We start from the raw sequence: 65,721 nt of genomic DNA, 5'->3' as shown, positions 1-65,721 counted from the left end.
AAAGCTCTATTCTCTTATAAGTCATTAATTCTCCTACTAAATATGAAAGACCAACTGGGAGCAAGACCTTGGGCAAAGCTCTATGAGACAGTGATCCCCTAACATCAGAAGAGTCTCCTAAAATTCCACGAGAAGCTAAAAACACAGCTACCCAGGTCCTGTTCCCAGGGGTTTTTTTGTTTGTTTGTTTTTGAGGATACTTTCCACATTTTATTTTAAGACTAACTTTAATTTCAAAATCACATATTCATACACCTATTTCTTTTCAGTTGTTTCACTTAAACGTAAATGCGTGGTTTGTTAAACAAAGACTATAAGCACATATTTACCATGTCTGTTTCAATTAACACACAGGGAATGGCTTTTAACAGAAATTCAGTGACATCCCCCGTTCCAGTTTGCTGGCTGCCAGAATGCAATATACCAGAAACGGAATGGCTTTTCAAAAGGGGGAATTTATTAAGTTGCTAGTTTACACTTCTAAGTTAAAACAAGGCTATAGAAATGTCCAAACTAAGGCACCAACAAAAGGTTATCTTCACTCAAGAAAGGCTGATGAAGTTCAGGGTTTCTCTCTCAACTGGAAAGGCACATGGCAAATGTGGTAACATCTGCTAGCTTTCTCCCCAGGTTCTTGTTTTTTTTTTTCAGATTTGTAAAAGCTCTGGGCCCTGAAGGAAAGGAGGGGGCACATAGGACCTGGAGATACACAGAGCAACATACCAACTTAAGCTCTTGATTGGCAAACCCGAGGAATGGGGGTCTTGCTCTGAAAAGGATTTTTCTCTTTTGTTTCCGTGGCTCTGTTTCTATGGCTTGACTGCTCTTTGGATACAGTTGCAAGGCTTCTTGGGCTCCACTGCCCCAGGCACAGGCAGAATTAAGCTTGTGTGAGTGTTTGTCTGGAGCCTGTGCCTTCCCCATGAGAGGGGTGGGGCCCAGCTCAGGTGGAATCCCTCCCTCAAGGACTTCACACCCTAGGGTTTGGAAAAGTGAAGCAATTAAAATCAGGCTACAACCTCTCCTCTGTCTTCACCACAGCCCCAGCAGGGAGAGTCTGCTGAAGTTAAAGGTACCGCATCACCTTATGCTGGTGGGACCTGCAGGCAGACAAGCAACACATACTGGGCATGATAGGAAAAACGGTCCAGAGACTTCATAGGAAAGCCTTTCAACCTGCTGGGTCTCAACCTCAGGGAAAACTGATGCAGGTGACTCTTTCCTCCTGACAGGAGGCCAGTTTGGTCTGAGAAAATCTGGCTGGGGTCTGTAATACCTAAGTTGACCCTCCTAAGGAGGGGGGAAAAAGGAACCATACAGGCAGGGCAAGAAACAAGAGAAAATAAGAACTGAAAAATTCTGATCTGTTAAACAAAACCTAAGCTAGAGGTCCAGAATGAGCTGAACTAAATGTTAAAGAATAGGTAGACAACAAAGTCATCCAGCAAGAAAATCCTGGTAAAAAAGTGAAAACAATCTCCAGAATGAACCAATTAAGGTAATTAAATGCCTAGATGCCAGCAAAAAATAATGAATCATACTAGGAAAATTTAAGATATGGCCCAGTCAAAGGAACAAACCAACAATTCAAATGAGATACAGAAATTGAAACAATTAATTCAGAATGTTCAAACAGACATGGAAAACCTCATCAAAAATCAAATCAGTGAATTGAGGGAGGATATAAAGAAGGCAAGGAATGAACAAAAAGAAGAAATTGAAAGTCTGGAAAAACAAATCACAGAATTTATGGGAATGAAAGGCACAGCAGAAGAGATGAAAAAAACAATGGAAACCTACAATGTCAGGATTTTGAGAGGCAGAAGACAAGACGGAACATCTGAAATCTGACAAGCAAAGAAAATATAGGGGAAAGAATGGAAAAATATGAGCAGAGACTCAGGGAATTGAATGACAACATGAAGAGCACAAATATACATGTTGTGGGTGTCCCAGAAGGAAAAGAGAAGGGAAAAGGAGGAGAAAAATTAATGGAGGAAATTATCACTGAAAATTTCCCAACTCTTATGGAAGAATTAAAATTGCAGATCTAAGAAGTGCAGCATACCCCAAACAGAATAGATCCAAATAGATGTACCCCAAGACACTTACTAGTCAGAATGTCAGAGGTCAAAGAGAAAGAGAGAATCTTGAAAGCAGCAAAAGAAAAGCAATCTATCACCTACAAGGGAAGCCCAATAAGACTAGGCATAGATTTCTCAGCAGAAACCATGGAGGCAAGAAGACAGTCGGATGATATATTTAAGATACTAAAAGAGAAAATCTGCCAACCAAGAATTCTATATCCAGCAAAATTGTCCTGCAAAAATGAGGGAGAAATTAAAACATTTTCAGACAAAAAAATCACTGACAGAATTTGTGACCAAGAGGCCAGCTCTGCAAGAAATACTAAAGAGAGCACTAGAGACAGATAGGAAAAGACAGGAGAGAGAGTTGTGGAGAAGAGTGTAGAAATGAAGACTATGAGTAAAGGTAAAAAGAAGGAAAATTAGATATGACATATAAAATCCAAAAGGCAAAATGGTAGAAGAAAGTTGTGCCCGTACAGTAATAACCTTAAATGTTCATGGGTTAAACTCCTCAATCAAAAGACATAGACTGTCAGAATGGATTAAAAAACAGGATCCATCTATATGCTGTCTACAGGAAATGCATCTTAGATCTAAGGATAAACATAGGTTGAAAGTGAAAGGTTGGGAAAAGATATTCCATGCAAATAACAATCAGAAAAGAGCAGGAGTAGCTAAACTAATATCCAACAAATTAGACTTCATATGTAAAACAGTTGAAAGAGACAAAGAAGGACACAATGTATTAATAAAAGGAACAATTCAACAAGAGGACTTAACAATCATAAATATTTATGCACTGAGCCAGAATGCTCCAAAATACGGAGGCAAACACTGAAAAAAGAAATAGATATATTTACCATAATAGTCAGAGACTTCAATTCCCCACTCACATCAATGGACAGAACATCTAGACAGAGAATCAATGAAGAAACAGAGAATTTGAATAATACAATAAATGAGCTAGACCTAGCAGATATTTATAGAACATTACACCCCACAACAGCAGGATATACCTTTTTTGCAAGTTCTCAAGGATTATTCTCAAAGATAGACATATGCTGGATCACAAAGCAAGTCTCAATAAATTTTAAAAGACTGAAATCATACAAAACACTTTCTCAGATCATAAAAGAATGAAGTTGGAAATCAATAATATGCAGAGTGCCAGAAAATTCACAAATATATGGAGGCTCAACAACATACTCTTAAACAACCAGTGGGTCAAGGAAGAAATTACAAGAGAAATCAGTAAATATCTCGAGGCAAATGAAAATGAAAACACACATATCAAAATTTATGGGTGCAGCAAAGGCAGTGCTAAGATGGAAATTTATTGCCCTAAATGCCTATATCAAAGAAGAAAGAGCAAAATTTGAGGAATTAACTGTCCACTTGGAAGAACTAGAGGAAGAACAACAAACTAACCCCAAAGCAAGCAAAAGGAAATAAATAATGAAAATTAAAGCAGAAATAAATGAAATTGAGAACATGAAAACAATCGAGAGAGTCAACCAAACCAGAAAATTAGTTCTATGAGAAAATCAATAAGATTGATGGGCCCTTAGCAAGGTTGATAAAAAGAAGAGAAAAGATGTAAATAAATAAAATCAGAAACGGAAGAGGAAACATAACCACTGACCCCACAGAAATAAAGGAAGTAGTGAAAGGATGCTATGAACAACTTTATGCTAATAAACTTGACAATGTAGATGAAATGGACAACTTCCTAGAAAGGTATGAACAACCAACATTGACTGGAGAAGAAACAGATGACCTCAACAAACCAATCACAAGTAAAGAAATTGAATCAGTCATTAAGAAGCTCCCCCAAAAGAAAAGTCCAGGACCAGATGACTTCACATGTGAATTCTACCAAACATTCAAGAAAAAATTAGTACCAATCTTGCTCAAACACTTCAAAAAAATTGAAGAGGAGGGAAAGCTACCTAACTTATTCTACAAAGCCAACATCACCCTCATACCAAAGCCACACAAAGATATTACAAAAAAAGAAAACTACAGACCAATCTCTCTAATGAATATAAATGCAAAAAATCCTCAACAAAATTCTTGCAAATAGAATCCAGTAGCACATTAAAAGAATTATACACCATGACCAAGTAGGATTCATCCCAAGTATGCAAGGATGGTTCAACATAAGAAAATCAATTAATGTAATATGCCATATCAACAAATCAAAGCAGAAAAACCACATGATCATCTCGATTGATGCAGAAAAGGCATCTGATGAAACTGAACATCCTTTCCTTTTGAAAACACTTCAAAGGCTATGAATAGAAGGAAACTTCCTCAATACGATAAAGGGAATATATGAAAAACCCACAGCTAACATCATCCTCAATAGGGAGAAACTGAAAACTTTCCCCTCTGAGATCAAGAATAAGACAAGGATGTCCACTATCACCATTGTTATTCGACATTGTGTTGGAAGGTCTAGCCAGAGCAATTAGACAAGAAAAAAAATACAGGGCATCAAAATTGGAAAGAAAGAAGCAAAACTCTCATTGTTTGCAGATGATATGATACTATATGTCAAAAACTCCGAAATATCCACAGCAAAACTACTAGAGCTAATAAATGAGTACAGCACAGTGGCATATTACAAGATCAAAACTCAAAAATCTGTCATGTTTCTATACAATAGTAATGAACAATCTGAGGAGGAAATCAAGAAAAAAATTCCATTTACAATTGCAACCAAAAGAATAAAATATTTAGGAATAAATTTAACTAAAGAGACAAAAGACCTATACAGAGAAAACTATAAGAAATTGTTAAAAGAAATCACATAAGACCTAAATAAATGGAAAAGCATATCGTGTTCATGGATTGGAAGACTAAATATAGTTAAGATGTCAATTGTACCTAAATTGATTTACAGATTCAATGCAATTATCAATTAAAATCCCCAAAACTTACTTTTCAGAAATAGAAAAAAAAATAACCAAATTTATCCGGAAAAGCAGGGTGCCCTGAATATCTAAAAGTATCCTGAGAAAGAAAAATGAAGTCAGAAGTCTCACACTATCTAACTTTAAGGCATATTACAAAGCTACAGTGGTCAAAACAGCATGGTACTGGCATAAAGAGAGATATAATGACCAATGGAATTAAATAGAGTGTTCAGATGTTCAGAGATGACCCTCTCATCTATGGATAATTGATCTTTGACAAGGCAATCAAGCCAACTCACCTGGGACAGAACAGTCTCTTCAAAAATGGTGCCTAGAGAACTGGATATCCACATGCAAAAGAATGAAAGAGGATACATATCTCACACCCTATACAAAAATTAACTCAAAGACTTAAACATTAGATCTAAGACCATAAAAGTGTTAGAAGAAAATGTAGGGAAAGATCTTATAAATCTTACAATTGGAGGCGGTTTCATAGACCTTACACCCAAAGCATGAACATTGAAGAAAAAAATAAATAAATGGGAACTTCTCAAAATTAAATTTTGTGCATCACAGAACTTCATCAAGAAAGTAAAAAGACAACCTATACATCAAGAAAGTAAAAAGACAGCCTATACAATGTGAGTCAATATTTGGAAATGATATATCAGATAAAGGTCTAGTATTTAGAATATATAAAGAGATTGTTCAACTCAGCAAGAAAAAGGCAGATAACCTAATTACAAAATGGGCCAAAGACTTGAACAGACACTCCTCAGAAGAGGAAATACAAATGGCCAAAAGACACATGAAAAGATGCTCAACTTCCCTGGCTTAGGGAAATACAAGTCAAAACCACAATGAGATATCATCTCACACTCACCAGAATGGCCATTATCAATAAAACAGAAAATGACAAATGCTGGAGAGGATGTGGAGAAAGAGGCACACTTATCCATTGTTGGTGGGAATGTAAAATGGTACAACCACTGTAGAAGGCAATTTGGCTGTTCCTCAGGAAGCTAAGTATAGAATTGCCATATGATTCGGCAATACCATTGCTAGGTTTTTACTCAGAGGACATGAGGGCAAGGCCACAAATGGACATTTGCACCCCAACATTTATAGCAGCATTATTTACAATTGCCAAGAGATGTAAATAGCCCAAATGTCCATTAACAGACGAGTGTCTAAACAAGCTGTGGTATAGACATATGATGGAATATTATGCAGCTGTAAGAAAGAATAAAGTTATGAAGTATGTAACAACATGGATGGACCTTAAGGACATTATGCTGAGTGAGATTAGCCAGAAACAAAAGGACAAATACTGTATGGTCTCACTGATATGAACTTGGATAATTTAGGTTAAGAACAGGGTCATCAGAAGATAGAAATAGGGTAGATATTGGGTAATTGGAACTGAAGGGATACAGATTGTGCAAGAGGACTGATTGTAAAAATTCAGAAATGGATAGCACAATACTACCTAACTGTAATACAATTATATTAGAACACTGAATGAAGCTGAATATGAGAATGATAGAGGGAGGAGGGCAGAAATAAAATCAGAAGGAAAGATTTATGACAAAGAGTGAGATGGTAAAATCTAGGAATGCCTAGAGTGTATAATGATAGTGACTAAATGCACAAATTTTAAGATGTTCTGCATGAGGAAGAACAAAGGAATGTCAATAATGCAGGGTGTTGAAAATAGATGGCAATTAATATTTTAAAACTTTAACTTATATATGAGGCAAAAGCAAAAAAATATTTATTTGGTACAAAATTTATATTTTGACTAGTGCATTTCCTAATATAACTTATGTGGACGGTTTAATTGAACACCATAAGTACATGGAACTTTGAGTAGGGCATGAGATTCTGTAGGTTTGTCCAGAGTGATGCCTCAATAAATCCCAGAAGGATTTGAACAGTGAATAAAAAGGTATTCGCAAAGTCCCCTTGGGGGGAAATTCAACTTCCCCAAGTAGAGAATTCTTGATATTCTCGCAAACAGTGGGGACAACCAAAGCAATAGGCTAAGACCCCAATCTTGGGGTTTGTTCATATGAAACTTAACCCCACAAAGGATAGGCTAAGCTTACTCAAAATTAGGCCTATGTCATGGTTAGGGACACGTGTCAACTTGGCCAAGTTGTGATACCTGTTTATCTGATTGGGCAAGCGCTGGCCTGTCTGTTGCAATGAGGACATTTCATAGGATTAGGTCATGATCACGTCTGCTGCATCCACAGCTGATTACATTTGTAATCAGCCAAAGGGGAGTGTCTTCTGCAATTAGTGATGCTAAATCTAATCATGGGAAGCCTTTTAAGGAGGACTCAGAGGAGACAGGTTCCATTACTGCTTTGGCTGGTGAGCCTCTCCTGTGGAGTTCATCCAGGCCATCCATCAGAGTCGTCAGCTTCGCAGCCTGCCCTGTGGATTTTGGACTCTGCGTTCCTGTGGTCACGTGAGACACTTTTATAAATTTTATATTTGCAAGTGTTCCCTGTTGATTCTGTTTCTCTAGAGAACCCTAACTCATACAGCCTAAGAGTCACCCCCAAGAGAACCTCTTTTGTTGTTCACATGTGGCCTCTCTCTCTCAGCCAACACAGCAAGCAAACTCACTGCCCTCTCCCTCTCTATGTGGGACATGACTCCCAGGGGTGTGTGGACCTTTCTGGTCACGTGGGACAGAAATCCTAGAGTGAGCTGGGATTCAGCACCAAGGGATTGAGAAAACCTTCTCAACCGAAAGGGGGAAGAGAGAAATGAGACAAAATAAAGTGTCAGTGGCTGAGAGATTCCAAAGAGAGTCAAGAGGTTATCCTGGAGGTTATTCTTACGCATTAAATAGATATCACCTTTTTAGTTATGGTGTAACATAAAGCCTGGAGGGAACTGCCTGAAAATGTAGAGCTGTGTTCCAGTAGCCATGTTTCTTGAAGATGATTATATTATAATGTAGCTTTTACAATGTGACTATGTGATTGTGAAACCTTGTGTCTGATGCTTCTTTTATCTACCTTATGGACAGATGAGTAAAATATATGGATTGAAAATAAATAAATAATGGGGGAACAAATGTTAAAATAAATTTAGTAGATTGAAATACTAGTGATCACAAAGGGGAGGGGTGAGTGGTACGGTATATATTAATTTTTTTCTTTTTTCTTTGTATTTCTTTTTCTGAATTGATACAAATGTTCTGAGAAATGATCATAATGATGAATATACAGCTATGTGATGAAAAAAGAATGTTCCTATTGTATGTTGATTGGTTTTATTAATAAAAATTTAAAAACCTCACAGCTTATAAATGTTGGAACTGGAAAAAATGTACTTGGAAATTTATTGCTTTTCCGTATATATATTATATTTCACAATTTTAAAAATGCTAAAAAATAAATAAATACAGGTATCAAAACAATCCCGAATATATTTTTGATACTACTAGTAGTCACCCACAGTGCTTCAAAAATCAACACAATTTGCAACAATATTCATTGTACTGCTACTCTAAACAATTTCAACTGCAGCTCTTTCACTAAGCAAGTAGATAAAGCATGCCATTTATGTTTTTCCTTCTTGAAATTAGTTTTCAGACATACATACCCTTCCACAGCAGTCTGACATTCCTTGCCCTGCTTTCATCTTGCAAACCTGAATTCTTCTGTGAGTACTCCAGGTTTATGCTTAAATAACAGTGCTTTGAGAAGAGAGAAAAAAAAAAGAATTGTGCTGCATTGTTCCTCCTGTTAGTTAAAAACATAATGGGTGTACACATATTAAATATATTTTTACAAATATCCAGGTGATGTTTACCAGCTGGAATTCTTTTACTTAATATATGGGTTTTCTGCATTGTGATACTTAATCAAGACATTAACATGAGCAGAAGGTTGTTGATTTAAGACAGGTTTGAGATTCACTAAAATTAACTATTGCATGTTTGTCCTTCTGGTGGCTGGGAGCTTCATGTTTTATTTTCTTTGGACATCATTAGACATCTTAGCTCTGGAAGTACAACTTTAATGCTATACGAACTTTGCCATTTTGCTAATACTGGTATGCCCCGTGCATCCACCATTCCACTGGAATTATTTATTCCATTCATATTAATTTTTGTTACAAATCTAACTGATGGAGAAACTTCTGGGTATTCAGATCCACTTTCTGCTTTCAGGCTATATAATCTGTTTTCATAATTTGTCCTTGGTGGCCCCATGGTCATCCTGTCCATGTAAGTGTCGTATCTTCATCATCCCCCAGGCCCCAGCTCACAGAACCAGCACCCGCTCCTCTTTGTCCTTCTTCAAGTTCTCCCAACAAATGAAAATTATGAGCAACTTTATCTCCTTTGGAAACCACCATCTTCCGCAGCCCCTCCCAGGGTTTTACAAGGGAGGCTGTGTTTAATAAATCCTCAGGTGACTCCCAGGCCTGCGCAGGTTTAGAAAACACTGGAGGGGCAGGCACGGACACCCAGGAGAATGTATGCAAAGTCTTCTCTCGGGAGGCATTTGGCTTAGAGGGAAGGATGAGGCAGTTTGACTAATTACCCCACGCAGCAGCCATCAGGAAAGGGTACAAAGAGAACTACAGAGATTCAGCTGAGGAATCTGAAGCTCCCAGGTCCTTATCTGATGCATTTTTTTATAAACGACCTTTTGATCAAATCAAAATAGGGCATTTATGGCAACTTTGTGGATTAAAAAAAGCATACTGTATTGTAGTCATAATACCTGTAGTTTACTGGCCACCTGTTACATGCCAGGGAACATAAAAGCTGTTTTTATGTGCATTCTTATTTAATCCTCTAACAAGCCCCATGAAATTGGCACCATCATCCTTATTTTACAGATGGGGAAACTGAAACTGAAAGGGGTTAGTACAGCCTTTTGTTTGAACAAGAACAGAGTTTTTGCAAATGATCCTTACAGATTGCAATCTAAGCTACATCAGTTAAGTTGCAAGATTTTCCTCAAATATCACTTAGTTGATAAATGTTTATTGAATATCTATTATGTGTATAGTCCCTATTAGATGTTACAGGAAAGAGGAGGAAATATCACAAATAGTAGTTCTTCTCCCTAAGAAACAGGTATGGAAGTATAATAATAAATGCACATTTGTGTTGGCTTCTGTACAAAATTCTAAAATTGTATTTGAACTTACAGTTAGGCAAGCCAGCCTCCTCCTTACAGTTAGCCCTTTAGGGGTGAGGAAGTCCATTTCACTCGCCTTAGTATTCCCAGGGATTGCTTGGAACATAGAAGGTGCTTAATCATTGTTGGCTTGAATAGATGAATTGGTCCAATCAGTGTTGGTCGGATCAAGCTGGGAATTAGTGGGTATGAATAAACCCTTCTAATGCTTCCCTTACTTGAATTCTTAGGGTTTAGTGTAGCTTGTAATGAATCCAAACCCAAGCTAGAAAATAGCTACTATTCAGCAAAGTTTTCAAAATAGTGAATATGAGCCATAGACAACCATTCTGAGGTATTTCTTAACCAACTTCCCCAAATGTCCCATGAGATGTTAATAAGGATTTCTTGGAAAAAAAGAATTCCACAGTCAAATGCATTTCAGCAATGCTAGGTAAAAGGTGTTTATAGGGCACCTATAATGCTGCGTGACTCTCAGAGCCTTCATAGACAGCCATGCACTCTGCAAAGCAGAGGGTGTAGCTTTATAGTGCATACTGTATATGATAAGAAAACATGGTAAGAAATAGTTTCCGAATTTATTTGACAGTGAACTCTTTGGGGAAGGGATAAAGTAGATAAAAGCAATAATTACAGCGCTGGGAAAGGTTAGGTACCTAGGGCCCATGTGTGAAGAAAGTACCCACTTGCATGAAAGCACCTGCATGGCTCCAAGGCTGAGCACTTCCTTAAATTTTACCCCCTAGGCGCCTTGACCGCCTCACCCTAAGTCCGAGCCCACAGACAGTACCTGATACTAGCCACTGAAACTTATATTCCGTAAACACGGTCTGTGAAATGTTCTAGGGACAATCCTTATCTGCAGGATTTCGCCAGGGGCAATCATTTTGAAGACCACAGCATTTCTGAATCTTCTTCTACCTATTTAGCAGGGATTCTGGATCAACTTTAGAGATGTGGAGTCCTTTCCCAGCTCTGAATCTGCAATTATGAATCAGACAGAGGCCCCTGACCTCTCCTTAGAGTCCCTGCGGAGCCAGATGTCCTGCCTAGCCACTTTCTGTCTTCATGCGTAGGGTCTCTTCACTAATGTCCCTCCCAAAAGAAAGTCCTGTGTGATCGTAGAGCTAATGACCAAAGCTTGGTGGGGCAAAAGGCCTGAGAATACAATTATTCCTTGGAGAGCATGTACACTCTGCAAACTCACTTCCTTTACTTCACTCACCTTTCTTTCAATCCATGAATGCAATCACTTCAAAGGTTATCAAGCAGTATATACTCAGAGGCACCTCATATACTAACGAGTTCAATGTCACTTTAACTCTTAGGTCTTACTTTCTTTTTAAGTGAAAATATTGGAGGGTAAACCCAATGCAAATAAGTGCAGTAAAATATATGACCTTTAAATGCTATATTTTCATGATAAACATACCCCATTGAGATGGCATACTGAAATATTAGATAATAAATGAAGCTCCATTTGTTCGGCTACTAATTGACTAAACTTTATTTTAAGCAACTGAGATTAAAAGAGTTCTACATTATTGTCCAGTCATGAAAGAGTTAAAATGCCAAAAGGGCATATTTCTAGAATTAAAATGGTTACCATATTCATCAAATATCTATATCTTCCCTGGGCAATAGTTTAAGTTTCAAATTCCTGAGACTTGGCATCAGGAATTTCACACTCCTGGTCTAGAAATGGAAGGAATTTTCTGTGTTTCTCCAGTCTATGCCTGCATTTTAATATGAAATTTTCAATTTGTCTAGCCCCTCATAAATTTTCAAATACTTCTTCTCTTTTCAGTGGTGTGCATTTTATAAAATAGATCCTTTAGGTAACAAATATATATACATATTCCTCAATGACTAAATAGTTCAATTAATACTTAAGATATTAGTAATATATTTGGTAAGTTCTGTAATCAAGGGATTGAAGTAAAAAGGACCATGCAATGTATCACACTCTTAACGTCACGAAGCCTTACCCTCCAAACTCAGAGGCAAGAGGCCAAAAGCTATCAATTTTACATGCTGCTCCTAAATTTTATCCTTGCCTATTTTTCATGAACACTTTCATTGCGATACATGGAAGCAGATGAGAGGAATGAGAACATCTTTCAGGATGAATGGAACCTTGAATCCTTCTTCTGAATGCTCAGTGCTGTTGGTGGAAAGTATTGAATCTACCAGAAGCTCCAAGAAGCAAATATTTTCTATCCCTCAAGGGTATTGTTGGCATATCATCAGTGTCGTTTACAAAAGCCTCCTCGTGTTCTTGTGCTTTGACAAAAGATCTTTTGTGATGGATGAAGAGGAGAAAACGTCTGTTGGGTTTGGGTTGGATGGGTTATAGAAAGAGGCAAAGAGCATAGTTTTAACTGCCAAGTGGGCTACTTTGTTGCCTCAGTTCTAGTCACCCAAGGGGGTGACTTTTTAATTGGTCACACCATGGTGTCAAACATTCTAAGAACCCATTATAAATTCAATAATGCAAACCGAGGTTAGATAACTGACTTGGCTTAACCTCTCCCATGCTGGTGACAGTATGTGCCCTTCTCCAGTCTTCTCAAACTACCCTAGGCAGTTAAGTGACTTGGTTTCAAAGGATATCCTTGAGGGAAAGTGAATTTAAGAAGCTGAATTATCAACATTCACTGCATCGAAGGTGATTGAGTTTAACTTACTACAAATGCCAAGGTATCAGAAAACAACCAGGTAACTATTAATAAAACTACAGATAATCTAGTCCTTGGCTACCACTCCACTCTCCTCTTGTGCCACTCACCTCTTAGTCATAACCAAATCACACTGATATTTTATACAGCTGTTCCTAGAACACGCCAAGCCCCTTCCTACTTCAGGGCCTTTGCACTTGCTGCCTCTGCTACTTGGAACGCCCTTCCTGGTTAGTCTTGATGACTGGTCTCAGGGTCTCAGCCCAAATGTCTCATCATCAAATGGGCCTTGCGGCTTCATCCTCTCTCCTCCCATTATTTTCTGTCTCAGCACCTTGCTCATTTCTTTCATGGCAGTCACCATAATCAAGGATTAACTGATTTTATTTATTAATTTTCCCCACTCCAAGAAGACAGGGATCATATTTGCATCCTCAGCACCAAATACAGGAAAGTGCTCAGTAAGTTTCTGTTGAATGAATGATTACACCCTGTATTTAATACACATACATCCTATATGTAATAAAAAATTAACTATATTTCATAAGCTGAACAGTCCTGGATAAGTTTTTAGGGTCAGTTGATCAAGGTTTCATACCTTGCCAGGCCATTGTGATGTGGAATTTTATTAAACACACTCATCAATTTTTCTTTGCAACTCTTATCAGAAATCCCAATTATTGCTAAACTCTATTGAAAGACATATCCAGGCAAAATCCATGTGCACAGCTGGCCGCAAGGTTAGAAATCTTAACTAACAAGGCTTATCTGTCAAACAGCTATTAAAAAAAAAACACTGGCCTATTGTTTGAACTGTTCAGAAGTTTTCGCACCATGTAGTCAAAGCCGTATGGCACCGAACACCTCCAGGGACAGCATAATCCTGTGGGATTAATTTATACAAGTTAGTTCTGAAATTGTTCACAACTTTTCTTAGATTCTAAGAAAAGATACTCTAAAAATGGGTCTACTCATTTTCTTAGACACAATTCTTTTTTTAATTTTTAATTTTTTATTGATATGTATTATATACTCACATACCATGTAATCATCCAGAGTGTCCAATCAATGGCTCACAGTATCTCCATGCAGCTGTGCATTTATCACAATTGACATTTTCCTTCTTCTTTGTGAAACATAACATGTACAAAAAAGCAAAAAGTTTCAAAGCAATTAGTAGTAGAACAGATTTCAGAGTTTGGTATGGGTCACAATTCCAATTTTAGTTTTTTACTTCTAGCAGCTCAAAGATACTGGAGACTAAAAGAAATAATAATATAAGGATTCAGCAACCATACGCATTTGTTAAACCCTACCTTCTCTGTATAACTCAACCATCATTTCTGATCTTTCTCCCACTCTTTAGGGTATTTGGGCTTGCCCAGTCTAGCTTTTTCATTTTGAAGAGGGTTCTCAATAATACGGGATAGGGGGGCGGAACTGGTTGATGTTCTGGAGAGGCTGGCCCCTCTGCATTTCAGGACTTACCTGGTCCAGGGACCCATCTGGAGGTTGTAGATTCCTGGAAAGTTACCCTGGTGCATGGCACCTTTGTAGAATCTTATATATTGCCCTAATTGTTCTTTAGGATTGGCAGGAATGGTTTTGGTTGGGTTTGGCAAGCTATGATAGGTAGTAATGTCTAACTGAGGCTTGCATAAGAGTGACCTCCAGAGTAGTCTCTCAACTCTATCTGAACTCTCTCAGCCACTGTACCTTATTAGTTACACTTTTTTCCCCCCGTTTTGGTCAGGATGGCATTGTTGATCCTCTGGTGCCAGAGCCAGGCTCAACCCAGGCAGTCATCTCCCCTGCCGCCAAGGAGACTTTCACCCTTTGATTAGACACAATTCTTTTTTTTTTGTATGCTATATGGGGGGAAGGGGGTCACATTTCATTATTTTTCCATGTCAGTATCCCATTATTGCAGCTCCATTTGTTGAATTTTTGTTTGTTTCTTTTGCTTTTTTGTTTGTTTGGGAAGTGCATGGACTGGAAATCAAACCCGGGTCTCCCACGTGGCAGGCGAGAATTCTAGCACTGAACTTACCTTTGCATCCCCTAGACACAATTCTTAAAAACACTAATTCATATTCCCCAGAATCACCTATTTATATTTTTATTGAGTTCAAAAATAAAACAAAATTTTCTTCATTTACTTTTTAAAAAGCCTATTAGGTTATTCTGGGCAACTTCACCATGCTGGAGACGGTCAATTAATTGAAGGTCAATTTTACTTTACTCTGGGGGAAAAAAATCAGGACTCCTAAATTGTTTCTTTGCTGCTGGTCCCAAAGAACTATCCACAGTGAGTGTGTAAAACACCTCCAGTCTTAGAACCTGAGTGTACCTTCAGTAAACATTGCAGAGGTAATTCTTATTGTGCTACTAACATACAAATGATATCTATGTGACTATATGCCCACATATGCTAAGCCATTGCTGGCATTCTACTAATAGAAATAATTAGTAGAAACAAAAATTAACTGAATTATTACTATGTGCCAGACAGTATAATAAGTATTTTAAATGTATTATTCAATGTGATCCTTATAATGATCCTATAAGGTAAATACTATTGCTACCCCTATTTTACAGATGAATGAAGTGAGGCTTTTAGTAACTCATCTAGGTCTGTCATTGCCCCAAACCACTGGTTCTAACCTCCAACAATATTACCCAGCTTTTTTGGACCACATAACCTCATTTATCAATCTCCACTTAATAAAGGGCACGCTGTTAGAAAACACGGTGATAATTGGCTAGTGGTTAACCTCAAGTTTATCCTCTCATTGAAAAAAATAAAAAAGGGGTATAGCTTATGAAAACTAATAGTGTTGATAATAAATGGAGAAACTTGGTTTAAGTACTTAAGAGAACAAATTATTTTCTAGTTAAAGTACCCTTGTTTGCATGTAAGGGACATGCTAATTTTAAAACCATTCTTATCTGCTCATTAAAGCAGCTGCCATAAGGGCATGCAAGAATCTATTCACCTAGTTTAAGTTACTTATATCCTTGAAAGTAATAAAATTGCTATCCACTGGATTTATAGACTCCATCAGGGTGCAATCATGTACATTTTGTTCACATAGCATGTGACCAGTACATAGAAAACTTGTAATACAGGTTTTTGATTGAATAAATGAATGAAATCCCTTACATTTTCTTTAATCAGATGCCACCAAAATTTTAGACCACCTCCATCTGCATTTCTTTGAATGGTAAAGTTGTCTTCCGTTGACTCCTACCTACAGCTGATATATCATTATTTTCCAGATTTCTCCACGTATTCTTCCTAAACAGGCGGTCTGGAGCCTAATCACCTTTGTCTGGGATTTCTGTAACATTGCTAAGCATAGAAAATGAAGGAAAATTTATTCTCCCTTCTACTGATGGCTTAATAGGTCATATAAATAATGCTGGACCAATAGTTAAGACCAGAGCTATAAAATCCCAATGCTAGGTGGGGAAAAAAATTCCTGGTTATTGGAAGGAAGAAAAGAATGTGGGATTCAGGTGCTAATTTATAACCACTCAATGAATAGTCTCTGCAATTGTCAGTCCTGCTGTCATTCCACCTAGAGAGCTGCTACCCAACCCCTCTTCCCATATCCTTCCCCCATCCTTCCCTCCCTACAGAGCTGGTCTCGGAGGACCACAGGCAGGCCTGGGAGCAGAGCTCTGACAAGTCTAACAAGGCAATGAACTTCCTTGAACCCTAGTTCCCAGAAGGGCAGGTGCCCACATCAAGAAAAACTTAAACCACTACCAAAGAAGCCAGTGTGATGAACTATAGGCCTCTCTCTCACTAGATTTCCTCAATACCAAAATATACTTTTCCCTGTACCTCATGTAACTGTAAGCCACATTCTAACTACTTCTTGGGTTTGTGGACTTGTGATTTTATTTAGGTAATACAGTCAAAATCTTTCCTCTCTACTGTAAATTCTTCTTAGCACAAATTAAGTTCCATTGTTTTTACCCACTCAAAAATAAAGGTATACAAATTCAAGGACCTTGCTAGTCAAATACCATCATCATTATATAGGAACCTGTTATAAATGCAGAATTTCAAGCCCAATCTCATATCTACTAAAACAGAAACTGAATTTTTACCAGATTCCCAGGTGATTTATATGCAGAGTAAAGTTTGAGAATTACTGCCCTTAAGACAGATCAAGGAGATGGATGAAGTGGGACAATATCCAAAAAAGAAAAGAACACACTTGGGAGCACTATCCATTCCCTGAAAATAATTGCTGCTTTCTGAGTACCCAAAGCATCTCTTCTTTCTCTTCTTTGCTCTAGAGTGTGTGTGTGTGTGTGTGTGCGTGTATGATCAGCCCCTTAGCACCTGTTTGATATACTTACAACACCTTCACCATCCTCTGTTTTTTCAGATCTTTGCACTCACTTCAACTTTTAAATTTTCAATTCCTATCCAATTGGTTTTTCTTCATCTCTAGTAAAAGATGGGGAGATAAGGTTTTGCCTACGACTTCAGATGTATGGGGTAACAAAAGATTGTTGTTCTCACCCAAATAACCAAACAAGCCAAGATAAGCCAAAAAAAAAAAAAGATTTATAAACCTCATTGGAGAACCTAAATGAGCTAAACTCGAGAAAGTGACAAGCTCTACATAGAAAAGAAGAGATCCACGGACTTGACATTTTCACCTCAGATGGAATGGCAGAAAGAATTTCACCTACTCTTTCCCTAGAATCCTTGCAAAGTGCTGGCATTAGTTCATCAAAATTCGGGGCTGGAAGAAGAGATGAGAGAAACTTCTTGAGACATTTTCAGACTTCACAGAGTCTAGGGAGCTGCTAAGGCCCAAAATAGGCAACAGGGTTAAAAGAGATCTCCAGAGATACAGAAACCATGGAGGAAAGAAGGAGGAAACACTCATGCATTTATCAGCTGGCCTGAAAAGCAGAGAGAGATCTCCCATGGTTCTGAAACCTAACAACTCAGTTTTGAAGTATAGGCAGATCTGAACAATCTTACCGGGGCTCAGACCCCAGGTCTCACTGAAGGGAACGTCCTAACCATCCGTGGGATATCATAAATGAGTAGAGAACAGAATCAAGCAAAGCTGCACAAAGCCCAGATCCAAATCAATGACATATCAGTTAGACCCAGCCTCTCACAGAAAAAGAGGCTTGCTGTTTTCTAGGGGTAAATATTTACTTTATATTCTACTGGGTTTTTTTTTCATGAAAAATGTTCAGATTACAATAATAAATTCAAGACAAATGGAAAAAGCAAGAAAATATGACTTGTGGATAAGCTAGAAAAGGATCGGTAGAAGTAGACCCACAGACAGCTTAGATATTGAAATTTATTACACTGGGATATAAAAACACAAAATAAGTATAACAAAAATGTTAAAGATCTCGTGGGAAAAGAGGACAACATGATGAAGAGGTGGGGAATTTCAGCAAAACTGTGGAAAATAGAAGAAAAGAACTCTATGAAAATGCTAGAAATGAAAAATGTGGTACAAAAAAATGAATTCTTTATATGAGCTGAACAACAGACTCAATAGCAAAGGAAACAAAGCATATAGCCGTGTTAATGACTAATTTGAAACAACCCAACATATGTTGTTGAAGTTCCAGAAGTAACAGGAGGCACACAACATGGGAGAAGAGATCATTGATGAAATATTGGCCAAGAATTACCGGAACTGATAAGAGACATCAATTCACAGAACCAAGAAGCTCAGTGAACCTCAAGCCCAATAAATACAGAGAAAATCATGCCTAGACAAATCATAGTCAAACTGCTGAAAAACAATGGTACATAATAGATCTAAAAAGCAACCAGAGAGGAAAAAGACATAAATTCTAGGGAATAGTGATACACAAAACAGATGACTTTTTCACTAGAATCAATGGGATCTAGAAGACAATAGAATATCTTTAGAGAGCTAAAATAAAATCATTATCAAACTAGAATTCTACACCCGGGAAAATATTCTTCCAAAGGGAAGGTGAAAAAAGTCATTTTCAGACACACACAAGTTACAAAAATCATCTTTAGCAGACCCACATTTAAAACAACCTAAAATAAGTTTTTCAGGCTGGACAGAAAGGATACCAAATAAAAACCGCAATCTCCAGGAAGAAGTGAAGAACACAAAGAAAAGTAAATTAATAGATAAATGTAAAAGACCTTTTGCAAAATAATATATCTACATATACATCTATATCTATCTAACCATCTGTGTGTATGTGTATCTGTGTTTATATATATCTCAGAAAAAATATAATATATAGTATATTATAAATATAAAATACATATTTGATAATTTAATTCAATAGTGTTAAATATAAGATATTATAAATATAATAAAGATTATATAATATATCCCATATATATATGAAATATCTTTAAAGACTATTGACTATTTAAATAAAAACAGTACATGGTGACATTTATAGCATATTTAAAGTAAACTATAAGACAAACACAAAGAATGGGAGGAAAAGGAATAAATAGAATTATTCTGTTGTAAGGTTCTTACACTATATGTCAAGTTGAATAGTAATATTTTTAGTATACTATTATATTTGAAGATAAAATGTAATAACGTAAAGAGCATGATTTCTATAACAGTGTTTCTCAACGTATAGTCCCCAGATACGTCACAAGATTTGAACTCCACAACAAACCTACTGAATAAGAAACTCTGGAGTTGTGGCCCAGAAATCCATGTTTTAATAAACCTTTTTTAGGTGTTTCTGATACATGATAAGTTTACGAACCACCGCTCTAAAACACTAAAATATAACACAAAAAAGCTTAGTTAAAAATAGGAGATAAATGGAATGATTAAGAAATGGAACTAACCCGAAAAGTAGGCAAGAAAGTAAGAACAGAAAGAAAAAATATAAGTAGAAAATAAATACCAAGATGGGACATTTCAACTCATGTTAATAATTATATAATATATTAATATATTAAGCACTCTAATTAAAAGCAGGGGTTGTCAAGATCCAACAATATGCTGTTTATAAATATGCCCATATGTGGGTGCATGTAAAAACTGATTAGATGCTAATGATGTCTATGCATTTACATTTTTTTGTTTTGATATGGCCCTGTAATCATGTAAGTTGTTACCATTGTGGGGAAACTAGATGAAGGGTACATGAAACATTATATAATATTTTATGGCTTTCTATAAATCTGCAATTATTTCAAAATAAAAAGTTTAAAAAGGCTACCTGGAAAAAATCACAAATATTTGACAATTTAATAACACTTTTCTAAACAACTCATGGATGAAAGAAAAGTCCGAAAGGATATTAGAATACATTTTGACCTGAATGATAACGAAAACAGAAATACCAACTATAGAGGAAGGCTGCAAAGTGGGCCTTAGGGAACAATTTTCAGCTTTAAATACTTATATTTTAAAAGAAGGAAGATTTAAAATGCATAATATTGATTACCTTGCATCACAAGAATCTAGAAAGAGCAGAGCAAACTAAATCCAAAATAAGTAGAAGAAAGGGAATAAGATCGATAAGAGAGGAAACTTATGAAACAGACAATAAAAAAATGATAATAAAAATCAACATGTTAAAACACTGAATGAAGCTGCATCCGAGCTATAGGTTTTTGTTTTGTTTTGTTTTGTTTTACTATTATTACTTTTATTTTTTTCTCTATATTAACATTCTATATCTTTTTCGGTTGTGTTGCTAGTTCTTCTAAACCGATGCAAATGTACTAAGAAACGATGATCATGCATCTATGTGATGATGTTAAGAATTACTGATTGCATATGTAGAATGGTATGATTTCTAAATGTTGGGTTAATTTCTTTTTTTCCGTTAATTAATAAAAATAAAAATAAAAAAAATAAAAAAATCAATAAAATAGAAAATTAGGATTTTAAAAAAGATTAATAATATTGAAAAGTCCTTTAGCAAGAAGACCAAGAAAAAAGAAAGTAAACACAAATAAAAAAAAACTTTTTAAAGGTATCATAAAGATTCTATAGATGTTAACAAGACAAAACTTTGGGTCAAATATCGATATATTGACAAATTTAAATAAAATAGACAAAGTTTTGAAAAATACAAATTACCAAAACTGGTAGAAGAAGGAATAAAAAATGTAAATAGCCCCAAGTTGATTAAAGAAAATGAATTCATGGTAAAATAAATAAAATAAATAAACATTTCCACCTAAGAAAACTCTAGACCCAGGTGACTCCACCATTTAAGGAAAAAAATAGTTATCAATCCTACAAAAAACCCTTTTAGAAAACACAGAAGAAATTCTTCCCAATTTGTTTTACGACACTAATCCTATCCTGCTACTAAAATCTGGCAAATATTTTACAAAAAAGAAAAATTACAGACCAATATCCTTCATAAACATAGACAAAAAATCCTTGGCAAAAAATATTAGCAAATCAAATAAAGTAACAGAAATAAGGCTAATACATTATGATCAAGCTAGGCTTATCCCAGAAATTCAAGGTTGATTTAACCCTCAAAGAAACTGCAATTCACTCTAAAGAGAATAAAAATCATATCATCATCTTCTTGGATTCAGACAAAGCACTGTACAAATTCAACATAAACTCTCAGCAAACTAGGAAGAGAAGAAAATGTCAACAGATTAAGGACATATATATTACCAACATTTATCACCTAAGTTTTGATGGAACTCTGAATACTCATCCCTGTGATTGAGAATAAGGCAAGGACAGCATTCTTACCATTTCTATTTAACATGTACTCGCTGTCCTCACCAAAAGTAGTAAGACAGAAAAAATAAATAAATGAAAAGCATGAGGATCCTAAAATAAAGCAAAGTTGTGCTTATTTGCAGGCAACAGGTTTGCATATAAAAAGAATCCTAACTAAAATAGTATTAGAAAAGAATTAGTAAGTGAATTTAGGAAGGTTGCAGATACAAGGACAATATCTAAAACTGCACAGCATTTCTATACACATATGTATTCAATAAACAATTAGAAAATTAAAAAAATAAACTACTGTAGCATCAAAAGAAGATCAAATATTACTTTCCAGAAACCTACAACCTCCAGATGATCTCTAGGACAGATAACTCCTGAAACCCAGAGGGGCCAGCCTCTCCAAGAATATCAACTAGCACCATCCCCCTATGCCATTTTGTGGACACCCCTTTCCAACATGAAAAAGTTAGAATGGGCATAGTCCAAATATCCTTAAAGACTAGGAGAAGGATCAAAGGAGAAGGAGGAGTTATAATAGAGACGATAGGATTTAACAAATGAATATGACTGCTGTATCATTGTATTGATATTTTTTCCAGTCTCCAATGTCTTGGAGCAGCTAGAAGGAAAAGCCTAATATTGTTTTAGGTTGTGGAACTGTAACACATATCAAACTCTAAAATCTGCTCTATAGCTACTTGTAGCAATATACTTTGAAATGTATTGTTTTTTGTATATATATTTCACAATAAAAATGTTCAAAAAAAGAACATAAAATAGGAATAAATCTGACAAAAGTTATGGAATTCAACTACACATAAAACTGAAAATATCGTTGAAAGAAATTAAAGAAGACCTAAATAAATGGGAAGCTATATCCATTTCATAGACCAGAAGATTCAATATTGTTTAAGTATCTTTTTTCCCTACACTGATCTATAGATTCAATGCAATTTTTCTTTGAAGAAAGAAACAAGCTGGATCTAAAATTTATAAGGAAATGTAAAGGACCTGTGAAGACAATCTTTAAAAAGAAAAAAGCTGGAGAACTTACACTACCCAATTTAAAGATTTCTATAAAGTTTTAGTAAACAAACAAAAGTATGAAAACCTAGACAAAGACGTTAATAGAACAAAATAGAGAGTACATAAATAGAACCACACTATTATCTAATTGGGAAGGGAAAGTCTTTTCAAATGTTGCTGGGACAAAAAAAAGGAAAAAAGAATCTCAACCTCTTTTTCACTCCATATACAAAAATTTAGTTGAGATAGGAAAGACCTAAATATAAGAACCACAAGTATAAAGCTTCTAGAAGAAAATATAGTAGAATATTTTCATGATCTTGGGGCAGGCAATTTTTTTAAAAAAAGACAAGCATACATGAAATAACCACAAAAAATCAATAAATTGAACTCTATCATTAAGAGCATCATTAATAAAATTAGTGAGCAAGGCATAGACTGAGAAAAATATCTGCAGTGTATGTTTCTATCAAAGGACTTGGAGTTAGAATATATAAGGAACTTCTGTAGGTCAACAGTAAAAGGATAAGGTGGCAAGGCACAAAGCCAACATACAAAACTGGACTGTGCTTCTATATACAATAAAAAGACAAAATAGCTTTTAAAGAGGGTAAAAGACTTGAACAAATACTGCGTAAAAGAAGATATATAAATGGTCAAGAAGCATACAGAAAAAGGTGTTCAACCTCATTAGTCATCAGAGAAATGCAAATTAAAACAATACACCATCAATTCACACCCACTAGAAAGGCTAAAATAAAAAAAATCTGTCCAGACTAAATGTCGGTGAGGATGTGGAGTGACTGGAATGCTCATATACTGCCTTTGGGATGTAAAACGGGACCACCTTCTTGGAGATGTTTGGCAGCTCACAATAAAGCTAAGCATGCATTTAACCCATGACACAACAATTCCACTCTTCAGTATTTATCCAAAAGAAATGAGAACATATGATCATAAAAAGAACTGTAAGAGAATATTAATAGCAGCCTTATTCAAAGTAGCTCCTAACTGGAAACAACCCATATGTCCCATCAGCAGCAGACTGGATTGTATTATATGCACACGAAACAAACTGTATTATATGCATACAGTGAAACACTCAGTAAAAAAAAAAAAAAAAAGAATGATCTATTAATCCAAGCAACAACATGGAAGAATCTCAAAAACAGTGTAAGCAATGGAAACCTTACACAAAAGAGCACATTCATTTATATGAACTCCAATACAAGGCAAAACTTATTCACTGTGATAAAAATCAGAACATGATTGTGTTGGGGGATAGGTGGGAGGCTGGGGGTGGGGGCTTTATAGATTGGAAAGTACCATGAGGGAACTGTCTGGGATAGTAAAATGTTCTGTATCTTGTTTTGGGGTAATGGTTACACAGATGTATGCATTTATCTAAATTCACTTAAGATCTGTCCCTTTAACTGGGTTAGTTTCATCCCGATAAAACAATTAAAAACAGTTTTTTAAAAAGATCAGAGAATGAGGAAAGTGATTATACAAAGGAAACAAAGTAAGAATTAATAGGTGCTTTCCTGAAGAGAGACATCTAAGCCATTGAATCAAACCAGGACCAGTGGTCGAAGCAGTTTCATTTAATATTTTTATATGTACTCTTGTAAGATCTTCAACTGTGCAAATGCTACTGATCTCTTTCTTGGGGGCGGGGGGGCGGTGGTGGAACCAAAAATACAACACTGTCTCTAGTCTAGAGCAGTGTTTTCAAATTGCATATTAGGATCTATTGGTCAGTTGTGAAATCAATTTAGTAAGTTAAGACTAGAATATTTTTCTTTTAATAAAATAGACTGGGAACTATAAGAATGCATTGCATATACCAAGGGGAAATACTGTTTTGTGAATTTTTTGTTTGGAATCCATTGAACTGGCTTTTCTTTAAATGAGCAATAGTTGCTCAGGAATAAGGGAGAGAGAGTAGTGGCGGCTTTTTGCTATAGCCCAACCAAGCCTCGGCTTCCCTCTGTGTAAATGTACATAAGATGTGTGTGCATGCATGTGTGCATGGGTGTGTATTTGCGTGTGTGCTGACTCATGATGTAAAATGAATTTTTCATTGTGGGCTGTGATAAAAAATATTGAGGATCTGTAAATGAGCAAAAAGTGATGTTTGAGCAAGAATGATGTGGGCTCGTGCAGGAGGGGCGGGGGTGCTGTGGGCTCTTACTTCCTGCTCGGGAGGTATCAAGGAGTCCCTACAGATGATGAGCCCCACTAGGAGTGAAAAGAGAAAAATCTTGTCCTTCCCTTGTACAAAATTACATTCTTTCCTCACTCCAAAAAGACAAAACAGAGGGTAGGGCTACAAAATGGCAGGGTTACCCAGTGCAGTTGCTTGCTGCTACACTGCACAACTCCAGAGGGTGCTCTTACACACACTGAGTGTGAATGGCTCCCCCTGGAATTGAGCAGTGTACAACCTGCACAACTCTGCCAGGATTTCAAGCTCAATAGACCTGAACACTAGTCCCAGGTCTTGTCCCAGGCTATGTAACCAGGGACAGGTTATTTAACGTCTCTGAGCGTCCGCTTCCCTAAGAGGTATATTACATATCCTTCTGTTCTAGTTCAGTGTCTGTCACATAGTGGTTCTCAATAAACATGTGTTAAACGAATGTAAAAAGGAGCTAATATCTGTGCCTGCCTTATAAAGCAGTGGTGAGATTAACATATATAAAGTTTTCAGTATACAGTCTAAAATTAGCATACAGAATCACCAAGCAAGTATCTACAAAAAGTGAGGGATTAAAAACATTAAGATTATTCAGGATGGAAAGACGAATGCTGGAAAGGAAATGTTTTGTTTTAATTAATAAAAAATAATTATAAACTATGGAGGGGACAGAAACAGATTTTTTTTTTTAATCCAGATATGGTTGATCTTTGGTGTGTGTGTGTGTGTGTGTGTGTGTAGGGGAGTGGGGATACTTCTTGAGGCTTGGAGCAAATAAAAAGTAGGCAATGCATACAGTTTATCTTCAATTGTAGGAAAGATGAGGGCAAAAATAAATATATTAAGGTCAAAGAATTCTAAAAATGATATTGTCATGAGCTATGATTAAGGAAACTGAAATGTTTAGGTTCACACTTGGCTTTGGGGGAGGGTGGGCGTGACAGCCAGGGGACATGTGTTTCTTCCTCTCCTAGTACTTACTTCCAGGTGGAAGTGGTTTTGACGCAGTCATGACAGCTCTTCACCCTTATTAAAGTCACACGGTGGCGCGGGTCACCGGTAGATTGAAAGCGCACACCCAGGACTACTGCAGCCCCCGCTCAGCCTCTGGTCCTGCTGCTCCCCTCCAGGCGGGAAATCGAGCTGCAGTCATTTTCTCCAGAGATGGCTGATAAGAAAAGTACGTTCCGGGAGGGAGGGATCGCTGCAGCCCCCGAAGTGAGGTCACGCTAGTTAGCAGTTAGGGAAGGAGGCATTTCTCACACTTGCTAATAAGTTTGACGCTTGTGAAACATAAACAGGAAGTGGGAGCTCTCCAAAGCGACCTGAAGGGTATACACCACCAGCTTGGCCAACGTGTGAATCCCAGTTCTCTAGGTTGTCAAGGACACTGCCAATTAGGACTTCCCCCCACCCCCTCCCGCAACTGCACCGGGGCTATTCTTCACCCAATCCCGGCAGTGACCCCAATTTTTTTTCCGTCAACCCTTCCCACAGTTAGGTCACTCAGCAGCGGGGTGCTGGCCGGAGGTGCGGTGGGAAAGGCTTACAGTCATCTCTCAACTACCCGAATTTTCAGGGCAGGGGAGCGCAGAGGTCAGTGAAACCCCAGCCAGGCCTTATTTTAGTCATGAATTTCCACTAGCTCCCTCCTCTGACGATGTCAGCGCGGCTCACACCGCTTGGTTGGAGTTTCAGCCGTTTTCCCTGCTCCAGGCTGAATTAGAAGGTCACGGACACTGGACTTTTCCGGGGCAGGTAGGCGGGGGCCTCGGGCGGCCCAAGTGAGATTGCAGAAGTATCCGGCCGCTGAAGGACGCCTTCGGGCCTCTTGGTTCATATTTTTAAAACGGCATTTAAAAAAACCTTTTTTGTGTCCTTTTTCCTCGGTCAGTGGTCCCAATATAATTTTCCCCGGACTCCCTTCCCCTCATTGCCCAATTTATCCTCCTCCCGGTGGTCCCTGTAAGTTCCAGGGCAGTGTTTGATTCACCTTCGCTGTCTCTAGCAGGGCATAGAGTAGGTGGCTCAATAAATGTGCGTCGCCTGAAAGAATGCTAAGTTCTGATTCTGATGGACGAATAGATTTTTCTTGTCTCTTTCCTCCTGCCATGAGTGCTGACCGCAAAGAGCCGCACTGAAGTTCCTTGTAGGCGGGAAGACCGCCGGCCAGGGCTGGCACCCCGCGTCCCCGGGGTCTCCGCCTCAGGGCCCGCGCACAGGAGCGCGTAGCCTGCGGCGCTGCGGCTCGAGCCCCGGCCACGTGAAGCGTCACGCCCTGCGCTGCTGCAGGGCAAGCGCCGCCACCGCAGTTGTGTAACGTTGCAGTCGGAGGGGAGGAGACCCGGGAAGCCTCTGCTCGGGAGGGGGCAGAGGGAGGGAAGGAAGAGGGGAAGGAGCGCAATGCGCGGCGCCGGGTTGCTTTCCGCGCTGAACTAGATGGAGTCGGGGGCGGGGGCATCGGGGCACCCAGTGGGATGCGTAAGTGGGTGCCCGCCCGCCGGCAGGCTGTGTCCCGGAGCAGAGCTCCCGGGAAGCAAGGGGCTCCATTCGCACACCCTCCACGGTCAGGTGCGCGCAGCGTGCTCCGCGGCGGCCTCGGCTGCCCTTGTGCTTGGCCGCCAGCCCGCTTCCCATGGGGTGACATCCGCCCCGCCCCTCGGTCCCTCCCCACGGCTGGCGATTCCAGGACGCGGGGCTGGGGGGTGGGGGCAGGGAAGCTGGGGCGCAAAGAACCCCCAGCGTCTGGAGAAAGGAGGGGGTCCGGCGCTGAGCGCCGGTTCCTCGGAACGGGCGGGGCGGGGGAGAAGGAAGAGGGTTGGGCCGGAGCGATCGAGGGGATATTCCTCTCCTGGCTTGAGTCAGACGCGGGCGGATCCGTCCTCCCCCGTTCCCTCCCGGGAGACGGGAACTTACTTCATTTCCCTGGGGCAGGTTCGCCCACGTTACCAACCCTCCCCCAGCTCCCCGGTCCCTTTCGCGCCCCCCACCCGGCTGGGCAGGACCCGGGCCACACTGCCACCCCCTCTTCTGGGAAAGGCGGCCGCAGCCGCAGACACCTGGGGGCCGGGGTTGGGGGTGGGGGCTCCCTCGCAGCCGCGGGAGCTTTGTCCAACACGTGAGGCTCATGTGATGAAGTCGGGGGAGGGCGGGCAGGTCGCTCCTTCCCTCCCCGGCAGCGGCCAGACGTGCCTGGAGTCACAGGGTAGAACACGTAGCTCCAATCCACCCACTCGGCTCCCTTTTAACCCAGCCCGCCGCCTCTCCATTACTCCTCGGCTCGCCCCACACACGCACACACACACACACACACACACACACTCCGCCCTAACCGTCTCCCCCCCCCACCCCCACCCCGCGCCGTGCTCCCTCCCGCCTCCCCGCCCGCCCCACTTCTCATTCACTTGGCTCGCAAGGCGCAGACGGCACTGGGAGCACACACCACCAGTCTGTGCGCAGAGCCGGAGCCAGAGACCGCGGGAACACCGGGCCATGCACGCTCCCAACTGAAGCAGCGCCGCGAAGTCGCTGCTCCTGGCAGCCCGGTGGATTTCAGAGAGCTCAAACTCCCAGAGGAGAGACCTTCGAATCCCCCTCCAGGACAGTCTTCACCCCGACGCCCGGCTAGCGCAGAGAGGAGCGCGTAGTGGCCCCGGCTCGCCGCGCCATGGAGCGTATCCCCAGCGCGCAACCGCCCCCCGCCTGCCTGTCCAAAACGCCAGGACTTGAGCCCGGAGACCTACCAGGGTAAGTTGGCACCCCTTGACCACTTCAAACCCTAACTCCAGCCCTACGTTCTGCGGCGTTCTTTTCTCTCAACTTCGAGCACCTCCAGTAGTCCTGGGGTTCTTGCTCCCCCAGAGTGGCCGCAGCCCGTGCGCAGGCAAACTCACCACCCTTCTTTGCACCTCTCCCTGCAGGATGGATTTTGCACACATGTACCAAGTGTACAAGTCGAGACGGGGAATAAAGCGGAGCGACGACAGCAAGGTAAGCGCATCGTGCCCCTGAGGACCCGACGCCCTAGCCCCTCCTGCGTTCTGAGCTTCCAAGAAAAGTTTTCTCGCTTTGAGGTTAGCGGGAGGAGGGGATGCGAGATGCGGGCTCGGTGCCTCTAGTGAGTACTTGGGGGGAAATCGGCAGGCGGTGATTCTGGGTTTCGATTCTACTCCCCTGCACGACCCTTCTCGCGTCCGGGGTGCTTCGCATCCCGTTACCCAGGCGCCCACTGTCTCCCCGTGCGCCTTGCAGGAAACCTACAAACTGCCGCACCGGCTCATAGAGAAAAAGAGACGCGACCGCATTAACGAGTGTATCGCCCAGCTGAAGGATCTCCTACCCGAACATCTCAAACTTACAGTAAGTGAGAAGCTGGCCCCTCTCCAACCCAGCTCCTCTGCCGCGAGGGCGGGCGGGGGTGGGCGGGGGGGGGGGGGGGTCACTCGCCGCCTGCAGGCCCTGCGGGGAACTGCAGACCGGACAGCCGGATTCACGGGCGGTGGCTCAGTGTGTTCCGTCCACCTTTCCCAGCCCTGGGATTTTCTGGAAGCCTCATGCAAATGAGGTGAGAACCACTAGGATGTCTCCAAATAATAGGCTCCAACATTGGCTCCCCTCCATTTTTTTAAGAGTTTAAGACTTTCCCTTTTAGTGCTTTTCAGGGTTAGCTAGTTTTCCTGACTTAAGAAGCAGAGAAACAGACCAAACAACGCAGATTTTTTAAAAAACGCAGAATTATTTGCGCCCACCCCCACCTTTTTTTTTATAAGGAAACTTGCTTTGTTGTGTAGTTCTTACCTCTTGACCTTTCAAACAGCTTACTAGTTTGGCAGCCTTCGGTTGGGAAAAGCGGAAAAAAAAGTATTGGGAGAGGAAAAAAAAAAAGTCTGGATGAGTTGGAAGTTTTGAAAGGGTGTGAGGAAAGAAGCTAGGGAAAGCCTCTTGGCTGCCAAACAGTTGAAGTTTCTCCTGGGTTGACACCACTGCAGAGAAATGTTATCTCCGGATTCCCCTGAGTTAAGGTCAGCAGTGGCTGCTGGAGATATTTAACTGTCAAAGCTTCCTCCTGAGATAACTGCCACTCCCAAAATGTCCCAAAGATAGGTGACACCCGTTTTTTATTCTTTAAGCAGAAACACACACACAGACACATATGAATACTGTTATGCTTTAAAAAAAACATCATCTACAAACTTGAAACTAAATTTAGGCAACCAAGAAAGGCTATTCCATTTTTCTCCCCTTCAGAGACATATTTATTTCTCATTGTTGATAAGTGTCCCAGAGGTAAGACTGTTTTGACCTTACTGTTGATTAAGGTTCTTTTCATTTCAGACTTTGGGTCACTTGGAGAAAGCTGTGGTCCTTGAACTTACCTTGAAGCATGTGAAAGCCCTAACAAACCTAATTGATCAGCAGCAACAAAAAATTATTGCCCTGCAGAGCGGTTTACAAGCTGGTGAGTATCCTCGTCTGGCTGTCATCTCTTAAGAGTTCTAGCACAACTAGAGACCTGTGGGTTTCCACATCTGGTGTAGAAACATCCCTGCAACAAACTGCTTGTGAACATTTGTTGGGAGATGCAGTTTTATCTTTCATTAAAGGTCAGCCTTTTCATTTGGAAGCCTGCTGTGTGCCACCTGGCATGAATGCACATGAGTCAAAGGATAAAATATTTCAGTAGCCTTCTAGCTTAAGAGTTTCTGGGTTCTGGGAGATTTTCCCCCTCCCCGTTAAAATGCCACAGCGCCTATAATTTGCATCGTGAGTGTTTTACAGTTGGTTTTGTTAGCCTTCTTTCATTGGAGAGTAGATCATGGGTATGCCCCAGCATTTTCCTGTTTCTTTGCTTCCTTATCGTTCAGGGTGTGGTATAGTCCTGGCAGTATGTCAGCAGGAGTTTTTCCTGCATTTCATTTGGTTCCCTGAATAGCCACTAGGTATCTTGGTGAATTGCACAATGTAATGAAACCACTGGGGTTTCATCATTTGTTTCTACCTACTTACAGAGAATGAGAGTCACCTTCTAACATTCTAGTCTCACCCATTCCAGATAATACCGTACAGATTTGTGAGAGATTCTCCTACCCACTCCCTCATTCCATTCTTCCTTTCTAGGGCAAGTTGGGGGGAAATCACCAAAAGTTAGCATATGCCAGTTTCCTCATTTGAAAATAGGAAGATAATCACAACTAATTTCCTGAGGGTCCTGGATAGAATTTATGGAAAAGACTTAGAAATGGAGAGCCTAATTAAAGTGCAAAGGGTGGCATGGCTGCAACTTTTATAAGTCATTGAAAAAGAACTTGTTTGGAGTGATATCGTTCCTTCATTCTTTATGACTATCTGGATTCTATCCATCTTGCCACCGTGAGATTGATGTTCTTTTATAAGTTGATTCTTAGATTTATAAGCCTATGATAATGTTCATTATTGTTATCACTTATAATGAAAACTCTGTAACAACCTACAGATTCAGCAAGAGGTGAAATGCTCCATCTCTGTTGATTATGGTTCATTTTTATGATTGGATATTGTGCAGCCATTTAAAACTTTATTATCTCAGGGTGACAGGATTACTTTTATTTTATTTATTACATTTTTTCTGAGCATATATTGCTTTTGGAATTGGAAACACACATTTGCAAATGCTACTTTTTAACAAAAAGGAAAACTCCCACTGTTTGGAATATGGGTATCCAGGTGAACCATGGGGCCTTATGCAATGTCTTCCTTTGGGTCTGTGTTCCCCAGGTGAGCTGTCAGGGAGAAATGTCGATGTAGGTCAAGAGATGTTCTGCTCAGGTTTCCAGACGTGTGCCCGGGAGGTGCTTCAGTACCTGGCCAAGCACGAGAACACTCGGGACCTGAAATCTTCGCAGCTTGTCACCCACCTCCACCGTGTGGTTGCGGAGCTGCTGCAAGGAGGTACCTCCAGGAAGGCAGCAGACCCGGCTCCCAAAACGATGGACTTCAAGGAGAAACCCAGCTCCCTGGCCAAAGGCTTAGAAGGGCCTGGGAAAAACTGTGTGCCAGTCATCCAGCGGACTTTCCCTCACTCGAGTGGGGAGCAGAGTGGTAGTGACACGGACACAGACAGTGGCTATGGAGGAGAGTCAGAGAAGGGTGATTTGCGCGGCGAGCAAACGTACTTCAAAAGCAGCCACGGATGCAGGTTCACCATGGGAGAAAGGATCAGCTCTATTAAGCAAGAATCCGAAGAACCCCCCACAAAAAAGGGCAGAATGCAGCTTTCAGATGATGAAAGCCATTTCGCTAGCAGTGACCTGCTCGGCTCCCCGTTCCTGGGCCCACACCCACACCAGCCTCCCTTTTGCCTGCCCTTCTATCTGATTCCACCATCAGCAACTGCCTACTTGCCCATGCTGGAGAAGTGCTGGTATCCCACCTCCGTTCCGGTGTTATACCCTGGCCTCAACGCCTCCACTGCAGCCCTCACAAGCTTCATGAACCCAGACAAGATCTCGGCCCCCCTGCTCATGCCCCAGAGACTCCCTTCTCCCCTGCCAGCCCATTCATCCATTGACTCCTCTGCTCTGCTCCAAGCTCTAAAACAGATCCCCCCTTTAAACTTGGAAACCAAAGACTAAACTTTTCAGGGGATCTTGCTGCTTCGCTTCCCTACTCCTCCCTCCTTAAAAAAAAGAAATGTTTTTACAAGTGCAGCGAGATTGTTCCAATGTTTATGCCGAAATGATCTGAGATGTGGATAGAAGTTTCAGGGGGTCTGTGTGTGTGTGTGCGTGTGTGAGTATGTGTGCATGTGCATTGTGTGCCTGAGTGTGGGTACAGGACATAAAACTCCTCTTGGCTACTTAAGTAAGACATGAAGGATTGCCTGACATCAGCAGATTTAAAGGGGACAGTAGCACACTTCTGGGCTTTTCCCCATCCAGAGAATAGCCAGCCCCCTTTGATACAAACCAGCTGGATTTTCAAAAGCCTCAGAGTCTTGTTCTGTGAGTCACTCTTCAGTTTGGGAGCCAGGTCTGTGGCTTTGAGAAAAAGGTACTTTCAAAAGAGGGCTTTCCAGAGTGCAGCTCCCGGCCAGCTGTTAGGACCCCACCCTTCTCCTTTTATTGTCTGTGTGACTCACCAGACAGGGAGAGGGCAGCCACACTGAGCTTGGGTGTGATTCTGCTAAAGTGGTGAGGTAGCAGACACTGGCATTGCATGGTAGTGGTTTGGGGAGAATTCCGTCAGGTTTACTCCCCACCCTTACCTCAGATGAATATAGAGAATGTAGTTTCCTGCTCAGGCTTTCCTTGTGATTAGCTTATTTAGGAAATGAAAAGCTCCCCCTTGTAATAAGCTGAGCTGCCAGGGAATGAGGGGAGGAGTTCCTTGGGCTTCTGGCACCTGTTACTAGTTCTTGCTGTCCAGGAAACCAAACGAGGGTCTGAGAGATGCAGAGGTACAAGTCCCTGGCACCCCCAAGTGCACAAAGCTGAATAATAAACTGCTACCTTCAATCAACAGAGCTAGACTTGGTTTTAATTTCTATCCTAAAACTCCTTTTAACCAGGCTTGGCTTCTCAAAGGCCTAACCAACCCTTGCCACCGCCAGCTCCTTTTGCTAGCCTAATTCCTCTTGCCCAATGGCATATGGAGTGTCCTTACTGCTAAAAACAATTCTGTCTCCTTCAGAGAAGTTTTATTTTTGGTCCAGAGTACTTGTTCTACTGAATTGTCCAGCTAGCCCTGCACCAGCTTCTCAAAATGCACTATGCTTGATGGCCGACTGTGTTTGAACTTTTTCTTTTCCTGTTTTTATTTTGGTATAAAGTTATTGCCTTTATTTGTAAAACTGTTATAAATATATATTATATAAATATATTAAAAAGGAAAACGTTTCAGATGTTTATTTGCATAATTATTTGATCCACAAAGCGAGAAAAATGAATGTATTCCTGTTTTTGAAGAGAAGAATAATTTTTTTTTTCTCTAGGGAGAGGTACAGTGTTTATATTTTGGAGCCTTCCTGAAGGTGTGAAATTGTAAATATTTTTATCTATGAGTAAATGTTAAGTAGTTGTTTTAAAATACTTAATAAAATAATCCTTTTCCTGTGGAAGAGAAAGACGGTCTCCTGCCTTTTTTTAAGTGACTCGATTATGCGATGCCGCTGTCCCCTTCAACAACCATTTCATCTTGGTATAATTTCATTCCGCGTCTCGTGTGCTTTGTAGTCAGTAAGAATAAGCTTAGTCAACTTAGTAGGTAAATATTTGCTTAATTTTTTTTTTTGAAGCTAACCGTTGCTGAGGGTTCACAATCATATTCCAAGAAAAAAAATACTTTTTTTTCTTTCAGTCTGTTTTAGTCATGGTCCTACAGCTTGACAGAAAACCAGGGTATGAAGTTGTGAGCTGGGATGTCTGGGAAGCTTGCTGGAGGGATAGGCACATTGAGAAAAGATTTAATGGATTATTATGCAATAATAATTGACGCTGGGGAAAGCATCTCTTCGCCAAGGCCAATGAACATTTTCAAATCTAGCAAGATCTAATGGATTTGCCATATCCTGTCTTATTGCTGCTAAAGGCAACATTCCATAATTATTTTCTACATCCTTCCTGGACTTCCTCTCACTGGGTGTGTTTGTGCATGAATAAATATTGCTGTTCCTTAGTCAAGTGCCCTTGTGAAAAAAATTTTTTTAAATTCCATGGGAAAAGAAGTGGGAAATGACCTGGTCAAATATTTTTGCCTCACCCCCACCCCCCACCTTGGTTTGCAGCGTTCCTGTTGGAGCCTCCCTCTCAGAGGTGTCCTGATGTTTCCTGATGGCTGGTGCCTGGCTGGAAACGCTCCAGCACCCCAAGGCCTCCACATCTTCCAGAACCCTCCGCTTGTCTGGAGCCCATGGAGGGAACCTGCTCCCAGGGGTTTCTCAGCCAGGGAGAGGCACCACCTGCCCTTGATGACTGTGTACTGCAAATGTCACCTTCCCTGTCTCCTGATGAGCCAGCAGGCAGGAGTGAGCTTTGCGTGCTAGTGAGAGATGCAGAATGCACAGGCTAAAAGGCACAACTGGGCAGCACACTGCCCGGGTGGTGGGCTGTCCCAGGGAGTCCAGGCCAGGAGTTAGATCTGATCTCTTCCTATCTTTGGTATCAATGGGTTGCTGATTCATCATTTTCCCTCTCTGAGCCTGTTTTCCACTCAGTTGAATGAGAATTCTGAGCCCTTCTCACATGGTCCCATAGCAGGTGGTTGGCAAATTTGGTAGTTCCCTGCTTCACCCAGGTTCCCAGGGCCTGGGTCTCTGAGATTCCAGCCTGCTGACCCCCTGAGTTCCTTTACAAGTTGCTAGATTTTTTTTTCTGAAAAAAAAAAAAACAAAAGCAAATAACAACCCCAAGGAAGTCAAGTTTATCCTGCTGATGGAGCCAGGGATTGAAATCAAGGCCAAAACTCCTTTGCATGCCCTTCTCTTTCTTGGGCGGTGACTCAAGGAGTAGCTGTTGGGACAGAAGGAAGTGGTTCGACCAACCTGAAGTGAAAAAAGATTTGAGGGTTCAACACATAGTCAGCCTAGAATCCCCCTACCAGAGCCCGTTGCTATCAAACACCCCCACAAGTTGCAGCGGCCCCTCTGCCTCTGTTTTGCTTTCTGGCTGCCCTTGACCTCCATTTCAGCCCTGTTTCAGCAGGATCCAAGCGCTTGCAGAGGAGGGGCTTGCCCCCCAGCCTTTTGCCCATCCAGAACAAAGAGGACCTCTGTTTGAAACGGGGTGTGTGTACGAGTGAGGGGGTGAGGCACCGGCTTTGGGGCCAAGGAGAGGTGGCAGGGAGAGGGGAGGCCTGGGGATCCGACCGCCTTCAGACAGGGCGTGCTCCTCCCAGCTCCGCCGGCCCGCGGGGATGGTCTCACCCAGCGCTGACCTGCCTCGCCTGTTGACGCAACGTCACGTTTCCGACTGCAGCCCTTTCATGTGCGGCCGGCGGCTAAATGCGGCTGCCGGTTCCTGGAAGCAGACGTGCCTGGCACCGCGTCAGCAGAAACTTGATCCCGGGGGAAGCTTGGCACGGCCTCGGGATCGCTCGGCCCCCAGAAATAGGGCCTGGCAGCGGGCGCCGGGCTGCCCTCCTGCCACCAGTCCCCACCGCCACCTCCCGCCCCAGCCCGGCAGGAGGGACTCTGAGCCCTCTCCCGCAGGGGAGGGGGCTGGGGGGTGTGGGGGTGGGGATGCAGGGCCGGGCAGGGTCCGGAGCTGGGTTTCGGCAAGACATCGGCGCAGGAGCCTAATTACCTAGAAGGTAGGCGCTCCCTAGGTCATCCCTCGTTAATGTTGCCTAACAGCCTAGAAGTACAAGTGTGGGTTTTATTATAATTTCCGTTTTGTAGATCGATAAAAACAGGCTCAGAGAGGGGAGTGAACTTACCCAAGGACACACAGCTTCTGATTGGCTAAACGTTCAGTAGGCTGGTGGGTCTGTTAGATGTGGATCTCTTCACTGGATCCAAGGCGAAGACTTTCACGGACCCTGGGTATTAGTAATAATATCGATACTGAGGCTACTACTGACAACAGCAAACTGTAGCATTTACTGTTTGCCAGGCGCTTTTCAAAGCATTCCACATGAAATAATTCGAATTTTCGCAGCCAGTTGCCTGAGGTAGTTGCTACTGCTAGCAGTAGTAGGTGCTATTATTATTCCCCTTACACAGTTAATGTAGGCACTGAGAAGTTAAGTAACTCACTCAGTGTCACACAGCTCCAGTAGTGAATCGGAGTATAAATCAAGGCAGTTATGGCTCCAGAGTCCAGATGCTTAACTACAAAACCACACTGCCCTTCTATAATAATACTAAAAGCAACAATAATAGCAACTCTTGCTATCATATTCTGAACACTTTCTGTATTCCAGATATTTCATTACACTCTTTACATGAATTGTCTCTATTTCCTACAGCAACTATGAAGGCTGAACACTAACATGCCCTTTGTACTGATGAGAAAACTGAAACTCAGATGGGGGAAATGACTTATCTCAGGTGATACAGCAGGTAAGGGGCACAACCGTGCCCTTTCTTTGGTGTGGAACTGTTTGTCACCTGAGCTCCTGTGTTGGTGGGCTTTCACATGCATTACCTCATTTAATTGTCAAAATGGCCCTGCAGGGTAGAAACTACTATCCCCATTGTACAAATGACATAACTGAGGCTTGGAATAATTAAAGTTATTTGGCCCAGCTCCTTATTAGAGTCTATAAAAATACCCCCACAAAACATTCCACAGTCAAGAAATGGGCCCATTCTCTAGGCAAAGAAACTAAACCAGCCAGACTATAGGGGCCTAGGTTGACTATACTGAGAACCAGGCTCTGGATTTAGGGAGACTCGATGTTGAAGTGTTCTGGGGTGAGGGATGAAGGGCACCCCTTTTCTCACCTCTCAAGGTTAGGAAAGCAGCGGCAGAGAGGGGCCTGGGGCAGTGGCGACATATGCGTCCCTTGAGGCAAGGCCATTGAGCTGGAGGGAGTAGGCTGAGCCTGGGTTCTAAGCTCTCTTGTTGGAAGGGAATCTGGAGAGCTCAGAGACCAGGCCACTGCAGCCCCTGTTCTCCTTGGGTTGCCTTATCCCACCCCATACCCTGGCCCATCTCTCCCCTGGAGCCTTTGCCCCAGGATCTGGCTGCTGAGGGCTAAGCAAAGGCCAGTTCTCTTTGTGGAATGGGGCCAGTATCCCAGGTTGGAGCTTGACAGGCCGCCAGCTTTCTCCTCAGGCGTCTGGAGCCCACCATGAGGCTCAAAGAGGAAAGAGAATGTGTTGAGTTCCCAAGTGATTTCATACAAAAAAAACATGTGTTAAAGGGATCAGCGGTGTTCTCCCAAGACCCAGAATTCCCTGAGGTGCCACGTGGCACAGAGGGAGGGAAGCCTCCTCGGCTGGAGCAGCTTTCTTTTTAGCTGCCTCATATATTGTAATGGTTTGCCTGAGCCAGAGTTCTGTCGCTTAAAAAGAGAAAGTCACAAACCACTTTGGGAGGCACCAAACTACAGCCCCTTCCTCATGCAGTGCCTTCACCTCACCCCTCCCTCTAGGAACCAGAGGGAGGCTGAGGCCGTCCAAAGCCACCACCTCCACCCCCCGCCAGCACCACCCCCCTGTTTACCCCAAGCCATCTGTTTGGCCTGACTACCACAGCAGAACATGAGACGGCGCAGCCTCTCCCATTGGCTATGGAAGCCACTGACATGTTTGTCGCGGCTGGACCGTCCAGTCTTGTGATGTGGCTGGATTGGGGCCCAGAAGGTGTCTTCCGCTATAGATGGGGCCCTCCCTTCCCAGGAAATCTTAGCAAAGACATTGAGATGGGACAGCAGGGCACTGGAGGGCTGCGAGGGAGGGGGGCTTAGCTCAGGCTTGAGCCAAAAGGATGGGGGCGGACAGCCTCTGCTGTATTCCTGAGTTCTGACCCTGTTCTCTACGGCGCCCCCTCTCCCCCTCCATCTTTGGGAGTACAAGGGTGAGGAAACTTGTGTTATTTATTTGAAGGGCAAATCCTGTCTTGTTTTTTCGATACCACATTGTGAATGGGATATGCATGGGGAGGAGGGGTGCGGCAGGTAAGAACCTCAAGGGAATTCAAGATAGGGAAAAGAAGGGAAAACTTCTTCCTTTCCAGAAAAGGAAAATGTATTTCTTAACATTTTAAACAAAATATTTAATATATTATCATCTTTTTATTATAGAGAATTTAAACATATACAAAAATGGACAGAATAGCATAAGGAACCCTCCTTATATCACCCCCTAATTCATGCCAATTCAGTTTCATATGTAATGCATGTCCCCATTACTTCCTCTGCATATATACTATTTTGAAGCAAATCCCAGATATCATATAATTTCATCTGTAAATCTTTTCGTGTGTATCTCTAAAAGAGTATTCTAAAAAATTACCATGATAGCATTATCACACACCCCCAAAATTTAACAATGGTGGAAGGCAATTTTTTTTAAACTTTAATTTTCTGCCTAAGAGTCTGGAATGGTTTTAAGATGTAAAAGCCTAAAAAGTTATCAGTGGAAAATCTTGCTTGCCTGTGCCCTTTCATCCCTTTCCAACCCTACCACCCTCTCCTCCACCCTCCCCTGGCTTCTCCCACCAAACTCACCCACAAATACGCAGGCAGGTACTGTTTTAATGTCCTTGAGAGTTTATTTAGGCACGTACATGCAAATATGAGCATGTTCATCCCCTTTTTTCCCAACATAAAAATAGCATGCTAGTCACACTATTCTTCATGTATTATTTAACTTATGAGTATCTTGAGGAGCTAGCCACATGAATATAAGGAAAGGTTTTTGATTCTTTTTTTTTTACAGCTGCAGAGTGTTTCATTGTATAGATGTACTATCATTTATTTGGCCAGTTCCCTATTATGGGTGTTTTGGGTTAGCTCTTATTTTTTGCTATTACCCACAGGACTGCAATGAATAAATTCATACATTAGTCATTTTGCATATGTGTAATGGTATTTATGGGATAAACTCCCAAAGTAGGATTGCTGGGTTAGATGATATGCTCAGCTGTCATTCTGATGGATATGTCAAACTGTCCCCCGTGGGGCCCGGATAGTCCACACTCCTTTAGCATCCCAGGGGAGTTGCCTTTACTGGAAGGCATTTTGCAGGAGATGTTAGAAGACCGAGTGATTCCACTTCCAAGTTGATCCTAAGGAAGCTATTAACCAGGTTTTCAAAGATTAAACTCCAGGAATCACATCTCTGGGTCATTCATATTTTAAAAAAACTGAAAATCAGAAAAATGGCCCCCAAGGAGGTTGAATAACTTACAGCATGTGCAAATACTGGAATGCTAAATAGTCATAAAACTTGTTGTGCAAAAGTATTTTTATTATTATTTTTCTATTATTAAGGGATAAAAAGGAGGTCACAAAACAGTATGTTTAGAATTATGCTATTTTTTTAAGAAAACATAATATGTATACTTTAAAATATTCTTTCTGTCTGCTTCAATTTCCATACCTGTAAAATGAGGGCAATAATGATCAGTTTATTGAGTTGTGAAGATTAAATAAGTTAAAGTGCCTAAAATGCTTAGAACAGTGTCTGGCACAAAGGAAGCCCCATGTCTGAGTTAACTATAGTTAGTGTCGTCATTATTATTTTCATTATTAACTGTATTATATTTGCATAGAAAAAATGTCTGGCAGGCAATACAACAAACTTTTAACCATCTTGGGAGGACTTAGAAATATCGTTGCTTTAGAACTGTTTGCTTTTCTATTCTTTCTTCCACAACAAATGTGTTGTTTCTGTTCTATATATTATCATAAAATGCAAGGGAAAGACAAGAATGGTATTCTGAGATATTCTTGGAAATTTGCATTCAGCAAAGCCCCAGGAAATGATGTGGAAATAACAGGCAAGAGGTTTTTTTTGGTTTTTGCCATCTCAGTTGTGGGACTGGCCAGCCATATAAACAGGGGAAGGTAATTTCCTCCAATGGTGATTGCAAGGATCTGGGAAAGGCTCTGCCTGCCCACATGCACATAGAAACTTTTGAAAGGGATGTTAACAGTTAGAGCTATGACAAAGTTGTAAGTACTCAGTAGCCCATGAAGGCCTTGAGTTGGGAGCTCCAACTCATTTACTGCCATGTCTCCAGTATTGAGAAATCCAAGTTCCTGAATGAATTAGTGAATCTAGGCTCTGTTGTGTGACCTTGGGAAAGTTCTTTCACCTGAGTCTCAGTTTCCTCAACCACCCAATAAGAATATAAGTGGTCTCCTATAGATTGTTGTGAGAATGAAAAGAAATCTGTATGTAGAATATACAGCACATAGCTCCAATTAGGTAGATGCGCAGGCATTTGTTGAATTAATTAATGAAGGAATGACATTTGCCAGAACTTATTCACACTAAAGTGCAAATGACCAACATAAAGTTCTTTCCTGAAGAGGGTTTATATGGGAGAAAAGGCGAAGCTAGAAGAGATCTTGTATATATTCCAGACTGTGCCAAGTATAGTACTAGGCACTATGCATGCATCAGTTTGTGTAATCTCCATTTTACACTTAGAGTAATTGAGACTCAATTATATGATTTACCCAAGGTGTGTGGTGGCACAGCCAGGGTTTAAACCTACATATGACTCAAAAGTTCTGGCTGAAGAGCCCTGGGTGCCAAAAGGGACAATGGCATGAGGAGCGAAGAGGGTCTGGAGGAATCCATCAGACACAAACTCCCAACTATGTGCACAGTGCTGAATTACCCACTAGGCAGACCGAGGATGCACTTAGGGCACTGCCGAAGCAGCCCCCAGCTGCTCCCATTGCCCCTAAAATTTGGAAAATGATTTCTATTTGATATTTCCAAGAAAGGGGCTGAGACCATCTCACTTGGAAAACCAAGGCCTTATTGGGTTTCTCTCCATTTACTTTAAATTTAGTGTTGTTCTCAGTGTATGTTTCAGTTGGGAAGTGGGCACCGTGGTAGATGTGCCTCAGGACATTAGGGCTAAATTGTCCGGAGGGGTTAGGGCTTCCCTAGACTTGCTGCAGCCTGTGCTTCGCTAGGCCTTTGTGTGTGCAGGAGGAGGGAGCTTGGGACCTTCAGCCTTTGAGGCTCCTGTGGCTATGGCCAGGGTGTTTCCCAGGGCAGTGGCCTGGGCTCCCCTGACCCGTGACTTCTCACGGACCAGCCTTTCAGACAAGGCGCTCACTGTCCAAGCATGTTCCAAGCCACTGGCCCGAGTCCGAGCCAGCCCAGGCCTGTTGCAATGAGTCAGCCTTTCACTGGGGAAAAACGTTGTGACTGGTTTCCAAGTCACTTTTTCCAGCTGGGCCCTTGTGCTGGTCTGGGCTTTGGGAGGCCTTGATTTTTCCCCCTGGGGATTCTGCTGCCTATGAGGTGTTCCCAAGAGCCCCTGGGAAGCTTGGGGGCTGGAATTCCTCTGTGGGGCGGGGGCAGGTTGAGCAGCTTAATTTTCAGCCAGATGAGGGTCCCACCAGGTGTCTCCCCGCCCACACACGGGAAAGTCAAGGCCACAAAGGTCAAGTCTCTTAACCTTTCTTCTGCACAATTCTGCTCAGAATGGTCCGGGGGTGGGGGGGGGGACAGATAAAGTAAGGCTTCCCTGTTATCTTTTGCAGGCTCTGCTATCATGGCAACCCTGGAGACCTGGAGCTCGGGGCACGCTTGGCCCCTTACCAACTAGTGGTGCTTTCCTGAAAGATGATGCTCGGGTCCCTTGAATTTTAAAGCACGCTCTGTCTCCTTACGTGAACCTGCTCCCCCAGTTTGATGCCAGGGGTCCGGTTTCAGAGCAGTGCACCTTACCATCCTTTCTGACTCACCTCCGGCCTTCCCTGCAGAGCCATGTTGAGATGGATTCTCCCTGAGTGCCTGGGTGGGAGGGAGAGGCAGTGACCATGAGTCAAAGGGCATGAGTCAAAGGGCATGAGGGCGTGTGAGGGCGGGGTTTTGGGGGGGAGGGTTGCCCTCAGTGGATTGCAGAGCAAATTCTTTCCCTCTGGAGGACATATCAACCTCTCTGCCTCTGGGCCCTTGCTCAGAACCTCCTCTTCATTTTTGTGATTAGCAAAGATTAATAACTCAGTTGTTTATTGATTCAGAGCATGATTATTTATTGCTACCCTCTGTATGCCAGTTACTAGCTTTGGGAACAGACACGTTTCTATCCTCGGGAAGCTGAAAGCCGGAGAGGGACACAGAAACTAACCAGATAACTACACAGAGACTAACATGAATGAAGAAATGGAGCCTGGCTTGGGCCGGGACATTCAGGGAAGGCTTCCCTGAGACAGGAAGGATAAATAGGAGTTTTCTGGCTTGGAGGTGGGGAAGGGGAGGAGGCTGATGTTCTAGGCAGAGGAAACGCCAAGGGCAGAGGGCCTGGAGTGGCCTGGAGTGGCTGGGAGGGAGGCGGATTTGGGAAAGGTGACCATAGAGGATATAAAAATTCCTTCATCTCTAATGAAAGGGAAGTGGATCCGCGTGGGCGCCCCAGGAGACGATAAGAACAACGGTGAAAATAATAACCACCTTGGAGGTGTACGGAATGTGTGAGATAAGCCTGGGGAGGCAGGCAGTGGCCAGGTTATAGGATTTGTACCTGTCACCGGAGGAGAAACGGGAAGACATCAGGACACGCAGCTCAGGCGGGCCGGGGTCCTAGCTAGAGCTCTGTGACCCTGGGCAAATCCTTCCGCCTGGACGCCTCAGCCCTTTAACCTCTTCTCCATGACGTATGGCCAGAGGAGTGCTCGATGCTGCCATTGTGTGAGCGGTGGGCGGGGGCAGAGGCAAGAGAAGAGAATGAAGAGTACAGGACACAGATTTCGTTCTTGTGGAGTTTATGATCTAATTGGGGGAGTGACATTCACTTGGTCCAGAACACAACAAAAGTGTTACGTGCGGTAAGAGGGCAGCGCCAGATATTCCCTGGGCTTCTTCCCGCCTCTCCCCTTCTTTCCCCTCCCCTGCCCTCCTCTGTCTCCTGGAGAGAGCCCGAGAGGGAGAGAACCCCTCGGCTGGCCTGCGGCTTAGCTGCACCTCTGCTTTTCCTGTGTTTGCATGGGTCACCCCCAGTTTCATCACACCACATTTCTCTTTTTTGTCTAGGCTGGCTGCAGAAGGATTTCTGTGGCCTGAGGTCACAAGAGTTCTGACTCCTACAGGATCCACGGTGTAAACCTCAGCCCCCGTTTACTAATCCACTCATGTGACACTGGAGTGTGTGCTTGTGTCAGGAACCCAGAGGCAGCCCTGAGCACTTGCGGGACTCTGGGTGGAATTGAGGAAGCCCATCCTCACTCCTTATTCTGACCCAAAGCATGTGAGTCTCCAAAATGCCTCCCTGAACCTTGCCTCCATGGTTTTGTTCTGTAGACTCTACAAGGCAGGAGTTTACATTTGAGGAAAGTGAGGCTGAGAGACAAAGAAATGTCTTTATGTGTAACTAGTAGAGCCACAGAAGTAATTCTGGAAGTTCAAGTCCAGATTAGGGAAGGAATAACCCAGGGTTGGTTGGAATCTAAGTGTGAGTGTGGGAAGGAGGGGACTACCTTTTATCTCAAATGCCCTCATAATAGTTGTATGTACAGTGTTAGGCAAAAATTAGATGATCAATAAATGTTTGCCGAAAAGAGTAAGAACCATATCTTTTTTTTCACATAGTTGGGTATTTTTCATCACAATCATTTTTAGAACATTTGCATCATTTCAGAAAAAGAAATAAAAAAAAAAAAAAGAACTTACATATCCCATACCCTTTATCCCTCCTTCTCATTGACCCACACTATTTCAATCTACCCAATTTTTACCCTTCATCTTCCCCCATTATTTATTTATTTTTTATTCTTCTTCATATATTTTTTTACTCGTCTGTCCATACCCTGGATAAAAGGAGCATCAGACACAAGGTTTTCACAATCACACAGTAAAAGCTATATAGTTATACAGTCTTTTCAAGAATCAAGGCTACTGAAACACAGCTCAACAGTTTCAGGTACTTCCTTCTAGCCACTCCACTACACCATAAACTAAAGAGATATCTATATAATGCATAAGGATTACTGCCCAACTCTGTTTGAAATCTTTCAGCCACGAGACTTTATTTTGTCTCATTTCTCTCTTCTCCCTTTTGGTCAAGAAGACTTTCTCATGATGCCAGGTTGTGGCTCATCCCAGGAGTTCTGTCCCACTTTGCCAGGGAGATATACACCCCTAGGAGTCATGTCCTACATAGGGGATGAGGGCAGCGAGTTCACCTGCCAAGCTGGCTTAGAGAGGGGCCAACATCTGAGCAACAAAAGAGGTCCTCTGAGGATGATTCTTAGGCATAATTATCAATAGGCTTAGCTTCTATAAGCTTCGTAGGGGTGAGCCCCAAGACTGAGGGCTCAGCCTATTGAATTGCTTGTCCCCACTGCTTGTGAGAATATCAGGAATTCTCCAGATGTAGAAGTTGAATATTTCCTCCTTTCTCCCCAGTTCTCCAAGGGGACTTTGCAAATACCTTTTTATTCTCTGTTCAAATTACTCTGGTATATGTTGGGGCATCACACTAACCTGTACAAACCAACAAGATCTCGTGCCCTATTCAAGATTCCATGTAATTATGGAGCTCAAGTAAACTGACCATACAAGTTAAATTTGATAATGTTCTACCCAAAATATAAATTTTGCACCAAATAAACATCTCTCCCTTTGATCTCATACAGAAGTTGAAGTTTGAAAATATGGGCCATATCATCCTTTACTCAGTATTTTGACTCACCTTAATCCTCTCCAGATCAGCTTCATCCGTGTCTCCAGATGAAGTCTGGTCCCTTTCTCATCTTTTTTAACAATTCCTGCATGGAGTACTGCTGAGACTTCCATAGCTTCAGTGCTCTAACTCTGAGTCTCAGATGTCACATAAATGCCCAAAGTTTCAGGGATGACCAAGTTATACACAAACAGCTCAGTATCTCAGAATTTAGAGATATCAGTTACACCTCCTAAATACGTGTGACTGTTGTAAGAACTTACAATCTAGGAACCTTCACAATAGGTCACAGCCTGATAACCCATGCTTTCAACTTCAATTCTCCCAGTTTGTGTATTGTAGTTAATCCATATGAGTGAGGCATGATAATGTTTGTCTCTTTGTTTCTGATATTTTATTCAACATACTCTCCTTAAGGTTCATTCACCTAGTTATATGCCTCACAAAATTCATTCCTTGTTGCAGCTGCTCAGTAGTCTGTTGTGTGTATGCACCACAGTTCCCCCTTCTATTACCTAGTCGTTGTACCCTTAGGCCACTTCCATCCATTGTGGCTCACAAACACTGCCTCCATAGACACTAGTATGCAAGTGTCCATTCGTGTCCCCACACTCAGTTCCTCCAGGTATATACCTAGCAACAGGGTTGAAAGGTCATATGGCAGCCCCACCCCTGGCCTCCTGTAGAACCATCAAGCTGCCCTCCAAGGAGCTGCACCCCTTAGCTTCCCTACCAACAGTGAATAGGTACATCTCTTTCTCCACATTTTCTCTAGCACTTGTTTCTTTCTTTTTATTTTTTAACAATTTTATTCGTACATGATACAATCCAGCCTAAGCAGATAGACATGCTTTTGCCACCATAATCTATATGAAAGCATTTCCTTTTCTTTCTCACAGAATCCATACCCTTTCCCCATGCCCTACCCCCCGCCCTACTTGTTGACATTTAGTTTTGGCATAATGCCTTTGAAGAACCATATCTTATTAACTGAATGCTTATTATATGCTAGGCACTGCTCTAAGTGCTTTATGAATATTCATTTAACCAACTCACCACAGCCTTATGATGTTGGTATATTGTTATCACTTTAGAGATGTAGAGGGGAGGCAGGAAAAGGTAAGTAACTTATCTGAGCTCGCACAGTTGGTAAGTGGCAAGAATATCTTCCAGCAGTCTCTCTCCCATGTGCATTCCTAACCACTGGGCTTCACTGCATGTCTTCAAATGAATGAATGAATGAATGAAAGCGTGCCAACTAGTTATAGACACTCACATATACACATATTTGAGGAAACTGTTCTGGAGAGGAGCAACTGGGGAGGAGCACCACTGGATAGTGAGCCCTGAGAAAACTTCAGCTCCAGAAAATTCTCCAAAGGTAGGTCCTTATTCTCAGAGCAACATAATAACTGTTTTTGTGAATTGAGGGCCTTGTCTGTGCCTTGCATTCTACTTATTTTTGTCCTCTGACTCTTCCTAGCCAAGCTGTGTAAGAGGCCCCTCTAAATCATTCTGCCTCCTCCCACAGTCCACTGGAAGATCGGCCTCTTTGCTCCTTTTCAAAGCCCCAGAATCTTCACCTGATAATGAGCAAATTTTTGAAGGCAAAAATTAACACATACTTATGTTGGCCAAGATGCAGACCTGGAACCTATCCATTGATAAGGGAGGACTGACCTCAGTAGGGATGGCGGAACTCAGGAGGTCACTTTATCTCTTGGCTGCTTTTGCTGGAGGACTAGATTTCATTCACAATCTCCACTGAGGATCTCACAAGCAGCCACTTCACCCTGGTTCAGGGACAGACTGCTTGTTCGCTTTGAGGCTGGGCCAAACATGAGACAAGAAAAGACACATCCCGACTTCAAAGGGCTGCTGAAGACCAGGGCACCTGAGACCAAGGCCTCCTGACCTTAAGGTGAGTCTGGAGGTACCAGGATAAAACATCTGAGGGATAAATAGCTGCCCTGCATGCTCAAAGGGCATCTGAGATGCAGTCAGCAGATGTGATAGGAATTTCTTTTCCAAATGGCCTCATTTTTCAGAACAACTTCTGGGTTCCCTTGGGAAGTCCCCGAGATAAAAGTTCTTTTGGAGAAAAATAGCCCTTAAAAAATGCTCCCTCATTTTAGACACGTTAGAACTTTAGTAACCTTGTAGCATTTTGTTCCTGGCACCATGCTAAACTCTTGATATGCAAGACCTTAATCCTCAAAACGCCCTGATGTAGAGATGATGACTCTCCTCTTGATGCGCACTGGGAAACTGAGGCCCAGAGACTTTTTCAAGGTCACATAGCTAATCAATGGCAGAGCTAAAGTCTGGTTTCATATCCCTTGCTCTTGGGCCACCCTCTCCAGGACATCCACTAGTTCCATCCCCCTATCCCATTATTACTGACAGCCCCTTCCAACATGTACAAGTGAGAATGGGCATAGCTCAAACACCCCTAAAAAGTAGGATAGAAAGATCAAAGGTAATGGTGGAGTTATACAGAGAAGGTAGGGTTTAACAAATGAATATGATTGCTAACTCATTATATTGCTATTTCTTTGAGTCTCCAGTATCTTAGAGCAGCTTAATGTAAAAACATAAAATTGTGGCATTGTAACCCATACCAAACTCTGATATCTGTTCTACAACTAATTGTTGCCCTGTGCTATGAAATTTATTGCCTTTTTGTATATGTGTTATTTTTCACAAAAAAGAAAAGAAAATTTCTTCTAGCCTCCAGTGTTTTGGAGCAGCTAGAAGGAAAAATCTGAAATAGTGGAAGGGTAACCCATAAACAAACTCTGAAATCTGTTCTGTTTCTACTTCTTGAAGTGTACTTTGAAAATTATTGCTTTTTATTTCTTTGTATATATGTTAATATTTAACAACAAAAAAGTTTTTAAAATGTCCTTGCTTTTAACCACACTGCTATCTTGGATCCTATTTATGTGTGGACATTCACTGAAACCCAGATGTTTCATTCTCATCTGTTCAGCCAGTAAATATTTACTAAGCACCAACTATGACACTGTATCAGGCACTGATTTAAATGCTAGAGATATGGTAAATGCTGTTGATAGCAGTGTATAAATAAAACATATACAAGCCCTGTCCTCATGGAGTTTATGAGCTAAATCAAAACAACAGTAAAAGGCAGATTATTGCCTCCATTTTACAGATGAAGCAAACATAGGCAACTGTTTCTTACCATCTGTTTGATCCCCTACATACATTCTTTTATTTTTTTTAATTGTTGTTCAGTAAATATTCCTTGAATACTTTCAGGGGTAGGAGCTATTCCAGGCGCAGGGGCTCTAGTGATGAACCAGACAGACAAGGTCCCTGCCCTCATGGAATTTACATTCCTTGCAGATTGTTTTCTAAGTTTTCCTAACCTGTAGCCCACACTCAGGGAATTTGAGCTGGGCTGCCTCATGCCCTTGGAAGCTGCAGTTATTTCTCAGACGAGGCTGAAGCAGAAAGGGCAAGTCCAGTTGTATGAAACAGTCAGCACGAGTGTTTTGGATCACAGGTGCTCTTTGCCCTCCTTGGGTGGTGATCTCTGACCCAAAGTGTGTTAGAAGGAGCTCTAGGGGAGAAGTCAGTGGCTCTGAGTCTTCACTTGCGGTGTGACTTTGAGCCAGTCCTTTAAGCTCTCCAAGCTTCACTTTCCTCATCCATAAAATGGGAATAGAAGCACTTGCCTTGCTGAAAGATTTCCAAGATTGTGATGAATTTAGATGAATAAATGGCCCTATGAGCACTTTTGGATTTTTCTCCTATATTTTACATTCCATGGCATTATCTTCTAGTTCTTCCCTGTTACCACTGAGCCTCAGAAAGGATCTGATAAACTCATTCACACTAAGGTGTAAATAACTAATGAGGTTTCAAGTCTTGTCTCTAGCAAGCCTGGAGGCCTTCCCATAAGGAAAAGCCAATAGAAGGGAACTTTTGATTCTAGCCAAAATGGATTAACAGGGACCAGATTTACCCTCCAACATGAAACAGTTTGAAGGCACCTTAACTGCATTCCAGGCAAAACTCAATAATCCTTATAGGAGTACAAAATTTTCCTGAACCCAGCAAGGTAGAATTCCCCATGTCTGGCATCCAGTCAGAAGATTTCCCAGTGGAAGTATCTGGGGCTGGAATGTAAGTCCCGGAGGGCAGGGAGTTTTGTCTGTCTGATTCTCTGCATATCCCTAACACCCAGAAGAGTGCCTGGCACACAGCACACACTCAATAGCTATATCTGCTGAATAGTGAAGGAATGACAGGGGATGTCAGGTATCAGTGAAGATAATGGAAACTCTATTCTGCGCAGGGGTGTCTCCTGGAGCCCTAGAAATCACGCAGTGCTGAAGGCCTGCCTGCCTGGGATAAATTCCCCAGGTCAGCCGAGCATAGGTGATGTGACCCTCTGAAAGGTGACAACCCTTAGGGGAGGGAGACCTCTAGGAGTCTTGTCTTCACGTAGGGAGGAAACTTCACAGGAGGAAACTTCACCACCTGGGTTATCACAGGGTGATAACCATCGCTGTGAACCCCTCCCCACCCCGGCACCCCCTCCTTTCAAGCCCCAGCCTGTTTACTAGAAGACATGACCCTGTTCTCTGCATCCTGAGTACTGAGAGAGTTCATCAGTGGCTCCAGGCAAGACAGAGAAGGCTGGGTGTGGAGGCCCTGGTGTTAAATCCTGTGGGGCTTGGGGTAGTAGCGGCGGGCAGACGTAGACATTCCCGCCTGTGGTGGAATGCCTCCACTCACCCGTTTGTTGGTCCTTTCCTTCCACGCATAGTGATTTGGGTCAAGCCTTGTGCTGGGCATGGGGGCTCCAGAGAGAAACGTGAGAACGTGGGTGATTATAAAAGCCACATTTTCTGAATGCTTACTAGAAAGAGGAAAGCTGTGGCTGGAGTGACTGGGAGCTACGACCATGGCTCTTAGCCAAGCTACTCGGTTCCTAACCTCTCTGAGCCTCCATTTGTCTCTAAAATGGGGCTATTGTATTAAGTGAGTTAATACATTTAAGGCACTTAAAATGGTAATTGTTATTTCTTTGCCTGGCATTTTGTTAAACACTTTACATCCTTACACTGAAGATAGGATGGTATAATGGTTAAGAACTCTGAGTTGGAACTTTGGCACCTGCTTACTCACTGTGTGACCTTGAGCAAGTAACTCACCTTCTCTGAGTCTCAGTTCCCTCTTCTGGGAAGTGATGTGAAATAAACTCCAGCAAAGTACGAAATCCTGTTCTGTTCACTCGTATCTTACCAGTATCTTGAACAATGCCTGGGCCAGAGTGGACCTTCAATAAATATTTTTTGAGTGTATGAATGAATATAAAAATAATCAGAATAAGTGACATAATTTTCAGGACCTAAGGCAAAATGAAAATTGTGTGTGTGCATGCGTTTAAAACCAGTAAAAAATTTCAAGACGGCAATGGCGCATCCCTTCCCAGTGGGCGGCCCTTAGAGTGGAACACCCATGCCATCGTCCCTGATAACAAAGCCTGTCTCACATTGTTCCTATAAGGACCAAGTGAGTTAACGGATGTAAAGAAACTAGTTAGCTGATATTACTCATCATATTTAATGTTCACCCACAGTCCTATGAGAGCAGATAGATGAGGAAAGTTGAGGCTCAGAGAGGTGACTAGGTGACTCGCTCACCGTCTCACTAGTTGCAGGCAGTTGGGGCAGAATTTAAACCCAGATCAGGCTGATGCTGTCCCTAGGGGGAGGGAACAGTGGATGCAGGAAAGGAGAAGACCCCAGGCCTTGGGGGAAGCTGAGAGCGGAAAGAGTCCTGGATTTGAGTGGCTGTTCCTTCCTTTAGGGCTGATTGTCAGAGGCCCTGGCATTTGTTCCTGTTGCTCAGTGGGGAACCCGCCAGCCCAGACATGCTCCCTGGAACCACCCAGGCACCTGAGCCGGGAAACAGGAGTGGCTCTGTCTGTCCTATGACACCTCAAGCGGAGCTGAGGGCGTGGCCAGCAGGGAAGCTGAGGAGTTGCACTCACCATGCGGGACTCAGAGTTAGCTCTGCAGCTTGGATCAAAGGGACAAAGCCCAGGCTGGCCTCAGAGGCCTGAATTGTTGGGATGAAAACCCAGCCTTGATCCCCAACAACCCTGAACAGCCACTTCTCCCCTCGCCGCGGTGCGTAAGGCCTGCGAGACCTAGCCCCACCTGCTTTCCCACCTCCCCTCCTACCACCCCCACCCCGCACACACTGGCCCAGTCTCACTGACCTTCTTGGACCTCCTGGAAACCCACCAAGTCCTTTCCCAGCTCAGGGTCTTTGTTTTTGCTGTTGTCCCTGCTTGGAACTTCCTTTCCCAGACTCATCTTCACATCCCCTCTGAAAAAAGATTTTCTGATCCTCCTTTCTAAAGCTCTCCTTCTCCCACATGCTCCCATTTTCTGCATCCCAGCACCCTGCTTGTTTCCCGTCACGATGTGCCAATGCCTTCCTCATTGATTTACTTTCACGTTACTTGCTTCCTCCTGAAAGGCTCACTGTCTGACTCCCTTCATGAGAACGTGAACAAATAAACCATGAGCCAGGGGCCGTGTCACACAGTATACACTCAACATCTATCCGTTGAACAATGAATGAATGACAGGATGTTCCCAGCTCTACCCCTGTCATCTAGAGCTGTGGCTGCCTCACAGTAGGAACTCAGTAAGTATTTCCTGAATCAGTAGATGAATGACTACTGCACACCTTGAGAAAATGACTTATGCTCTTTGAGTCTCAGTTTCCTCATCTGTAAAATGGGATTGATCTTTACTTTCTTAAGCTTGCTGCATGGGTTGAAGTAAGGTTACCATTTATTGGGTTTTGCCATATGCTAGGACCTATGCTAGACACCCAAAACCTGGCATCTAGAAAGTACTTGTTCCAGGGCGACTATTACTTACCCCACTCCTTTTGCTGATACTACTGAGCTTCCCTGAACTTCAGGGTTGGTTCCTCAACCCTGAGACCCCATCCCTACCCCAACTCCCACCCCCACCCGAGGCTCCACCGTTATCGAAGGCAGGAGAGACGATCCTGGGGGACTGGAAGAAGCAAAGGGAAACCTCTGGAAAAGAAAACGAGTCTGAAATTCTCAGAAGGGCTTCTTCTTTCTGGATTCCTCTGTCGGCTCCTGACCATCCATCCACCCACCCCACCCCGCTCGGCACCCCGCCCTCCCAACCACACACTAAGAATAAAGCCCACGCCCTGAGTGCCTCGCAGGTCACAGTTTCCTGCCTCTATGGTCATGGGCTGCTCAGAGTCCAAGGGATTTTCCAGCCCAGGCCGTGCTGGTGGGACCGGGCACGGTGACATCAGAGAGGCTGTGACATAGGCTTGAAACCAGGAAACCCCCACAGGCGCTGACAGAGAACCGGAGTGGGGCCCTGCAGACGTGTCCGGGACAGGGGCCCCTGGGAAGGAGAAGCAGGCACACTCTCTGATTCCACCAGGTGCCCAGAGAGCAGCCACTGGGCAGCTCGCTGTCAGCCAAGGCCGTGGGCAAGAGGCTCAAGACTGACGCGACCAAGAACAGGAATTTCCACTCAACGTCTGAGAACCCTAGGGCCAGGCCAGGTCCACATGGGCTCCAGTTTAGAGAACGTCCCACTCCTTGGCGGGGAGAGCCTATGTTCTCTACCTTTTCTGCCCTTCCGGACACCAAGAAATCACCATGCGGTCTTGCTCTAACCCCAGGCAACCTTGCAGATAGCCATCGCAGTCAGATACCATCCCTCAGAGAGCTATTTCTCCTCTAGTCTTTCCCTTCCAACTTCCACTCCTGATACCTGTCTACTTCCAAACCCCTCAAGGGACCTGGTGACTAGTCCTGCTCTGGCCCAGACTTACTCAGTGACCCTGAGCAATTTCTAGCCCTTTTCTGGGCCTCGATTGCCCCATCTATAAACTGTGGCCCCAAATGATCTCTTTCAAGTTCTGACGTTCTAGATTTGGCCACAGAAGGTATGAGACGGGCCTGGGACATGCCCGAGGGCTTGACAGTTACACACACAGCCTGCCTGGCCACTCAAGTATTTAGAAAGGTCCTGGGAGGGGGTGGGGGCCCCTTCCTAGCTCTGTGACCTTGGGGAAATCTGTTAAATGAATGTAAGATAAGATGTTTGGAGGCTTCAATAAGAGGCAAAGTGCCTAACAGTACTTCCTAACACCTAGCAGTAGTGCATTAAAAGGAAGCCATCATGAATTCAGAAGAAGCCTAAAGGGAAAAAACAGCAACCAAAGAATAATCCATTCATCAAGCGTTAGAAGCATCCCCTATGTATACTAGAGTCACAAACAAATATGGGACCCAAGAACTCAGAACTCGAGGTGGTCAAAGTAGAGGAGGCGGATTTGTTAACAGATGTTGCTACAGTGTTGATGTCTCTTCTCTCCCATCAATCACGGCCATCGTGCACAGTAGTGCAGGTTGTTCACCACACAAGGGCTCCGGCCCAGTGTGAGCGGGAACTGAAATTCAGGCCAGGCTTGTTTTGCAAACATGAGCCTATGAAGCTGCATCAACTCAGAGAGGGCACTTTCTCCACATTTTCATAAACAGGCCAGTAGACTAGCCCAAGGCTGCCAACACCCACATTTGCCCCATTCTGATCCATGTATCTCCCCAGTAACCACAGCGCTCGTGTTAGGTACAAACGAACATCACCAGACGCACGCACGCACGTACACACACACACACACTATAACTATATCATGAATATCCTATAATCCTTAACTTGGCCTTCAAGCCCCTTTGTGAGCTGTCTCCTCCTGCTCTCTCTGTCCCCTTCCCCCTTGCACTGTCTCACAATACACAGCCCATGCTGTTCCTTGACCTCCTCAGACAAGCCGTGCTCCGTCTGGCATTTTCACATGCTGCTTCTTCTGTCTGGAATAGCCCCTTTTCCCTGCTTGGTCAGCTAATGCCTCAAATGCTCAGAGCTCAGTTTAAACATTATTCTTTCCAGGAAGCCTTCTCAGAACCCCCTGCCCGCCTCCCTGGTCAGATCACATCCCCTCTTACATGCCCTCATAGTCCCGGTACTCTCCTCTGAAGCACTTGTCAGAATCATAATTAAAAGATGAATGGCGGAATTAGTTGATTTTTGCCTTTCTCCCTTAGGAAGTTAGAAACTTCCAGAATATGGGGACTATATCTGTGACATGTCATCACTTTAACCCCACGGCAGATACTTGGTGCTCAGTAACTAATTATTGAATGGATGAATGACTATGGCCCAACAGAACATGAGGCTGACAGAGGGGAGCTGTGGCTTGTTTGAGGAATGAGCAGCTGTGCCCAGGGAAGGTTATACTCAGGGAGGTGTCCTTGTTTCGGGCAGTCTGGAATGACAAGTGGAACTCCCCTGGCACGGTGGGCAGCGGCGAGTGCGGCTGTGTGGGCCTGTGGAGGTCTCCACTGAGGGCCACCCAGACATTGGGCTGTCAGGTGGAAACCGGATGTCTCATCTTCCTTAGATTTCTGGGTGTCCCAGGATGTGGGCTGCCCCTGTGCCTCTGCAGGGAACATTTTCACGAGATTCCTAGAGTCTCCTGATTGGGTGAGTGTGAGCCACATATGGTTTGCAATTCCATCTTAAAACCGCAGTGCGGCTTTGGGGCCCTGACATGCTGTCTCCCCTCAGCCCACGGTTTGGGGACAGATTGTTCTCATGCCTGCAAAGAAGGAGGGGCAGACCAGGAGGCTGCTGAATGAATACCTTCTCTCCACTGACCCTAAACTGCTCTCAGCTGTGGGGCGGCGGGGAGCACTGCCACGTCCCCACGACGGGGCCTTGCAACTGCTGCTCCATTGGGCTTCCAAAATCAATTGCATTTTTTAATGATCATGGACATTTTCGAGCACACCCACAATCAGAGAGAATAGTTTCATGCATCTCATACCCAACACCCAGCCCCAGCTTCAACAATGATCAATTCATGGACAATTTTGTTTTCGTTATCCTCCCCCCACCCCCACTGCCACTTAAAAAAAACAACTCAACAACAACTGGGTTAGTTTAAATTCAATTCCAGACAGTGCATCATTTCATCTGCAAATGTTGCAATTAGTTACTTCCTTTTAAAATGCAAGTAATCCATGTTCATTATAGGAAAAAAAATGTTTTTAATTAAAGAAGAAAGGGAATCAGACATAATCCAAAAACCCAGTGCTGGTTCAAATGGAGGGGCTCTGTCCGAGAGAGTCCCTCGGATTAGGTGTGGGCCTGCACTTGTCACTTGCAGCTTCGTGACCCTGGGGCTGGCTGCTCTCCGAACCTCCTGTGTGAAATGGGCAAGGAGCGTGCAGGCTTCTATAAGGCTGTTGGAGATGAAAGGAGAGGGTTCCGAGGGACCCGCAGCCCGGTTCATGGCGAGTGCTCGCCCCAGGTGGGGACAGTCCTCAGTAGGGAACATCCGCTTGTTCTAAAATGGAAGTGCTTGGCCTTGGAGCTCTGGGAGCAGGCACAGCTGCTTCACCCACAAAATCGGGGCAGAATTGCTCAGGAAGGGAGGTGGCGCTGTGTGGGAGGGAACGCTTCTGCTTGCCTGTGGGGGTTTGGAATCTCAGATCCTCGGGCCATCTGAAATTGCTTCCAGGGGCTGACCTCAGAGCTGGCTTATGGACTAAGCCACACCATTTGATCAGGGTGACTTTTGCCTTAGAATCCCACACCCTTTGCACTGGAGGGAAGGGAAGAGGCAGGACTGCAAGGAAAGCTGAGCCTAAACCCCTCAACTTTGTGGGCAAAACAAGGCCCCTCTGGTGACACCACTGGGGTCACAGAGCGACTGACAGAATCAGGACCCGAGGCCAGGTTCCAGCCTCGGTTTCCTGATCGGTGAAATGGACAGGCAGGGGGCAAATGGCAGCTACTGCTACAAGCTACTGCCAAGGCCTGGTGCTGCTTTCAATGCCGCGGAAAATCGATCTGGTCGGGCTGAGGGCAACTCATAAGAATCAGGGCCATATTTCTCTTTTAACAGGTTTTTGAAAGCAAAGCTTACAGGCGACCCTTCTCAGACACAGGAGGTCACAGCTGAGGTATTTTGCCAGATGCAAACAACTTCCCTCTCTCTTCTTGTTAATGCAGATAAAAGGGCTTCCTTCCGCATTCTCAGGACCAGCTCTGCACCCCTCACCACCAGCCGACTCAGCCACCGGGCCCCTCCTGTCATACTTTCCTCCCCCCCCCCCCCCCACCGCTGCCCGCCCTGGACTTGACCTTGCCCTAAACTGCTGTCCCCTTGTCTGGATTGGGCATGGGGCCGTGGTGCGGAGGGAGACATGACACTCTTCACCTCAGCTGGTTCCTTCTCTTCTTTCTTAGACTTCTGGGCTCGTGTTTCACTTCTGCACTGGGGCAGGGCTGTGGAGGGAGGGAGACGGCTTCACCTCCTTTCTGGCCTCTGTTGGGGGCCTTAGGGGAAGGGTGTCTAGTTCTGGTTCTGCCATCAGGCGCCTCCCCACCTGGCCAAACTCTGGTTTCCTCTTTTGCACCCAGTAATAATGCCTGGCACGAACTGAGCATTTATTATGTGCCAGGGACAGCGTGGGATTTGCCTCATCCATAGGGAAACAAGTGCAGAGAAGTTAAGCGGCTTGCCCAATGGTCGACAGCTAGCAAAAAGTGGAGGCAGGATTTGACCCCAAGTACTTGGCCCCCAGAACACGATTCTTAGTTGCACCACCACACTATCTGCTTAAAAGGAAACGTCTGTACAACACACCCAGAACCACCAGCCACCGAAGCTGCATTCCCTGTTGGAATAGGAAAGTATCTCCTCCATTCTTGCCTCCACCCTATATTGAGTGACCTCTCTGGACTGGATGCCACCCCTAGCTTATCTCCTCAAGGCAGGGCAGGCATCTGGACTGTGGATTTACTGGTCCTAGGCCCTTGCCCAGAGGGAGGTGGAGGCTCAGGGGGTTGGGGGCTTGAGCAGGGTCCCACGAGCAGCAGCAGTGAGATTTAAATGAACCCCGAGAATCAGGTGCTGGCTGTACAGTGGGGTCTGCCCTGGGGCTGTCGCCCCTGAAGGGGGAACACTAAGTGCCTTTGTTGACAGATCCTCACAGCTGCGCTGAACCCAACCCACATGCTTTCTCCTTTGGGCTGCTGACAGTGAAATGCCAAAGGCTCAGCAGCCAACTCAGGATTAATCGCCAGCCTCTCCAGCTCTAGGGCTCTGCGAGGTAGACCCTGTGGCCGCAGAGCATTTTGGAATGAGTTCAAAGGCCTGCCGTGTCCCTGCTGGCACGCTCTACTCCATGGCACCCAGCAGCTGCCAGGCCCATGGGTGAGGAGAGGGCCCTCCACCCACCCGGGGCGGGCAGGGGGCTGCGTGGGGCCCTGACTCACCTCTACCAACCGACCCTTTGTCTGAACACTTCCCCTCCAGAGGGCGGGCACACCCACTGGGAAACCAAGGTGAAGAAGAGGGTGGAGCCCAGTTTGGGATTTGAGACTGGGCACCAGTGTCTCCCTGGTTCTTTCTCTCCCCGTCTCCTCCCTCCCCTTGAGAAGTGCACATTCATTCCTGCAGACATCCCCTACCTGCCGAGGTCCAGCCGAAGCTGTTGAATCTCATCTCTTTTTTTGAACTCTCTCATCCCTTTCCCTTCTCTCTTTTCCCCTCTGCTCTCCCTTTCCCCCAACTTTTCACTCACTCTGCCGGTAAGGAGGAGAAACGCTTTCTCCTACCCTATTACTCTTCTCCCTCTTTAACGTATCCCCCAAACTTTGTAATTTCCAAAATGGTTGACTTTCTTCTCGGCTGCAAAATAGTAGGCCAAGACGATTTTCCCTTTTCAAAAGACATTCATTTCATGTGCTCGGGTCACATATTGGAGGGATTGCTTTGGTGAAAAATAGAGTTACATTCCTCTTGCCGAAAAAAGGAAAGACACGTCATTAATTCTACCTAAGCGTCAGTAGAAAAAGAAGGCTGGAGCCCAGAACCAGTTGCCCTTTCTGCACGTCTGTCTCATGAAAGGCATCACGATACTGTCCAATGGGGGCAGCGGCACCGGCTGGGGAGGTAGAGGCGGTGGCTCATCCACCAGATTCTCCATCTTGTTGCTTGAGGTCTCTGTGCCTCTGCTCACAGATGTCTTCAGGAAGCTGAAGAAGGCACAGAGCCTGATTTCTGCAAGGCAACCCCAGCGGGGAGTTCATGAAAACATTCTGCCACCTAAGTGTTTAGTTGTGGTGAGAATGCATGAGAGAGGAGAGGGGCAAGGAGAGAATGAGAGGAAAAGGGGGATACGGAGGAGAAGGAGGAAAGAGATAGAGAAAAGAAGCACCAGAGAGATGACAAGAGAGATTATGAGAAAGTCTAGGGAGAGAGGGAGCAAGAGAGAAATCCGGAAAGAGGCAGAAACTGAAAGAGTGTGAGAGAAACTGAGAGAGCAGGGGCGAGTGTGATAGAGACAGCAGGTAAGAAAGAGAAAGAGAGGGGGAGATGGGGGAGTGAAGGAAATACAAGAATCAGAGAAAGATTGAAAGGACAAAAGGGAGACATGAAAGAGAAAGGAGAAAGTAGAAAAATTAGGAGCAGGAGAGCTTTAGGGCTGGGAAGGAACTTGAGTTCAACATTCATTCAGTCAACGCACAGACTCTAGATTCAGATTGCTTTGCTTCCCTGCTTTCTAGCCGTGCAGTGGGGACAGATTACTAATCTGTCTGTGCCTCAGTTTCTCCATCCGTAAAATGAAGATAGTTGTACTGACCTCACAGGTTTTGGGGAGGACTGTGTGAGTTAATACAGAAAACCTGTGCTCAGGAAAGGCTAGTTGTTATTATTACTTAATGAGCATTTCTGTGCCCAGCATTGTGTGATGTGGGGTACAAAGATGACAAAGCCCCCTGTCCCATTGGGTTGGGTTAGCATATGTGCTGGTCTTCTCTGGGTTCTCCAGTTTATATGTGATTATTAATAGGACCCCCCTTTCTTTCTCAAAAGTGTCCTGATTCAGATGAGGGGCTCACCTCAGGGGCCTGACTGGGTATTAGGCGGGCTGAGTGGGGCCAGCAGCGAATTGGGGAGCCCATGCCATGTGTCAATGACAGCTCTTGCAAGCACAGATAATGAGGGAGGCTTGTGGTAGTGGAATTTCTTACTTTCCAGGAAAAGCTGGAGATCCAGATTTTTATGTGAAACCATCCTATTTCCAATGTTCCACAGTCAATTAAAATATTTCAAAATTCCCCTGAAGTCCGACTCACGCACCCTGTGGTTGGGGCAGCAGGTGGTCTGTTTGTGACCTCTAGACTAGAGGAAGTGACAGCCTACTGAGGGAAGGCCGACAAGTAAACAGACAGTTACAACACAGGTGACAAGTGCTGTGGCCATGGTGAGCCCAGGGTGAGTCAGGAGCCCAGGAAAGGCAGCTCCCTTAGCTGGGGGTGGGGGAATCAAGGAAAGCTTCCTGGAAGAGGGTGACAGCTGAGCCAATTCCTGAGAGATGAATGGGACTAAGTTCCAGAAATAATAATAATGACAGCAGGAAACTTTTTTCTTTTTTGTATGCTGTATGCTGGGGGTCACATTTTATTCTATTTCCATGTGAGTTTCCCATTATTGCAGCACCATTTTGCTGAGTATTTGTTTATTTGGTCTTTTTGTTTGTTTGCATGTTTGGGAAGTTCATGGGCAGGGAATCGAACCCAGGTCTCCTGCACGGCAGGTGAGAATTCTACTACTGAACTACCCTCGCAGCCCCCGATGGCAGGGAACTTTCCTCTCATCACTTTGTAGGAGTTAGGCACTGCTGTAAACTCTGCAAGCATCATTTCATTTTAACCTGCACTTTAACCCTGTAAGTCATGTACCGTTGTTATTTTCACTTTTCAGAAGAGCGATTAAGTAGCTTGTCCAGGACCTACACAGTTAAATGCATGCCATGCGGTCAGCCACATGTGCTGTAAAGCTCTACCCTAGAACACTCTGAAATAAGGGAATGGCATGTCCAAAGACAGGGAGGCAAAAGAGAGCAAGGCACATTAAAAAAAAAAAAGTGTAGGTAGGCCATTGTGGTTGAAGCTTGGGATGTATTTACCACATGGAGCAAGGAGATATATTGTGGATTGGGTGACCGGAAGGTGGCAAGAGAGAAATCAAGCCATCCTAAGGAGTTTGGACATCCTCTTGAAGGGAAACACTGAAAATTTTAAAGATCAGTATGACTTATACTCCTTCTCCTCCTCCCCTCATCTTGTAGAAGAGGAAACAGGCTCAAAAGTTTCCCCTCACTTACTCAAGGTCACACTGTCAACTCTGGGGCCAATCCCAGCTCTCCTGACTCCCACGGGACAGGGCCCCACCCCAGGGAGTGACGAGAGGGAGGGAGAAGGCCAGAACACTAGCTTCCAAAACATTATACTGAAGAGTAAGGAGTTGTGTGAACAAAAGAAATTAATCTGCCTATTTCCACTCCCTTGTCTGCCCTGGGTGGACCCACGTGGCTCTTTTGGGCTCAATCACCCCAGCCATCGGCTGAGAGATGAGTGCCCCTTAGAACCCCCTTGTCTGGGCTCTGCACAGAACCCAACAACCCAGCAAAGGCGATGGATCCAATGGGCTGGTGCTTGTGCTTTGAAACCACCACTGGGTGGTAAATAAAGTCACTGAAAATCAAAGCGGCTGGCGTGTGGATGCCTGGCACGCCCCCTTGGCCAGGCTCGCCTGGGCAGGGTCTCTAGCTGAGGATGAACAAACCATTCAGAAACAGGTCCCATCTCTGATCCCAGAGTTAACGCACACTCACTGATAGAGTAATGTGCAGTTGTGAGGGCAATCTAGTCAAGACTCGTACATGTAGATTCTTTCTTATACCAGTCTGATTTTAGGGTGGAGTGGTCTCACTGTGTTCTGAGGCCACTGGCTGGTGGGCCTGTGCTAATCTGCATGGATGAACTCAAACCACGTGATCGGTGGTTGGCCCAAGGAGACAGAAAGACGGCGTGTGTCACAGAAAGCCCATCTTGTGCCAGGCACTGTGCTGGGAGCCCCGGATAGGCAAGGTCCCTGATCTCATGAGACTTATATTCTAGAAGGGGGACAAAGACAACGAACAAGTGAGAAGCTAAACAAATAAAATCATTTCAGACAACAGGGATTACCCGAGAGCAGAATTTCTCAACCTCAATGCGATTGACATTTTGGGCTGGATAATTAAGTTTTTGTGTGCATTGGAGGATGTTTAGCAGCATCCTGGGATCTGCCCACTAGAAGCCAGCAGCAGCCCCACCTGTGATGGGGACAACAAGATATTGCTAAATGCCCTCTGGGGAGCAAAACTGCCCCGGATTGAGAACAACTGCTCTAGAGGAGCTCACTATAACTATAATGCAAGCCATATGCATAATTCAAACTTTTTCTAGTGGCCGCATTAAGAAATGTAAAAAAGATACAGATAAAAATGTTAAAATGTATCATATATATGTTATCGCAATGAAGGTTAAATACATATGTAAATATGTTTATTTTACCCGGGCTATCCAACATATCATCTCAACTTGTAATTCATATACAAAGTTATTCAGGGGATAGTTTACTTTCTTTTTCCCTGTCTTTAGCACCTACAGCACATCTCAATTTTGACAGCCCAACTCTAGACCACCCACCACTGCCACTTGAATGGTGAGCTTCAGTGCACGCTGTCCCAACCTCAGCAGAAGGACACACTGGGGATGGAACCTCGCTATTAAAAGTGTGGTCCTTAGAGCAGCTGTGCCGTCATCATCTGGGTGCTTGTCAGAAATGCACTCTCAGGCCCCTCCTCAGGCTCACAGAACCGGGATCTGCTTCTTAACAGGGTCCCTGGGGCACGTGGGTGCACACCCACGTGTGCAACACACCGGACTAAGGAACCTTAGGGCACTGGTGCCAGCATCTTGGGGAAGACCATAGTGCACGAAATGAAGTCGTCCAGGTAGCAGGCACTGCATCTTCCTGCCAACTGACCCCCTTGGGTCTCATTTTCCTCATCTATGAAATGGGAGCTATTAATTCTCTTTCTTGGTTGGTGGGGGGGGAGTAGGAGGCAGTTTCTGCTAATAGGGATGTTGCCCCAAGAAGGGAGGGGCCTGAGCCCAACTGCAGTGCCCATGGGGTGGGGGAACCTGTGGGGGGTGTGGGGATGGGCTGACGTCCTGCCAGATGCAGCGTGAGGGATGGGGCAGAATGGCATACACACGCAAACCCTCAACGAGCTGCCGTGGGGTAGTGTGTGTGTGTGTGTGTGTGTGTGTGTGTGTGTGTGTGTGCGTGCAGGGGAGAGGGGTTGGAGCTGGAGCACTAAAACCCTCTTGGCTCTGTCACTTACTTGAACTTCCTGTTCCCGAGGCCAGAACATTATAGGAAAATGGTTATTAAGGAGGTGGAGGCTGCCTGCTTTCCAGGTTCCCCACCCTCCCCCGGCATCTGCCCTCCCTCCCCGGGAAGACGGGATTCTAGGTGTCACCCCTGAGTCTGCCCAGAGGTCCAGACAGCACCACCACCCGGGATCTGGGTAAAGGCCAACTCTCTCCTCCATTGCCAATTCATCTTGATTTCTAGTTCCAACATGTCGAAAACTGAAGGTGCTTATCTCAAAAATCCAAGGCTGTCTTAGCCGAGCACTCACTTCCTTTCCCTTTCATCAGGCTTCTGGGTGGCTTCCCAGGCAGGCTGGAGGAGGGTGAGGAAGAGGTCAGGCGAGGGCTGAAGTCGAAACTGTGCTGAGTGTGGAAGCTGCTTGCAACTGCCACCTCACTCTTCCCCGCCTTAGTCAGAAAAGGGATTTTGATTAAACCAATTGGTGGAACACTGAAGTAGAGATCGGAGTGCATGGAGGCTCGAGGTGGGGTGGAAGGAAGCCTTGGTTTTTCCCTTCCCGGTGAGCTACGATGTGATCTTGGGTCAAGCCAGAGTGATGGATGGAGTTTCATGGCTGGGACCCCTCTGTGGGTGACAGCCGTATTGATGAGAGTGAGGGCTTTAAAAATGGGTAAAGCTCCAGTGTCTGTTTCACCCTCATTGTGATTCAGAAACATCACCCTTGGCCAGGCAGGACTTCTTTAAAGAGCCAGAAAAAGAAATAGGAGAGAGTGGAAAATTAAAGAAAAACAAGGAAGAAAGGAAGGAAGGAAGGAGGAGAGAGAAAAAGCCAGGACCTCATGAGGTGTCCAAAAAAAAGAAAACGAAGAAAAAAGGAAGCAATGAAAGAAGAGAGTGGAAGATCTGATGAAGGGAAGTTGATTTATTGCAAACTTAATATATTGTGGACATTTTACTGTTACTTCTCTTCCTCTTTGCTTCTCCTCCATCTAAGACCCATTTTGCAGGTGAGGAGAGAGAGGCACACAGTGCCCTGAGTTGGAGTGTCCCTTTCTAGCTTAGTTACTGTGGGTAAACCTCTAACTCCTCTGACCCTCGGTTTCTTCTTTTTAAAATGAAGACGACAATAACTACTTTGCAGAGCAGTGGAGTAAATCAGACAATACATGTAACACCTAGCACACGTCTAACATCCCAAACAGGGGGGCTATGCCCCTGATTATTTTTAAGTGAATTGCCTGAGGCCACACAGCTAGTGAAGAACAGGGTTTCTACTCAGGTCTGCAGAGCCCAAAGCACAGACGCTCCATCATGGACTGACTCACTAGACAGTGACGAACCAGGAAGGTGGCACATAAAATATAAATCCTCTCTCCCACCCGCATACATTTAGGCCCAGGGAGTGGATGCCTATTGTTTTTGCCTGCTTAGCAACCATTCCTTTTTATTCTGGAAACAGCATGCCTCTCAGGCTGTGAGGTTCAGATGGATTTAACGCCATCCCTTGATACATCTCCAGGTGAATATGTGATCCAAGTCAGGCCGGTCAGAGCTAATCCTGAGATTTTTGTTGGGAAGGAAGGTTTCTTGTTAAGGTTGGTAAGCTGGCAGAATGGAAGCCCGGCACTCCTGGGAAGTGCCACCTCTTGGGCCTATAAAGGCAGAGTTGGGAGATACAGAATAACAGATCTTTAACACTGCTATTTGAGCATCTGGGTTCAGCTATGCCTGAAGCCATCAACGGATATTTGTTTGTTTCTTGTCCAGCTGGTTGAAACCCAGCTTTTGTCCCTTGCAATCAAGAGTCCTGACTGACTCTTGTATGTTCGTTAAACCATACAAGATTGTCTCTAAAGTGTAGGGACAAAAGAGAAAAAAGGTAAAACAAATAAAACAGAGACTTTCTTTTCCTTGCTATCTTTCATTACATATATAAGGTACCTCTGCTAACAACTGCTAGAGTAATGTGCAAACAGAGCCAAAGAGCCACAGAACAGTCCTTTCACATTACCACTTGTGAATGACCTAGTTACCTACATAAACATACGATTCTCTCTGTCAATTCTATAAAGGCTCACATTCAAGCAATGTTCATTCCACATAAATATATCAAACTCCAATTCCAGTGGTTCTTTGAGAAAACGAGAGTCAGTGAGTCAGTGAGACATACTCAAGAATATATTCTTTTCACTCCTAGTTTGGGATTGTTCTTGCTATTGAACCCCTCCAAAGTAATAATCATTCAACAAATACTTAACAGTTACCTGCCATGAGTCACTCTTCTAAGTCATGTTAATCAGGATAAGTAGGCCCATTCCTTCATTTCCTAGAGATTTAGCATTCTAACAAACAATAAAACAAGCTCTCTCCTTTCCCTTCCCAAGGACGAATGTCTTTCCTCTCTGCCCTTTAGACCATGACTTGGCAACCCAGGCTCTTTAAAAAAAAAAAATGTGTATTTTATTGAGATACTTTTATACACCATACAATCCATACAAAATATACAGTCAATGGTTCATGATTTCATCACCTCGTTGTATTTTCATCACGATGATCAGTTTTAGAACATTTGCGTTACTCCAGAGAAAGAAATAAAAGGAAATAAGAAAAACCTCAAACATCCCATATCCTTTAACCCTCCTTCTTACTGATTAACAGTATTGTAGTCTACCTAATTTTAAGACTTACAATAGAGGTTGGTTAAATATATATATATCAGTAGAACAAAGCAAAACATCCAGAAATGGATTCATACAAACACGGGCAACTGAGGTTTTTTTTGCAATTTAGTTTTACAATCATTATCACCGATCAGGGCTACTGGGCTACAGTTCAATAACTTCAGGTATTTCCTCCTGCAACCCAGGCTGTTAAAAACTAAAGCTGGTTTTGTTTTTTTTTGTCTTTGGTAGTCAAAAAGTCTTTTCTACAAAGCCTGAGTGCACCTGGAAATTGGGACTAGGATGACCACTTCTGATGAATTTTCAGGGTTATTGTAGAGAATAAGCTAGGACTTCGGTAGGGAAATGCCCTACAAAAATTCTTACCTGTTTATACTATTTGCTTAGCAAACTTTTTCCCAATCATGGTGAAAACGAGAACTCTACTTTAGCCTGCTTTCAAATTATAATAAATTTTACATGGAAATGGGTCTTAATAAATGAGGTTTTCCTGGAGTATATGCATAGACCGCACTCTCTGTTCTCTCCAAAGCAGAGTAAAAACATATCAAATGCCTACTATGGACTAGGATGCTC

At 43.5% G+C, this 65,721-nt stretch overlaps 1 protein-coding gene, 1 long non-coding RNA gene and 1 pseudogene across 2 annotated transcripts; 1 reads left to right on the top strand and 2 right to left on the bottom strand.

Annotated features, from left to right (window-relative positions):
- Positions 1-8,609: 8,609 nt before the first annotated feature.
- Positions 8,610-13,987, bottom strand: LOC143646081 (uncharacterized). The gene is made up of 3 exons (XR_013157264.1): positions 13,908-13,987; positions 13,700-13,749; positions 8,610-8,729 (listed from the first exon to the last, which is right to left on the bottom strand). It is a non-coding gene; the product is annotated as an uncharacterized LOC143646081 (long non-coding RNA).
- On the bottom strand, positions 8,958-9,394 carry LOC143646079 (ubiquitin-conjugating enzyme E2 variant 2 pseudogene; annotated as a pseudogene).
- A 12,510-nt stretch (positions 13,988-26,497) lies between the features above and the next one.
- On the top strand, positions 26,498-47,031 carry BHLHE40 (basic helix-loop-helix family member e40). Its single transcript, XM_077116684.1, has 8 exons — positions 26,498-26,576; positions 28,235-28,565; positions 28,739-28,808; positions 29,070-29,177; positions 30,153-30,276; positions 31,572-36,101; positions 36,759-36,852; positions 43,462-47,031. The coding sequence occupies exons 2-6, from the start codon at positions 28,486-28,488 to the stop codon at positions 32,426-32,428; spliced, it is 1,239 nt and encodes a 412-aa protein (XP_076972799.1). The 5' UTR covers positions 26,498-26,576; positions 28,235-28,485; the 3' UTR covers positions 32,429-36,101; positions 36,759-36,852; positions 43,462-47,031.
- Positions 47,032-65,721: the final 18,690 nt, after the last annotated feature.

This window comes from Tamandua tetradactyla, chromosome 9 (assembly GCF_023851605.1).
Source record: "Tamandua tetradactyla isolate mTamTet1 chromosome 9, mTamTet1.pri, whole genome shotgun sequence".
Taxonomy (NCBI): domain Eukaryota; kingdom Metazoa; phylum Chordata; class Mammalia; order Pilosa; family Myrmecophagidae; genus Tamandua; species Tamandua tetradactyla.
This window is presented reverse-complemented; position numbering and strand designations above follow the sequence as displayed.

Excerpts from the sequence above, each read along its gene's own strand:
- BHLHE40 (XM_077116684.1), top strand. The coding sequence starts at position 28,486 with ATGGAGCGTATCCCCAGCGCGCAACCGCCCCCCGCCTGCCTGTCCAAA. Across the intron at positions 28,566-28,738 it reads GAGCCCGGAGACCTACCAGG|GATGGATTTTGCACACATGT; the intron begins GTAAGTTGGCAC and ends CTCTCCCTGCAG. Across the intron at positions 29,178-30,152 it reads CCGAACATCTCAAACTTACA|ACTTTGGGTCACTTGGAGAA; the intron begins GTAAGTGAGAAG and ends TTTTCATTTCAG.